The following is a 72089-nucleotide window of genomic DNA, read 5'->3' as shown; positions in this document are numbered from 1 at the left end:
ACAACCAGTTTCTTTGAGCAGTGAGACTATCAGGAAGGACAGGCATATCATACACTGAGGACATTCTATGGATAATGCACATCGAAAGCAACATATACATGCTGGAGTGCTGGAGCATCCACGGAACTAAGAAACAGTCCCCATTTCAGGCAGAGCCTCTTCGGCAGGACAGGAAACGAACGGAAATTCGCCAGACGGACGGAAACACCATAGGGCAAAATTGCAGAGTCAGTGGGATGTTGCAAACATGGGGACAAAATCGAATCGTGAAAATAATACACAATTTGGGTTGTTACGTTTAAATACACGCTTCAAACGGAATAATGTAGATGATCTTGTACGGCATAGTAGGTAAGCCATCCTGGTCAGTGGGTTCATCGGACATTGCAAAGGGTCCTCTGATTAGGTAATGGTTAAATACGTGGCCTTCAGAGGACCACACCTTTGTCGTGATTTGAAAGCTTGAGCTCCTCAATGACCTGGAGAGAAGCGTTGGCACGTGTCAGATCTTTATAATTTGGCTCTTGGTCGGTTTATCCATATCATGCAGATCAAATGGTAGAGGCCAGACAAAGAGTGGTCCACCGGTACTCCAGTTTCAAGTTTTCAGCTCAGGGCTAGCAACCCACAATGGTAAAATTAAAATGCTATGGGAAAACTATCATGACCATTCCACATCTGAAAACTGCTCATTCCTGTGTCCACCTGGGACTTGCATGACTAACAGTAGTGAAATCTGAAAGTATGTTATTGACATGAGCAAGGCAGCCCTAAATAACGTCAAATTCAAGGGTCTTCATACCTGCCCTAAACGCCGGAAAAGTCAGGAGAATTAAGTAAGTAAATTGGTGGGTTGCTCGGTTCGTTGCGGAAGTCAATTCGGTGCTTTATCTCTGAATAAATAAATGAATTATAACCATTATTCTGATGTAACACCACATATTTTCTCCCATTGCCCCTTCCACATTTTTCAACTGGGAATCTGATGAATAATCTTGCTCACCAGATATATTAAACTGTCACAATTTGTTTCAAAACACACTATCAGGGTAATGAAACAGATGACATTGCTATCGTTACTACTGGTGGCACATTGAAGTCCACAATAAAATGCAGATAAATGTCTTTGCGGCCCTTTAAGTCTGCTCTGTCAATCCATCATGGCCTCCTGACGTCCATTCACCCGCCGTCTGCCTGGAACGTTGACGTTCTTGCTAAGGAATAATCTATCACCCAGCACTCAGAATATAACCAATGACCTGGCCTCCACAGCCGAGTGAAAAGAAATTTAGAATGTCTCTATAATCAAGCGAAAACAATTCCTTTTTAGACTTTTTTACAAGGAACATTACTCTATTCTTCAGTCATGGAGCCATCCACGATAGGAAACATCCGCTTTATATCCATGGGGGAAGTTCCAGAGGATTGGATGGTGGCAGATGTTGTTCCCTTATTCAAGAAAGGGAGTAGAGATAGCCCAGGAAATTATAAGCCAGTGATTCTTAACTCGGTGGCTGGTATGTAGGTGGAAAAGATCCTGAGAGGCACGATTTATGAACTTTTAAAGAGACATAATACGATTAAGAATAGTCAGCATGGCTTTGTCAAAGGCACGTCATGCCTTCGGAGACTTTTTTTTGAGGATGTGACTAAATACATTTATGACGGTAGTTCAGTAGATAGAGTAAATTTTGATTTCAGCAGGGCAGTTGTTAAAGCACCCAATGCAAGGCTTATTGACAAAGTAAGGGCGCATGGGATGAAAAGGGATCTCATTGCTTTGTGGAACCAGAATTGGCTTGCACACAGAAGGAAAAGAGCGGTTGTAGACGGGTCATCTTCTGCATGGAATTCGTTAACCATTGGTGTGACTCAGGAACAGAAACATAGAAACATAGAAAATAGGTGCTGGAGTAGGCCATTCGGCCCTTCGAGCCTGCACCGCCATTTATTACGATCATGGCTGATCATCCAACTCAGAACCCTGCACCAGCCTTCCCTCCATACCCCCTGATCCCCGTAGCCACAAGGGCCATATCTAACTCCCTCTTAAATATAGCCAATGAACGGGCCTCAACTGTTTCCTGTGGCAGAGAATTACACAGATTCACCACTGTCTGTGTGAAGAAGTTTTTCCTAATCTCAGTCCTAAAAGGCTTCCCCTTTATCCTCAAACTGTGACCCCTCGTTCTGGACTTCCCCAACATCGGGAACAATCTTCCTGCATCTAGCCTGTCCAATCCCTTGAGGATTTTATACGTTTCAATCAGATCCCCCCTCATTCTTCTAAATTCCAACGAGTACAAGCCTAGTTCATCCAGTCTTTCTTCATATGAAAGTCCTGCCATCCCAGGAATCCATCTGGTGAACCTTCTTTGTACTCTCTCTATGGCAAGTATGTCTTTCCTCAGATTAGGGGACCAAAGCTGCACACAATACTCCAGGTGTGGTCTCACCAAGGCCTTGTACAACTGCAGTAGTACCTCCCTGCTCCTGTACTCGAATCCTCTCGCTATAAATGCCAGCATACCATTCGCCTTTTTCACCGTCTGCTGTACCTGCATGCCCACTTTCAATGACTGGTGTATAATGACACCCAGGTCTCGTTGCACCTCCCCTTTTCCTAATCGACCACCATTCAGATAATAATCTGTTTTCCTATTTTTGCCACCAAAGTGGATAACTTCACATTTATCCACATTAAATTGCACCTGCCATGAATTTGCCCACTCACCCAACCTATCCAAGTCACCCTGCATCCTCTTAGCATCCTCCTCACAGCTAACACTTCTGCCCAGCTTCATGTTATCCGCAAACTTAGAGATGCTGTATTTAATTCCCGCATCCAAGTCATTAATATATATTGTAAACAACTGGGGTCCCAGCACTGAGCCTTGCGGTACCCCACTAGTCACTGCCTGCCATTCTGAAAAGGTCCCATTTATTCCCACTCTTTGCTTCCTGTCTGCCAACCAATTCTCTATCCACATCAAAACCATACCACCAATACCTTGTGCTTTAAGTTTGCACACTAATCTCCTGTGTGGGACTTTGTCAAAAGCCTTTTGAAAATCCAAATATACCACATCCACTGGTTCTCCCCTATCCACTCTACTAGTTACATCCTCAAAAAATTCTATGAGATTCGTCAGACATGATTTTCCTTTCACAAAACCATGCTGACTTTGTCCGATCATTTCACCGCTTTCCAAATGTGCTGTTATCACATCTTTGATAACCGATTCCAGCAGTTTCCCCACCATCGACGTTAGGCTAACCGGTCTATAATTCCCCGGTTACTCTCTCCCTCCTTTTTTAAAAAGTGGGGTTACTTTAGCCGCCCTCCAATCCTCAGGAACTAGTCCAGAATCTAACGAGTTTTGAAAAATTATCACTAATGTATCCACTATTTCTTGGGCTACTTCCTTAAGCACTCTGGGATGCAGACCATCTGGCCCTGGGGATTTATCTGCCTTTAATCCCTTCAATTTACCTAACACCACTTCCCTACTAACATGTATTTCGCTCAGTTCCTCCATCTCACTGGACCCTCTGTCCCCTACTATTTCTGGAAGATTATTTATGTTCTCCTTAGTGAAGACAGAACCAAAGTAATTATTCAATTGGTCTGCCATGTCCTTGCTTCCCATAATCAATTCACCTGTTTCTGTCTGTAGGGGACCTACATTTGTCTTTACCAGTCTTTTCCTTTTTACATATCTATAAAAGCTTTTACAGTCAGTTTTTATGTTCCCTACCAATTTTCTCTCACAATCTTTTTTCCCCTTCCTAATTAAACCCTTTGTCATCCTCTGCTGAACTCTGAATTTCTCCCAGTCCTCAGGTGAGCCACTTTTTCTGGCTAATTTGTATGCTTCTTCTTTGGAATTGATACTATCCCTAATTTCTTTTGTCAGCCACGGGTGCACTACCTTCCTTGATTTATTCTTTTGCCAAACTGGGATGAACAATTGTTGTAGTTCATCCATGCAATCTTTAAATGCTTGCCATTGCATATCCACCGTCAATCCTTTAAGTGTCATTTGCCAGTCTATCTGTGCTGGGACCCATTATCTTCGTGGTTTTTTATAAATGCCCTGGATGAAGAAGCGAAGCGATGGGTTAGTAAAGTTGCTGATGACACAAAGTGTACCGGGGTTCTGGATAGTGTGGAGGGTTGTCAGTGTTTACAGCGTGACATCGATACAATGCAAAACTGGGCTGCGAAGTGTCAGATAGAGTTCAACCCAGATAAGAGTGATGTGTTTCATTTTCGTAGGTCAAATATGATGGCAGAATATAATAACAATGGTAGACTCTTGGCCGTGTGGAGGTTCAGAGGGATCTTGGAATCCGAGTCCATAGGACACTCAAAGGGGATGTGCATGTTGAATCTGTGGTTAAGAGAGATTGCATTGACCTGCATCAACCGTGCGATTGAGCTTAAGAGCCGAGAGGTAATGTTACAGCTATCGACCCTGGTCAGACCCCACCTGGAGCACCGTGCTCAGTTATGGGCACCTCACTGCATGAAGCATGTGGAACCTATAGAAAGGGTGCAGAGCAGATTTACAAATATGTTGCCGGGATTGGTGAGCATGCCTCACCAGAATAGATTGAGTGCACTTGGCCTTTCCTCCTTGCAGCGACGGAGAAAGATAGGTGACTTGATAGAGGTGTATAAGATGATATGTAACCACGTGACCAAGTGGTTAAGGCATTGGGCGAGCTACCTGAAGTTCGTGAGTTCGAGCCCCAGCCGAGGGAACGTGTTGTCTCCTTGAGAAAGGCACTTAATCACACATTGCTCTGCGACGACACTGGTGCCAAGCTGTATGGGTCCTAATGCCCTTCCCTTGGACAACATCGGTGTCATGGAGAGGGGAAACATGCAGCATGGGCAACTGCCGGTCTTCCATACAACCTTGCCCAGGCCTGCGCCCTAGAGAGTGAAGACTTTCCAGGCGCAGATCCGTGGTCTCGCAAGACAAACGGATGCCTTTGTTTATAAGATGATGAGAGGCATTGATCGTGCGTATAGTCAGAGGCTTTTTCCAGGGCTGAAATGGCTAGCACGAGAGGGCACAGTTTTAAGGTGCTTGGAAGTATGTACAGAGGAGGTGTCAGGGGTAGTTTTTTTTTTTACGCAGCGACTGATGAGTGCATGGCATGGGCTGCTGTCGATGGTGGTAGAGGCGTTTACGATAGGGTCTTTTAAGAGACTCTTGGATAGGTGTATGAAGCTTAGAAAAATAGAGGGCTATGGATAACCCGAGGTAATTTCTAAAGTAACTACATGTTCGACATCGCATTGTGGGCCGAATGACCTGTATCGTGCTGAAGTTATTCTATAAAACTATGTTTGTATGTTTCATTCTATCTAGCCCTTTCAATATCCAGATTTTTATCCCTTCATTCGTCTGAACTTCAACTAGTACAGGCGGAGAGTTTACAAGCTCAAGTCATGTGTTAACCATTTTGGTCCCGAGATCATAACCGTGAAACCTCTCCGGATATTCTCCAATTGCAGAATGTTCTTCTTCATTTATGACGATCTGAACAGCTCACAGTTCTCCACGTGTGTTTCTACCGATGCCATATAAAGTCTTGCCACCTTATCAGCGTTTATGCTCTGGAAATGAATGCTAATATTGCATTTGCCTTCCGACTACCAAATTAATCTGCAGCCTAACCTTTGGAAAACACTACACGTGGACTCCCAAGTCGCTTTATTTCTTTAAAAAACACAGACCAGAATTTGCTCCCTTTTTATAAAATAGTTTATGTCTTTATTCCTTCTCCAAAACTGCATGTTTTTGGGAGAAGGAATAAAGACCATAGTCTTCCTTACACTATATTTCAACTGCAACTTATTTGTCAATTCTCTTAATCCATTAAAGTCTTTCCTCAGAGTTCCTGCATACACAGCACCACCTTGCCACTCCCCACCCCCATCGTACGGACGGCAGACTGCGCCACAAAAGCACCAAATTCTTATCGAATTCATTGATAGATAACATGAAAGAAGTTGTCCCAACACGGAGACCTACGGGAAATCACTAGTTACAGAGAGCAAACCAGAATCGCCCCCTTTTCTTTCCACTCTTTGTTTTGTACTAGTCAAAACTTTTCCTTTTTATTCATGCTAGTACCTTTTCTGGAGTACCATGGGCTTTTCTCTTATTAAGTATCCTCATGTTGTGCCCCTTTTCAAAACGATTATGAAAATTCATCGCTACGCCTTCTACAGACGCTCCTTTTCTATGCTTCACATTATTTCTCATCGAATTCCAATAAATTTATCTGGCAATATTTTCCCGTTAAGGAAACCATGCTCAGTTCAGCCTACTTTATTACGTGTCTCTAAGTACCCTAAAACCTTCTCGTTATGAATGAACTCCAGCCTCTTCCCAACCAGTAAATAAAGTCAATGTGGCCTATAATTTCATTTGTTTTCTGATTGCTATCCGTCTGAAAGAGTGGAGTGACATTTGCAATTTTTCAGTCCCCCGAAGCCATTCTAAAATCTAGTCATTAGTGAAAGATCATCACTAATACCTCCACTTTCACAACTCTATCATGTATTCCAGCTAGCACTTTCATAACCCTACGGTGCATTCCTTTTTGTCGCGGAGACTTATCTGCATTCTGATCTTTCAGCTTTCCAAGAACCTTCACTTATTAATAGCAACCTTACTCACTCCTGCCTACTGACACTCTCCAACTTCTTCATAATGCTCGTGTATTCCACCGTGAAGTTTGACGCACGTTACTTATTAGGTTCGTCCGGAACGGACCTCGATGAATGTCCTGGCCTGAAACGTCGACTGTTTATCCAGTTCCATGAATTTCTGGAGTACAGAGAACTTTTACAAGGATGTTATTGCCTCTGAGGAACATAGGTTAAAGGACGGATTGAATCGGTTAGGACTCTATTGCTTGGACTGTGGAAGATTAAGTGTAGATTACATTGAAATATACTAAATTATGAGCGGAAAAAAGTAGGGTAAATGCAGGCAGGCATCGTGGGGAAACTGCTGGAGTCAGTTATCAAGGATGTGATAACAGCACATTTGGAAAGTGGTGAAATGATCGGACAAAGTCAGCATGGTTTTCTGAAAGGAAAATCATGTCTGACGAATCTCATAGAATTTTTTGAGGATGTAACTAGTAAAGTGGATAGGGGAGAACCAGTGGATGTGGTATATTTGGATTTTCAGAAGGCTTTTGACAAGGTACCACACAGGAGATTAGTGTGCAAACTTAAACACACGGTATTGGGGGTAAGGTATTGGTGTGGGTGGAGAGTTGGTTAGCAGACAGGAAGCAAAGAGTGGGAATAAACAGGACCTTTTCAGAATGGCAGGCGGTGACTAGTGGGGTACCGCAAGGCTCGGTGCTGGGACCCCAGTTGTTTACAATATATATTAATGACTTGGATGAGGGAATTAAATGCAGCATCTCCAAGTTTGCGGATGACACGAAGCTGGGTGGCAGTGTTAGCTGTGAGGAGGATGCTAAGAGGATGCAGAGTGACTTGGATAGGTTGGGTGAGTGGGCAAATTCATGGCAGATGCAATTTAATGTGGATAAATGTGAAGTTATCCACTTTGGTGGCAAAAATAGGAAAAAAGATTATTATCTGAATGGTGGCCGATTAGGAAAAGGGGAGGTGCAACGTGACCCGGGTGTCATTATACACCAGTCATTGAAAGTGGGCATGCAGGTACAGCAGGCGGTGAAAAAGGCGAATGGTATGCTGGCATTTATAGCGAGAGGATTTGAGTACAGGAGCAGAGAGGTACTACTGCAGTTGTACAAGGCCTTGGTGAGACCGCACCTGGAGTATTGTGTGCAGTTTTGGTCCCCTAATCTGAGGAAAGACATCCTTGCCATAGAGAGAGTACAGAGAAGGTTCACCAGATTGATTCCTGGGATGGCAGGACTTTCATATGAAGAAAGAATGGATGAACTGTGCTTGTACTCGTTGGAATTTAGAAGTTTGAGGGGGGATCTGATTGAAACGTATAAGATCCAAAAGGGATTGGACAGGCTAGATGCAGGAAGATTGTTCCCGATGTTGGGGAAGTCCAGAACGAGGGGTCACAGTTTGAGGATAGAGGGGAAGCCTTTTAGGACTGAGATTAGGAAAAACTTCTTCACACAGAGAGTGGTGAATCTGTGGAATTCTCTGCCACAGGAAACTGGCCTCAACTGTTCATTGGCTATATTTAAGAGGGAGTTTGATATGGCCCTTGTGGCTACGGGGGTCAGGGGATATGGAGGGAAGGCTGGGGCGGTGTTCTGAGTTGGATGATCAGCCATGATCATAATAAATGGCGGTGCAGGCTCGAAGGGCCGAATGGCCTACTCCTGCACCTATTTTCTATGTTTCTATGTTTTAAACCAATTCACTCAGAGCGTCCTGGTAGTATGGAACTGGCTACAAGCACAACTGATGTATGCAAAGTTTGATAGGTACATGGGTAGTAAGGAGACGGAGGGCAATGATCCCTTGCCAAGTCAATGGGAGTATGCAGTTTAAATGGTTTCACCATGGGTTGGAAGGGGCCTAAGGTCCGTGTCTAGGAGTATGACTCCAAAGGCTCCCTTACCTGCTCAGCTCTTCCAGAATTTTCTGCGAGCGAGCAGTAAGGGGGTTGTTCGGAACATAATAATACTATTTAATTACCTTGCTTAATTTCAGTATAATTAGGTTGTTTCAATAACTCTTTTATCACTTGGGCTGAGACTACACCGTTAATCATTATCTCTTTCTTTAAGATTTCGGAGAAGTCAGAGTTGTGGGCCCGGGCGCACCTTGCATGGGAGATTTACAAATTAAATATGGAAGTCAGTGGTTGCCCGTCTGCAGCAGTCAATGGAATGCAGCCGATGGAGAAATGTACTGTCGACAGACTGGATGCGGGTCTTACGGCACTTTAGCAATCAGACCTATTGCGTCCGAAGACGGAGCTGCCCTGCTGAGTAAGCTTCAGTGCAATGGGACAGAGACATCATTGTCGGAGTGTTCGTTCACTGTTTTGAAACAGGAGGACTGCCAATCTGGGGCCATCAGATTCATCATTTGTAAAGGTATTTGGGCTGTGCATTTTTCTTTAATATTATCGCTAACTAAATTTGATCCTTGAATTTAAAGGTTATGTAGTTATGGGAATCAACCAAATCGAAGTTGACATGGATAAGGAAGTAGAAGGGTGGGTTAGTAAGTTTGCTGATGTAGAACAATTCGACGTGTTGTCCATAGTCTGTGGGGTGGTCAGATGTTGCAGCGGGACGTCGATAGGATGCAGAACTGGGCTGAGAAATGGCCGACGAAGTTCAACTCAGATCATTGTGAAGTAGTTCATTTCGGTAGGTCAAATTTAAAGACAGAATATGATGTTAATAGTAAGACTCTTGGTAGTGTGGAGGATCAGCGACATGTTGGGGTCCGGGTCCATAGGACACTCAAATCTCCACCGCTGGTTGATAGTGCTATTAAGAAGGAGAATGGTGTGTTGGCATTCATCAACCGCAGGATTGAGTTCAATAGCCTTGAGGTAATGTTACAGCAATACAAGACATTCGTTAGACTCCACTAAGAGAACTATGTTTCGTTCTCGTCTCCTCACTTCAGGAAGCATTTATATGCTATAGAGAGAGTGCAGAGGAGATTTATATGAATGTTGCCTGGACTGGAGAGCATACCTTGTGAGAACAGGTTGAGTGAACTTGGCCTTTTTTTCTTGGAGCGAAGAAGGATGAGGGGTAGCCTGATAGAGGCATTGATCATGTGGATAGCCCGGAGGGTTTTTCCAAGGGCGTAGTTTTACAGTGCTTGGAGGAAGAAACAAAGGGGATGGAGGTGAAAAGTTGTTCACACAGAGTGTTGTGGGTGCGTGGAATGCAGTGCCAGCAACAGTGGTAGAGACAGATACAACAGGGAATTTTTAAGAAACTCTTAGGTAGGTACCTGGACCTTAAAAAAAAATAAAGGACTTTGTGGTAGGGAAACTCTATGCTGCTTCTAGAGCAGGTTACATGGTCGGCACAACACCATGGGCAGAACGGCCTGTAATGCGCTGCAGATTTTCAACAGTATGTTCCATTTTCTATGTCTTACGATAGTAAGATGTATTGATGATGTTTTTTCTTCAATGGGGATGGTGTTTCTCTGACATTTTATCTTCCGCCTGTTAGTCCATGGTTCATCTTACTGCTTCGGCAAATGTCACCAAAGACATTAAAAAGCCGCATTTGAAGAAAATGACATATTTAAAGCGGAGCCATCTGGACTCGAACTGCTCGATTTCGCTGACCGGGTGGCTCCGTCTGCCTACTCCACTTGGTAATGCAATACTCGAACTGTTCGGGGGCACCGATGGCGTTAGAATGAAGGTCTGGCTACTGCGGGAATCCTTCCAGTGTTAGCAGTAGGCTGTTGGCGAAAGCAGGCAATCCAACGATGAAGAGTGATTGGTCAGATAAGGTCAAACAAATTATCCTCTGACTCCTGGTTTATCCTCCATCCCCTTTTCAATCAAAAGTTGCATAAACCAGTGCAATTATGCCGCAGTTGTGGTAAGAAATCGCCTTCATATATGGATCCATAAGCAAATACTGACGACGATAGTATACAATCAATTAAGGATCTGAAAAATGGTTAAGGCTTTTATTATCAAAATTCAATCCGTTTAAATTCAACTTTAACAAATAAATTTGAGAAGCATCCGTCGTACTTGGGGACTCTAGGACCAGAGGACACAGCTTTAGAATGCAATGACTTTCCTTTAGAACAGAAATGAAGAGAATTGTTTTCCAGTTGGATGTGGTGAATTTATGAAACTCATCGCCACAGACGTCCTTGGGGACCGAGTCATTTGGTATATTTAAACCTAATAACGCAATGTGGTTGATTGGATCTTGATTAGTTAGGCTATGGGGGGAATGTTCAGCAATGGGGTAGAGAGAGATGATAAATCAGCTGTAATGGCATGGAGGAGCCATTTTAGGCTGTATAGATGAATTTTGCTACAATGTCTTATGGATCAAATATAAATGATAAAATTTTAGTTTTCATATATATTTAAATTCACAACCTTTTGAAAATATGAACTGATGCAGAAGCCAAAAAGAAGTCTGGTAGTTCATGACCTGCGGCGCTTGCGTGTTTCTCTGTTTAATGATGAAGCAGCATTTCATTTGGAGTCCAGTTTGCTAATGAGTCACACACATTGAAATAACATGCACTGCCGACCTGGGGCAGCTTACCACCTGTCGCATCTCCTGTAAATGCTGGATAGTTGGGCACTTAGATCCCAAAAGCCGGTTCTTATCCCGAAACAACAGAGGCCTGGGGCGGGAGCGGGCGGCTGAGGACCACTGATCTCCGAAAATCAAGATTACAAAGGCAGTACTTGGTGCAGTTTTTTGGAAGTTCGACTGGCACTCATCGCTAAGTGAGAATACGAGAACCGAGTTATCTTTTAAATCAGGTCCGCACTCAAGACTAAAATGGTGAAACTTTGCAACAGCTTTTCCGGAGTGGGACTGCGACTAATCGCTCAGTGATAATCACTCGAAAGGGTGAACGGATAAGAACATAAAACAATAAAAGCAGCATTAGGCCATCTGGCTCATCGAACCTGCTCCACCCTTCAAAAAGATCTTCGCTGATCTGGCCCTGGTCTCTTCTCTAACTGCCTGTCTTTTCATCATAACGCTTAATGCCTCTCCTGTGCAAAATCTACCGAACCTTGTCTTAAATATATTTCCTGAAGTCACTAAGAAAAACGCAAGCAGAAGTGGATCGGTCATTCTTGTAAGTGTGGCAGTACTTAGAGTGTCTTCAGCTCACCGGCATTCTCGACATCGGCTCAGGCGAGGTAAAGTATCTGACAAGTTTCAAATTTTGTTCTTAATTCTTCATTCCTGGTCTTTGAGGACAGTGCCGTGAATGGCAACATGAGCTGTGTTTTGGACTGTGTTTTAGAGGTGGGAATTCTGGGTGACCTCCAGTCTTCCGGATAAACACATCTGCACCAGGTGATGCAAGCTGAAGCTCTCTGAAGTCGGATCGAGGAACAGGAGCTGCAGCTCGAAGACCGGCTCGTACTGGAGAATGAGGAGGTGACTGACAGGAGATACAGGGAGGTTATCGCACCCAAGTAGCAGGAGACAGTTAACTGGGTGACTCTCAGTTGCAGGAAGGGAAAAGCACAGCCGGTAGGAGTAACGCTGTGACCATTCCCCTCAACGACAACTATAACAATTCAGATACTGTACGGGAGAACACCTACGAGGAGAGAGCCGCAGTACTGGGTCTCTGGAATTGAGTGTGGTGCTGTGGCTCAGAAGAGAAGACAGATGAGGAGGAGTGCAGTGGAGAGAGGAGATTCCAGAGAAAGAAGAATATAAACGAGATTCTTTGGGCTCGATAGAGACACTCGGATGTTCCCAGGAGTCAGGATCTGGGATGTCATAGCTGTTTCAGGCGTTCTAAAGGGTATGGATGAGCAGCCAGATGTCCTGTTTCTTAATAAAACAAATATAGAAACAAGGGGAAGGTTTAGAGGAGAAGTCTTAGGGAGCTTGATAGTAAGCTGAAAAACATTACTTCCAGGGTAGTAATTTCTACATTGCTGGCCGTAATTGGTCGTTTACGATCATTTGTATGATCGTGATGGTCGGCGGAGGTTTATGAGGTGCTCTAGGGTTGTTTTGAGGTGACAGACTTGCAGGCACTCTGTGAACCACATGGAGAGGATATTGATGGGCTCACAGAGTGCAATCACTGATTACATCACCTTCTGTGTGGACTGCAATGTTCCTACAAGAACTGTCCTTTGTTAATCAAATAACAAGCCATGGGTGACAAAGGACATTAAGGACATCCTGAACGCTGAAAAGAGGGCATTTAGAGATGGAAATAGGGAGGAGCTGAGGGCAATACAGAGGGACCTGAAAGCCAGGATCAGGGAGGCTAAAGACAGGTACAGGATGAAGCTTGAGTGGAAACTCCAGCGGAACAACATGAAAGAGGTCTGGCGGGGATGAGGACCATCACTGGGTTCCGGCAAACTAGCAACAGAGGAGCAGAAAACAGTATTGACATGGCCAATGAACTTAACCTGTTCTTTAACAGATTTGACATTGTGGCCCCTGCCCATCTCACACATGAGCCATCTGTTGTCGGCCCCAAACCAACATATATTCCACTCTCCCCTCCGACCCGTCCTCACAGTCCCCCACCCTGCTCTCATGACTATACCCTTTCCCCACACGAAACCACCACGGTGGTCTTCACGGCTGAACGGTTGAGAAGACAGCTGAAACGTCTCAACGCAAACAAGGCTACAGGACGGGATGGTGTCAGTACCAGGGTGCTCAAAGCCTGTGTCCTTCAGCTATGTGGAGTACTTCGCCATGTAATCAACCTGAGCCTGAGGCTCCGGAGGGTTCCTGTAGTGTGGAACATGTCCTGCCTCGTCCCTGTGCCGAAGACGCCGCGTCCCGCGGCCTCAGTGACTACAGACCGGTGGCAATGATCTCCCACATCATAAAGACCCTGGAGAGTCTTGTTCTGGAGCTGCTCCGGCCTATGGTCAGGGCACACTTAGATGCCCTCCAGTTCGCCTACCAGCCCCGACTAGGAGTTGAGGATGCCATCCTGGACAAGCCAGCGAGTACTGTGAGGGTCATGTATTTTTGACCTCTCCAGTGCGTTCAACACCATCCGCCCTGCTCTGCTGGGGGAGAAGCTGACAGCGATGCAGGTGGATGCTTCCCTGGTATCATGGATTCTTGATTACCTGACTGGCAGACCACAGTACGTGTGCTTGCAACACTGGGTGTCCAAAAAGAGTGATCAGCAGCACTGGGGCTCCACCGGGGACTGTCTTTTCTCCCTTTCTCTTTACTATTTACACCTCGGACTTCAACTACTGCACAGAGTCTTGTCATCTTCAGAAGTTTTCGGATGACTCTGCCATAGTTGGATGCATCAGCAAGGGAGATGAGGCTGAGTACAGGGCTACGGTAGGAAACTTTGTCACATGGTGTGAGCAGAATTATCTGCAGCTTAATGTGAAAAAGACTAAGGAGTTGGTGGTAGACCTGAGGAGAGCAAAGGTACCAGTGACCCCTGTTTCCATCCAGGGGGTCAGTGTGGACATGGTGGAGGATTACAGATACCTGGGGATACGAATTGATAATAAACTGGACTGGTCAAAGAACACTGAGGCTGTCTACAAGAAGGGTCAGAGCCGTCTCTATTTCCTGGGGAGACTGAGGTCCTTTAACATCTGCCGGACAATGCTGAGGATGTTCTACAAGTCTGTGGTGGCCAGTGCTATCATGTTTGCTGTTGTGTGCTGGGGCAGCAGGCTGCGGGTAGCAGACACCCACAAAATCAACAAACTCATTCGTAAGGCCAGTGATGTTGTGGGGATGGAACTGGACTCTCTCACGGTGGTGTCTGAAAAGAGAATGCTGTCTAAGTTGCATGCCATCTTAGTCAATGTCTCCCATCAACTACATAATGTACTGGTGGGCACAGGAGTACATTCAGCCAGAGAGTCATTCCACCGAGATGCAGCACAGAGCCTCATAGGAAGTCACTCCTGCCTGTGGCCAACAAACTTCACAACTCCTCCCTTGGAGGGTCAGACACCCTGAGCCAATAGGCTGGTCCTGGACTTATTTCATAATTTACTGGCATAATTTCCATATTACTATTTAACTATTTATGGCTCTAATACTATTTATTATTTATGGTGCAACTGTAACGAAAACCAATTTCCCCCGGGATCAATAAAGTATGACTATAACTATGACTATGACTATGTGAAAACGCTCCAGTAAAGTAAGAAGAGCACAATTTCGCAAGTGAATGCGTGGCTGCGGAAAGGGGCGAGGGAACAGAGGCTCAGTTATGGATCATTGGGATTTTTTCTTGAAAACGGAGGACCGGTACAGAAGGGCGGATTAAGAGTGAACCAGAGGGGGATCAACATCCTTGTAGGCACGTTTGCTAGAATTTTTTTTTTTTCCGGAGGGTTTAAACTAATATTTCCTGTGATAGTGCAGAGGATCGGGAACTGGGTAACAAACAGAGGCAGTGCGTAATCAGTCTGCAAGCAAGGAGAGGCTGATCGTAGGGCAAATTGCAGAAGAGAAGGATGAGTTACAATTTAAATTACAGACAAAATAGAAAAGGATGAATATAGGTCTTAAGGTGCTATATCTCAATGGCTGTTCTCTGTGGAATAAGGTAGATAGAAAAGTGACAGACTGGCATGTATGACGTTGCGGGCATCACTGAATCCTGGCAGACAGAAGATCACAGCAAAGAGCTTGATGTCAACTGTACACATTATGTCCAAGGGACAGGCAGGTAGGCAGAGGGGTTTATTTGGCTCTGTTGGTGAAAGCAGAAATCAGATCATGAGAAAGTGGTGGCATAGGGTCGGAATGTGTTGAGTAATTGCGGGTAAAGCTTAGGAATTGCAACGGTAGAAATACCCTGAACAGTAGGCAAGATGTGGGCTACAAATTACTACGGGATATAGAAACTGCATATCAAAAGGGCAATGTTGGAATATTCATGAGGGATTTTAAGATGCAGGTAGCTTGGGAAAATTAGGTAGGAGCAGAATCGTTTAGGGACCACCTGTAGAAAAGGCGACTTTCTAGAGCAGCTCGCATTTGACGCCACAAACGGGTCATTTGTCCCGAATTGGATGATATACAATAAAGCGGATTTTATTAAACAGCTCACGGTAAAGAGATGTTTAGGCGTGGTGATCATCATATGATAGAATTCACCTCGGAATTTGAGAACGAGAACCTGATTTCAGTTGTATCAGTAATACAGTGGATTAAAAGCAAACACATGGGGCAAGAGAGAGGAGCTGGCCAAAACTGACGACGACAGGGATGCAGTGGTTGGAATTCCTGGAAGCACATCTGAAGACGCAGGGTATGTAGATCCCAAAGAGCAAGAAGTATTCCTTATTGTCACAACCGTGGCTGAAAAGAGAAGTCAAAGCAAACATATAAAAAAAAACAAATAGGCGGCAAATATAACAAAATTACTGAGAAGTTAGAAAAATATTGTCATTTAAGAACTAACAGAAGACAACTAAAATAAGTCATTTGAACAGCACGGTGGATACCACAATGCTCTAAAGTTACAGCGACTTGGCTTGAATTTCCGCCGCAATCTCTAGGAATATCAATTCCTAGTACTTCAAGGCACATGATAAAATTGACTGCAGTCAACATGGTCTCCTTCAGAGAAAACTCTGCCTGGTAAGTCTGTTGGTATTCTTTGAAAAAATGCCAATCAAGATAGAGAAAGGAGAATCAGTGAACGATGTCATACACACACTGGATCAGTAGATGTTTGAATTTTCAGAAGGGCTTTGACAAATTGTCACACATGGGGTTGCCTATCAATTAATTAACTCATGGCGTTACAGGAAAGATAACAGCGCGGATAAAATAGTGGAGGTAAAGGTATGAACTGTGCTTTTGAAAAGAGAGAGAGAGAGAGAGTTGTTCAACACCAGACACCTTGTTATTAAGACAGAGAGAGAGAGAGGTGAAGACTGCTTTGAGATGGTGTTATGCTTTCTCTGCAGCAGGTTTCTACTTTGCAAGGACATTGGCAGATTCTGTGTTTTTACAGAGAGAGAGAAGGGAGGAGCTACTTGATGGACAGCTGCTGTTCAGCACGGTGAAATAAATAGAAGTCAGCCGATACACTGACAGACACATGATTTTGGGCACTGAATGAGCTTTGTTGTGCCAACAGAAAAGTTGGGTTTTTGGAGGATCGATCAGCCGGATCGATCAATGGCTCTCGCTGTGTGAAAAGGGTGTGACCGGTGGGGAGTTATTCGTGCGTGCAACCCTTGCCTGGATTGATAATTCCACCACAGAAGAACGGTCCCCTTTGCGGTGGTCACAGTGGGTAACATTTAAAGGATTTGGGAGAACAACGGGAAGAAAGAAGGCGTCAGCTCACCTGAAGACTCAACCCTCTCTCTCTCTCTCTCTCTCTCTCTCTCTCTCTCTCTATCACCACTCAACTCCATACCAGGAACTTCACTGAACTTTACTCATCATCGTGCTACTATCTATTTGCCCCTAGACTTGAAGAAGATGGTTTTCACTATATTTCCACACTTATACATATCTAATCATTGCTAACCTGTTTTATATATCTGATTTTATATTGCTGTATTGTGTAGTTACTAATAAATGCCATTAGTTAATAGCAATAGCGGACTCCAGAGTGTTTTTCATTTCTGCTGGTTCTTTAACCCGTCACGGGGCACGTGGCAAGAAGACACTGGTGACGTCTTACCTGGAGTATTGCGAGCAGTTCTGGGCCCTTTATTCAAGGAAAGATATGCCGACATTGGTGAGGGTTCAATGCAGGCTCAGAAAAAAAAAATTCACGGATTGAAACATAGTCAATGAAGAGTGTTCAATGGCTCTGGGCCTTTTCTCAATGGAATTCAGCAAAACGGGAGACATAATTGAGTCCTATCGACTGTTGAAAAGCCTGTAAACAGTGGATGTGGAGCGTACAGTTTCTATGGTGGGCAAGTGTAAGACCAGATCACACAGCCACAGTTTCGAGGGGCGTCATTCTTTGAACGAACATGAGGAGATTATTTTTTAGGCAGAGAGTGGTACGTTTGTGGAATGTGCTGCCACGGCGGCTGTGGAAGCAATGTCAAAGGGCTTATTTAAGGCAGAGGTTGATGATTCCTAATTACTCTGGGCAGGGAGAGAAGCAGGGAGGAGGCAAGAGATTAGGACTGAGAGGGAAAATGGATCAGACATGATGAAAGTGCGGTGCAGACTCGATGGACCAAAGGATACAATTATTATCCTATATCTATGCTCTTAAGGTAATCAGTACTGAGCCATAGATATTGGAAACTGATTAGACTCTGAAGGACTGTAGTTCTCCCATCCTCTTTTGACCTCTGGGATTTAGAACATAGAACATAGAATAGTACAGTACAGTACAGGCCCTTCGGCCCACAATGTTGTGCCCACCCTCAAACCCTGCCTCCCATATAAGCCCCCACCTTAAATTCCTCCATACACTGTCTAGTAGTCTCTTAAACTTCACTAGTGTGTCTGCCTCCACCACTGACTCAGGCAGTGCATTCCACACACCAACCACTCTCTGAGTAAAAAACCTTCCTCTAATATACCCCTTGAACTACCCACCGCTTACCTTAAAGCCATGTCCTCTTGTATTGAGCAGTGGTGCCCTGGGGAAGAGGCTCTGGCTATCCACTCTATCTATTCCTCTTATTATCTTGTACACCTCTATCATGACTCCTCTCATTCTCCTTCTCTCCAAAGAGTAAAGCCCTAGCTCCCTTAATCTCTGATCATTACTGAAGGCAAATGCAGTGTTGGCATTAATTTCATGAGGGCTAAATTATAGAAGCAAGAGCTCAATGCTGAGGCTTTATAAAGTATTTGTCAGACATTACATGAGGGGTTTTGAGCAGTTTTGTGCCGCTATCTAATGCTGAATGTGCTGACGTTCGAGAGCGTCCAGAACAGGTTGACAAATATAATCACGAGGAATGCTTGTTGGCTCTGGGTCTCTGCTCGCTAGAATTTAGAATAATGAGGAGCGATCTCATTGAAAACTATCAAATTATGAAAGACACGTACAGAGTGGATAGGTAGAGGATGTTTCCTCTCATGAGGGAACCTGGACCAGAGGGCACAACCTCAGAATAGAGGGACGTCGATTTAGAACAGAGATGAAGAGGATTTCTTTTTAGCTGAAGTGTGATGAATCTGTGGAATTGATTGTCACAGGTGACTGCGGAGTATGTGCCATTGTATGTACTTAAAGCAGAGGCTGGTAAGTCTTATGTTAGCTAGGGCGTCAGAGATTACGGGACAAGGCAGGAGAATGGGTTTCTGAGGGGGTATAGATCAGCCACAGTTTGGTAGAGCCCACTCGCTTTGATGAATGGGTGAATTCTGTTCATATGTTTTGTAACCTTTTCATCTTTTACTGTTACGTGTTATTTATAAAGGTCATATATTTCCGTCAGCGAACTGAACTTCTTCTATGAATGCCTTGAACCATGTTTCAATTTAGCAGTATCTGTGGAGGACTAACTCTATGCATTCTTGTTTTTATACTACAGAGGGGCAACACTTAAAGCTGTCAGGTGGAGGCAGCCCTTGTGCAGGGCGGGTGGAGGCAAGCAACTACTTACCTAATTTCGCGATCCTCTGTGGTCGTAATTGGGGTATTAATGAAGCCGAGGCTGTGTGCAATTTCGCCGGCTGTGGTGACGCCGTATCTGCATCAGGGAGTTCACAATTTGGACAAGGACAATGGTCCGTTTTCCAAGCAGAAGCTCATTGTAATGGTACAGAGGGCGACCCTTGGAGGTGTGAATGGAGAATCTTAGCTCACCCTAACTGTTCTAAGGAAAGCGAGACAGCCGGCGTTATTTGTTCAGGTAAACTCCTATTTATTGTATTCTGCATAAAATTGGAATATCGGAACAGGCCACCGAAAACACCGAAGGACATAACTCGGCAAGAACTAATCGTTTATCACAAATACTACCGATCAGAATGATGGCTGAAAGCTTTATGTGGCCATTTTATTGCAACTAACCGATTAGACAATTCAATGTCCAGACAAAATTCTGATGTAGAATCGAACGTAAAAAGATCGAAAAATGAAGCAGAGGAAAAGTAGATATTTAATCCGAATGCAGAAGGAAGAGATCCACGTAGCAGCTGGATTTATCAAGTAGTAAATACAAAGAAGCGGGTGGGCATTTATTTATTTGCTTATTTAGCGTTACAGCGCCCTTCCGGCCATGGCCTGGTTGCCCAGCAACCGACCTACTTAATCCAAGTCTAATCACAGAACATTTTACAATTTGAAATTAATTAACTAGCTGGCTAGTCCGTCTTTGGACTATGGTGGGAAATCGGAGCGCCCGAAGCAAGCCCCAGCTGTTATTGAGGAACATTGAGTAATATAAATAGCGCACTTATGTGTAAACGCAATATTTAATGTGTGATCTCTGTGAAAGATTATAACAAAATTTCGGCAAATTACTATTTTGGCAATAGTTGTGAGGACATATACAGCAAGTAAGAAGAGGCTGACTGTATATGTTTAGCAATTCTCAGAGACCATACTTGTTACGGACAAACCCGTTGCCTTATAAACCGCGATGCATACAGAATGTATATTTTTTACACTGCGTAGCTTAAACGGGACTGAAACAGGGAGGGGGCAAAATTTTTGGAAATGCGCCGAACTGTTGATCTGCACAGGAGTTAAATTCACGGCCTGGGAGAATATTCGGCCCATATGTTATCCGTGTTATCATCCTCCGGACGACAGGTCTTACATCTGTAACGGTGACTCTGCATTCAGCTACAATTCAGGCCGCGGGGCAGGTGGTGGCATTGCAATCCTTCCCCGTTTTCAACGTGTAAGTAATGCGTTAACCTCTTTGGGCAAGTATGCATTTGCCGGTAATGCTGCCAAACCTCGTTTTATGGTCCGGTATAGCATGCAAGCCGTGCCACGACTGACGGCTGGAATGACACTCGTGGTTTGTCTAGTACAGTATAGTCTTTTTGGCATCCATGAGACCCTACCGGAGGCCGTAACTCGACTTCTTGTAAAGATCGGAGTCGGCTGATTTGAATATTGCAGACCTCAACGTCATCAGTCAGTTTAATCATGATTTCCGGCTTCACGGCAAGATTATTCAGTTTAGTACAGTGTCTTCAACACACTTCCTGATAAAGCCGGTGATGGTAGTGACAAACAGATCCAGGTAGGTAGCTGCAAAATTAAACATGGGCTAGTGTACGCTCTCAGGCACAAAGAAGAGCATCTGTTTCCCTGAATCAGCACTTAAGTAAATTCTGCAGTAAATCCTCTCATTTCAGCTTCTGCTTGTATGTACGGACAAGAAACACTCTCAGGTGGTATGATTTACCAAAGTAAACACGGTTAGATCTGTTGGCTTCGCTGCGGGATTCCAAATGAGTTGCTAGTTGAGTCAGCAGATGATCTCAGGATCCTGGTTAATCTCACTGTCAAGGATCCGCCATGACTGAATGGCGGAGCAGACTCGATGGGCCAACTGGCCTAATTCTGCTCCTCTGTCTTATGGTGCTATGATCTTATGGCATATGGAAAGTCCTGCTTTTTGTTGTTGTTGTTTTCCGTCAGCAGTCTGGTGCAATACACAATAATAAAAAGTATACAAATTATAATAACAAAAAAAATATTAAAAATGAATTAAAAAGGAAATAAATCATCACAAAGAGCAAAGTAGTATACATGGGATCTCCGGCCATTCAGAAATCTAATGTGGAGAAGAAGAAGCTGTTCCCCAAATATTGAGTGTGTTTCTTTGGGCCCCTGCATCTCCTCCTTGATAGTAGTAATCCGAAGAGATCATGAGTGTTGGTTTCCTTAATGACAGATTCTGCTTCTTTGAGGCGTCGCTCTTTGAAGATGCTCACTGTGATGGAAGGTCCATGGTGGTGCTGTCTGTGTTCGCACTATTATGCAGTTTTTCCAGATACTGTGCAGCAGAGCCTCCACAACAGACTTTGATGCAACCAGTCAAAATGCTCTACACGGTACATCTGTAGAAATATGCGAGAGTCTTTAGTGACATACTGAGTCTCCTCAAACTCCTAATGAATTTTGCTATTGTCATGTCTTAATCTGCGTATTATCCTTTAAATCTGGAATTTTACTTTCATCTAATATACCGCAGGACATAGAAAGCCCAGACTGGTTGATGGATACGACGAATGCTCTGGAAGATTGGAGATACAGCATGGAGAGACGTGGGGCACTGTATGCGATTCGAATTGGGATTTACAGGACGCACGCGTGGTGTGTAGATCGTTAGAATGTGGAGAAGTGATATCAGTATTAGGAGGGGCATACTTTGGAGAGGGCAGTGGTCCTATGTGGCAGGATTCCTATGAATGCCAAGGCAATGAGACAATTATCTGGGATTGTGCAACCACACCAAGAAATGGACACAACTGTTCGGGTAGAAGTGCTGTGAGCGTCATTTGTTCAGGTGAGTGTTTCAGTCGTTTATACAGCTGGATTTACAGAGCGGAGAGACCTGACTGCAGGATTAAACAGTGTATTGGTCCTGAAGATTTGTTTGGTAAATGCTAACTCTTCAACAGAGAAGTAAATATCAGAGGACACAGGGTATACCGGAATTCTGGATTTCAAAGTTCAAAAGTAAGTTTATTTTCTAGACACTAAGATTAATTTTCTTGCGTGTATTCACAGCAAACGGAAAAAAAAAATGTTGCAATAGAATTCGGCAATTACCCTCGTTGATATGCACGCATCAGGTCGTCATTATTTCATTACTGCGGTACAGTACGTAATTTTTCAATTCTTTTCGTTGTAGCGCTTGTCGAGTCTTGATCAAAGCAAAACAACGTTACCCACATGCTTGCACTCGACCTTGCCTGAGAAAGTGGTCTATCGAGTCGACTGACGCTGAAGACCTGCGGTATTCGTTTTAAATTTAGATATTTCCTTTCAGCCGCAGTGTTCGCATCTACTTTCAGAGTCTTACATAACTGCCCTGTTTGGACTAGCGTTTATTGCTCTCTTTTCCCTTAAAACACTATACGCATTAAAATGTATGAACTATCAACCTGCTTCAGTGTCTCTCTCTCCGCACGTGGGCCATATCTGAATGTAGTGACAGCAACTCTCGAAGCACGCACGAGACAGACAGAGCAGAGGGAGAGCAGCTGATTTTGGCCCTGTGATTCATTGGTCAGGGACGAGAATAGCTGCAGGGAATTGAATCTGTTCTGAATGAGGCAATCTGTAACTACAGCAATGAGACAGATAGACTCGTGCCGACAAGTCCAGTCTCAGAGGAACAGCAATCATCCCTCGCAGCAATTGTTTAGCAACTCAACGCAAACAATCGGAGGGATGTGGCTGCGATTTTCGCTCTCACAGCCGCCGTCCCCGAGGTCACTTCGGACAGCCAGCTTCAGCTGGCAGCAATTAGCGTTCTTGCCAAAGCAATTCAGCAGCCTCAGGCCGCCTCAGTCCTTCTCCCAGCATCTGGCAGGTTCTCGTTTCCTGCTGCCCGACAACCTCTGACACTACTGCTCCTACATTCGGCCTGGTACAGAAATGCCTCCTGCTTTCGGACCATCACGGAATCACTCGACTGTGAAAGAAGCCAATATTCCATCACCGGGGAATCTCGATGGCTGCCGGAACTTCATTACCCAATGCCAGCTGATATCCCAAGACCAGCCTGTACTTTTTGGTCATGATGCACAGAAATGGACGGACGTGGTCAATCTCCTAGATGCACCTCCACTCAACCAGTTCAACGCCTTACGGGAGCAAGGTTACACTGCAGCCCAATCGTTCCGGCATTTCCTCGCAGAGTTACGGAGGATTACTGCCCTATCATTACGTGGTCAGTCTGTCCACTAACTTCTGGACCTGCATCAAGGCGAGGGATGGTGAGGACCTCTGCAGTCAAATTCCGCACGCTTGCAGTAGAGGCGGGATGGAATGAATGATCTCTCCTTAATGCCTTCCAGGTGGACTGAACGAGGAATCCGACAGAAGATCGTTATGTTGACGAGCAAGATTGTCTAGATGAACTAATTAATCCGGCTTTTCGCGTTGACGACTGGGAAACTTTGGCGCAGGGTAAGAATATCTCAAGCATCCCACACGCCATCTAATCGCCGTCTATCCTCGCTCTCTCCCTGATCACTCAGCACCCAGTCTACGGAGAACTCAATGCAAGTGGGGCGCATACGCCTGTTTCCAGAGAACTGAGAGGGGCACAGAACACCTTCCTGCGTCTACTGTAGTGAAACAGAACAATTCCTGGCGGCATTTCCCAAGCGTCTGGGAAAAGGATGCACGTCAGCAATGAGGAGACTCCTATTGGGTCGCTTCTCCCTGCAATGAGTTTCCCCTAGTTGTGTTACGGTCGCAGCTTCCTTGTCGTGGGGGTCTCGAGCCCATGAAACTACATCATTTATCGACTTTGGTGCAGCCAGGAATGTCATGGACATCTCTGTAGCTCAGAGATGGGAGTTCCCAACTCAGGAATTGAGAGAATAGACCATGGGCGGTCGACTTCTGAACACTGGCCAGATCCAACTTTCTACTGAACCTGTCAAAGTTGTGCTCGGAGACAACCATAGTGAAGAATTCTCCTTCTATCTGGTCGATTCCCTTGAACTGTTAATTGTGCTTGAACTTCTCCTGATATCCCGACGTTATTCACGGAATAATTGGTCTGTTAAAGCACTCAGAGTGGGGACCGGCGTGGTTGTCTACCAGTCTGGATCCAGCTCCAGCTAAATCGTGTCCTGTGCCCTAGGATATGGACCTGTCTCTGATTCTGGCTGAATATGCGAATCTTCTTGAGGTCTTCAGTAAAAGCATCTCTCTGCTTTATACCAGACAGACGACTTCACCTTCGACCTCCTACCTGGCACTAACCCTCCGCAGGACCGGCACTTTTTCCTCTCTCTCGTCCTGAAACGGTGGTATGGAGGAGTGCTTCAAGGAGGCAACGGCCATGGGGTTTATTGGTCCATCATCATCTCCGGCAGGAGCACGCTCCGTCCCAAAATCGATTATCGGCCCTTGAATAACATCTCTGTGAAGAGTCATTACCCTCTTCTCCTGCTGGTGTCTACATTCGAACTTCTCAACAGAGTACTATAATTTCCAAAATTGATCCACTCCATGTTTGTAATCTGGTCCCTATGGGAGGAGGAGATGGGTGGAAGGCAGCTTTCAACACCTCTCATGGTCACTATGAGTACCTTTTGCTGCCTTTTGATCTGGCCAACGCCCCCGCTGTTTTCCAGGCCTCAATTCACGATGTGCTCAAAGACATGCTGAAACAGTTTGCTTTTCTGTATTTAGTCTACACCCATTTCTATTTCCGTTCTCATCAGGTACACGTCCAGCATTCCTGAAGGATTTACAGACGACTCCTCAAAATTAACCTGTACTCTAAACACGAGAAATGTGTTTTGGGGTTATGTCTTACCCCATTTAGTGTTCAAGTGGAGGGTAGTAAAGTTCAAGCAGGTACAAAGTAGCTCAAATCATCCACAGTCAAACAGTTACGGCACTTCATAGTGCTTGCGAACTTTTACTCTAATACATCGGGAATTTTGGCTCCCGTAAATGTCCTCACCAGAAAGAACTCGGCAGGATTCCATTCGAGAGACGGTGTTGACCAAGCATTTTCGGAGCTGAAGCGAAGTTTCACAACAGCTTCTGTGCTGCAACACCCTGACACATCACTGCCATGCATGGTCGAGCTGCAGCCATGTGCTTTTCTTCCAGTCGCTTGACTCCGTCCGACAGTAACGACGATATTGCGAATCGCGACAATTTAACTGTCGGTGAGGACCTGGGGCGATGGCGGCAATAGTTGGATGGGGGGAGAGCGTCATTCTTGATCTGTGCAGATCACAAGAAACTGTCCTACATTCAGGCGGTAAAGAGACTCAACTGTCGTTAATCCCGGTGGGCTGTCTACTTCACCCGGTTAATTTTAACCTCATCAATCGTCCGGGCAGCAAGAATACAAAGACCAACACTCTTTACCAGCAGGTCGACGGATCCGAGAACGCTGGGAAAAACAGGGCCGTTAACTAGTACTCTCAAACGGAGAACTATATGCCAATACCGGGTGAAAGCGAATATCTAAATATAAAACGAATGCCGCTCGTCTTCAAAGTCAGTCCATTCGATTGTCCACTCTCTCAGTCAAGGCCGAATGCAATCAGACAGTGTAATGTTGCTGTACTTTGTTCAAGTTCCCACACGCGCTACAACAACGCAAAGAAAGTAGTTAAATACCGCAACAATAAATAATAACGAGCTGAGATGTGCATATTCACATATATGAGATGTGGCAATTGTCGAATCTCTAGTGGTGATAGTGCACCCAACCCGAGGCGCAGCTCCTGAGGCGCCACAGACCCCTCCTTTTCGACACGGTGGTCGACTTTCTCAAGATGAACGCACAGTATCGACCAGGGAACCGTCTACCAAGCGGGTGGGAGGGGAGGCGTGGTGACTGAAAGGGCCGTGCTTTTCGAAAGGCGATGAGGAGAAATTTCTTTAGCCAGAGAATTTTTGGAATTCTTTGCCACAGGCGGCTGTGGAGCCCAAGCTACTCTGTATATTCAAGACAGAGGTTCAGATATTATTGATTTTCCAGGACAGGAAGGGAAACGGAGAGAAGGCAAGGGATTGGTGCTGAGGGGAGAATTGTATCAGTCATGATGAAATAATAGAGCATAATCGATGGGCCACATTGCGTAATTCTGCTCCTATAATTTACCGGCTTATAGTCTTACTTAAATTATAATATCGTGGTTGTGGGGTGTTTGCTGAGGTTGCTGGATAGATGGATGTGTTCAACAGTAAAACAGCTGTCCCCCGATGTTTTTTTCTCAAAAGGTCAACTGCGGTTAACTGGTGGCATGGATAACTGCTCGGGGAGAGTGGAAGTATTACGCGGTGAAACCTGGGGAACGGTCTGCGATATTTTCTGGGATTTAAAGGATGCCTCAGTCGTCTGCAATCATCTCCATTGTGGACCGGTTTTATCAGCGAAAGCGGGAGCATTCTTTGGTGAGGGAAATGGCTCGATTTGGAAAGACGTCACTGAATGTCGCGGTAATGAAATGCGTTTGAATGACTGCCGCATTTCATCATGGGGAGACCAACTCTGTACACACAAAAATGACGCCGGCGTTATCTGTTCCGGTGGGTGATTTGCCATTAAGTATCGGCCGCACTTATCATAATAATAATAATAGTTTGAAAGTAATAATAATATTATCAAGTCAGAAACAACGAAGTGAGCTATACCTTAACACACCTCTTATAGACGGAGGATTTAAAATTATATGCTCCTTCATCAGTTAAGCTAAAACAATTAATCCAAATAGTAGAACTATTTTCGAACGATACACAGTAAACATGGATTTTGGACTGGAAAAATGCAGAATATTAAACATAAAGATAGGTGCAATAGACCTAATTGAATCCAAAACAGAGGAGCACGATTCAATAAACCCAATGGATGAATATTAAAAAGTTAGTGTTTGCGATAACAATCAGGAAAGGAAATACATCCCCATGCGAAAAAGGAAACTTTTTGACAGAATTTACCTCAACGTTCAATACAAACTACCAGACAGAGCCCAACAGTAAAAATATAACAAAGGCTATAAACACTTCCGCTATACCTATGTTAATATATTCGTTTGCATAATAGCTTGGTCTGAGACTAATCTGGAACATTTACAAAGAAAAATAATATCTGAAGGGACAACTTTCAGAAAACATTATGCACATCGAATGTTCTTAGGTTGACACTACCCAGGGCAAAAGGCTGAAATGGAATAAATGACATCCCCACAATCTAAGAGACCAGGCGTCGACAAAGAAGCTTTCCACGCCTAACTTAGAGCTGGAGACCTCCTCCCAGAAACAGAGGGGTTCCTTGTGGCAATGCAGGACCAGGTGGTTAACACAAAAAAAAGATCAGAAATACACACCTGAAGAACAAATTAAAGGTGATAAATGTAGAAAATGCCCGGCAAAACCAGAAACGATCCAACACATTACAGGATCCTGTTGCAGTTTAACACAATTTCATTACTTATACAGGGACAGTCAAGTGACAAACATCATTTAGCAGAATCTTGCTTTAAAATTCAAATTAATAAATGTAATCTCACCTCAGTAAAATTTAACAGTCAGAGTCAAATTTAGAGTCAGAATACCACAAATTATATTATGATCGATCACTTATTACAGAGAGAGCAATATAAAATTACCGTCCACATATAATAGTACAGGATAAACAGGCAAAAACACAGATATAAATACAGAAATCTTAAAGAAATCAGTCAGTGAAAAGCACCAGAAATTTGCTGAATTAAAAGAGGAAATTGGAAAACGTTGGAACATGACAAGATACACATTGTACTGACAGTAATAACAACTGTTGCCACTACACAATAGCATGAAACCGTTATGCCTACACAGCAATATTTATGTAAATCTTCAGAAAGCCACAACACTGAACACCACAAGAATAGTTCAAAAGTGCCTCATAATTGTCAATTGAGCTGGCTGGCTATGACCGTGCCGGAGGGAAGACAAGCTTGAGCAGATTTTTAAAAAAATAAATAATAATCATAATAATAATCAATTATATGTGAAAAATGCTGACTAAAAAGAGGAAATTGAAACACAATAGAACATGAACAAGGAATACACAGATTTTTCCAGAAACAAAGGTTTGCTTCTGGCAAGACAGGTTAACACAAAAGTATTATCAATAATACATAATGAAAGTACAACAAATTAAAGATGATAAATGCAGAACATGCCAAGTGAAACCAAAAACAATCCAACACATTACAGGATCATGCAGCAGTTTAACTCAATCTGATTACTCGCACAGGCACAATCAAGAGGCAAACATCATTCACCAAATTCTTGCTTTAAAATACAAGGGGATGAAATATGTCACACCTTATTATAAATACAATCCCGATCTGGTTTTCCAGTCAGCGTCCCACAAATTATATCACAGCAGATCCCTTATTACAGACGGGACAATTCATAATATCCATCAAGATATGATGATACAGATAAACAAACAAGATCAATAGGTATAGCCATTCCAAACACACATAACATACAGAAATTAATAAGTTAAAATCACCAGAAATCTGCCGAATTAAACGAATTACATTGCTCACAATAGTAATATCTACAAATGGTATCATCCCAAACGCACTCCACAATAATATTAAATCATTAGGACTACCCAGTAAAATCTACATAAATCTCCGGAAAGACACAATATTAAACACCACCTGAATAGTCCGAACGTTGCCAGCCATTGAGAAATGAATGTGCTTGGCTATGTGACAATTAATACCACGAATTCAGCTGGCTAAATGAATACCTCCTAATTGATGGAGACTGGCATTGTACCGTATGACTGGAAAAATACAAAGGTTACTCTGCTGTTTAAGAAGGGTGGGGAGCAACATAAAGGAAATTCTAGACCTGTTAGCTTTACATCAGTGGTTGGGAAGTTGTTAGAATCGATTGTTGGGGATGAGATTACGGAGAACCAAGAGGCAGATGACAAGATTGGCCAAAGCCAGCATGGTTTTCTGAAAGGAAGATCCTGCCTACCTAATCTGCTGAAATTTTTTGATATTACATGCAGGATAGGCAAAGGAAATGCAGTAGATGTGGTGTACTTCGATTTTCAGAAGGCCTTTGACAAGGTGCCGCACATGAGGCTGCTTAGCAAGATAAGAGTCCATGGAATTGCAGGGAAGTTACAAGCATCGGCGGAGCATTGGCTGATCCATAGAAAACAGAGAGTGGTAATAGAGGGATCCTACTCTGACTGGCTGCCAATTACCAGTGGAGTTCCACAGGAATTGGTGTTGTAACCGCCGCTTTTTACGATGTATGTAAAAGATTTGGACTATGGGATTAATGCATTTGCGGGTAATTTTGCCGATGATACAAAGGTAGGTGGAGGAGCGGGTAGTGTTGAGGAAACAGACAGCCAGCAGAGAGACTTGGATAGTTTAGGGGAACGGGGAAAGAAGTGGCAAATGAAATGTGATGTTGGAAATTGTATGGTCATGCACTTTGGTGGAAGAAATAAACAGGCAGACTATTATTTAGATGGGGAGAGCATTCAAAATGTAGAGTTGTAAAGTGACTTGGGAGTCCTTGTGCAGGATACCCGAAAGGTTATGCTCCAGGTTGAGTTGGTGGTGAAGAAGGAGAATGCAATGTTGGCATTCATTTATAGAGGTACAGAATATAAGAGCAAAGATGTGATGTTGCGGCTCAGTAAGGTACTCGTGAGCCCACACTTGGAGTATTGTGTGCAGTTTTGTGCTCCATATTTTAGAATGGAAGTACTGGCATAGAAGAGCGTTCAGAGAAGATTCACGATAATGATTCCAGGAATGAAAGGGTTACCATATGAGGAACTTGGGCTGTATTCCCTGGAGTTCAGGAGAATGGGGGTGGAGGGGGCCGGATATCATAGAAACAAATCTGAATTTTAAAAGGCCGGAACAGGTCTGATATGACAAAGTTATTTAAGGCACCTTATCAAAGGCCTTCTGGAAATCCAAGTAAAAGCCACTTACTTCCTCATCTTTGTCCACTCTCCTTGTTACTTCCTCGAAGAACTCTAACAGATTTGTCAGGCAAGATTTATCTTTACAGAAACCATGGTGACTTAGCCCTGCGCGGCAGAGTGTAGTCTGAACGTAAGAAGGGGAGGTGCTTTGCTAATGTTTTGTTGTTTTTACTGTTGCTGCTTCAGTGGTTCTGCCCAGCGTTGTGGGAATGCTGGGTTGGCGCGGGCATGCATGGCGACATTAGGGGGCTGCCCCTAGCTCTTTGTTAGTTCATGTTGGCTGTTTTTAAACATCAGTGAATATTGAAACTGTCATCAGACGTACTGAGCACCTGAAGAGCCAGAGAATCTGAGTTCGTGGCATGAAGTTGTCAGAAATAGCCGAGGAATGTAATTCAAAATGGCCTCTTGATTATGGAAACAGCTTCTGGTTGTGCGAGGGAACAAATGTAACTCGTCTGCATTTTGCAAGGCAGTGCATTTTTTTTTTAAAAATTCCTTAATTATAGAATTATATAATAGTCGTGCGCTGGAATCGGCTTGCGATGTAAGCTGCAACCAAGGCCAATCGATTTGTACAACGTACAATTACCATGCAAAATTGTCTTTGCATGACATGTTTTACAAACAATTTAAAAGTGACTTAAAGTGACGGGCAATTGAAAGATTTTAGTCTACAATTTGAAAGCAACAGGGCTAGTTTATTTCTGTAGTGCTGAGAAGATATCTTATCATCACTGGTACATTACATAAAATAGTCACTGAAACAGATATAACAGTGTGCAACTCTGTCATTTGGCATACCTCAAACGAGTTTCTAGATGTGAAACATGGAATTTCTGAGAAATCCCTCTCCATTTTCTTGGTTTTATATATTTACAAGGATGGAGACTACAATACATCTCTGATCACATCTCTGCGGTGTTCTCATGTGACACGGCGTTAAAGTTATTATGACACTGTGACTGTGTGTTTACTACAACAAAGAAGCTGCGCCACGGATACAATACTGAAATTCACTAACCAATGTAAGGAATGATTAAGAATGCACCTGCTGATATGCTTTTATCATAAAAAACGAATATCTTGGTGGTTCATCCATGATTTACAAATATTAATAACCAGTTATTCACTATTAACTAATGGATTAATGCAATCTATGTTAACCTGACAAAATAAAATATATAAAAATAAAGAAATATATAAATAAGAATGTAGCTCAAGTAAATATTATATTAACGTTAAGTAACTACATATGATAATAAATGAAGAACTTTCAGTGCTGAAACTTCCTGAGAACATAATTATTGAATACTAATTATCTATAATCCACATTGGTTCATATACAAACTTAAATTTTCGGCCACTAATTAACAATAATTTCAAGATAATGCATAAAATAATTTAAATAACTGAAGCCCATGCATACCGATACTATTTCAATGAGTTTTCGGCTAAGCTGCAGTGTTCAAACTTCATAAACATCTCTGTTGAACATATGAACCTAAAATGACAGATGAGCTATTCATCCAATCAAGTAAGATCAGCAGCAAGTTATCCTCGACGGATGAAGTTATTGTAGAAAGACTACAGATAATATTAAAATCCAGCTTTGCCTTCAGAAGTTATTTTCTGAGGGACGGAGCAAAGTAACCTAACTTGCTATCATGGTGCATATTTCTGATAACATTCACATCTGAGGTTCACGAATCTCCGGCCAACCTTCCCTCCAAGATGATTTGAATCATCACATTCCTTGAGTCTGCCAGGTGTCCTCTGTCCACCGCGGTTTGGACATGTTCTTAAAGTATGGTGGAGAGTAAGCATTTTATTCTGTTTCTTCCCAGTAACAGCCGCATAGCATATTTGCAAAAGAGTCTAACTTAATTAATTTTAACCAGCTTGGACACATGTGGATGTGTAACTGTTGCTTACAATATGCTGATGCTGAATGTCGAAGGACATCGATAACTAATTATATTTTTCAGTGGATCACTGGCATTTGCGTCTGGCTGCTGGAGAGGGCCGATGCGATGGTCGAGTGGAGGTTTATCACAGCGGCGTCTGGGGCAGAGTGACTGACGATTTGTGGGATTTCAAAGACGCAGATGTGGTATGCAGACAGCTGAAGTGCGGCTCCGCAGTAAATATTTACAACCACGGGAAGTATGGAATCGGGAAAGGACCTGTGATAATGAGCAACGTCAGTTGTATTGGAGGTGAATCCTTCCTCTGGAACTGCACTTTCACACGAGCGGACCATTTACCTCTCGGTGGTGATGTTGGTGTCTTTTGTTCTGGTAAGAACATTCTGTTCCTTCATAAAGTATGCACTCTTGTACAGTCATAGAGTGTGTATTGCTGTGGTCTTCTAGATCAAACAAGAACTGTGATCTTTTTTGGTTTACCTAATAAACAATGAAATAGACAATAGGTGCAGGAGTAGGCCATTCGACCCTTCGAGCCAGCACCGCCATTCTCTGTGATCATGGCTGATCATCCACGATCAGTATCCACTTCCTACCTTATCCCCATAACTTTTGCTTCTGCTATCTTTAAGAGCTCTATTCATCTCGTTCTTGAAAACATACAGAGACTTGGCGTCCACTGCTTTCTGGGTCAGAGCATTCCATATATCCACCACTCTCTGGGTGAAAAAGATTTTCTTCAACTCCGTTTAAATGGCTACCCCTTAGTCTTAAACGGTGGCCTCTGATTCTAAACTCACCCATCAGTGGGAACATGCTTCCTGCCTCCAGCGTGTCCAATCCCTTAATAATCTTATATGTTTCAATCAGATCCCCTCTCACCCTTCTAAATTCCAGTGCATACAAGCCCAGTCACTCCAATCTTTCAACATATGACAGTCCCGCCATCCCAGGAACTAAACTGGTGAAACTACGCTGCACTCTCTCAATATCAAGAATTCCTTCCTCAAATTTGGAGACCAAAACTGCACAGAATACTCCACGTGTGGTCTCACCAGGGCCCTGTCCAACTGCAGAAGGACCTCCTTGCTCCTATACTCAATTCCCCTTGTTATGAAGGCCAGCATGTCATTAGCTTTATTCACTGCCTGCTGTACCTGCATGCTTTCTTTCAGTGACTGATGTACAAGAACACCTAGATCTCGTTGTCCTTCCCCATTTCCTAACTTGACTCAATTTAGATAATAATCTGCCTTCCTGTTCTTACTACTAAAGTGGATAACCTCACATTTATCCACATTAAACTGCATTTGCCATGCATTCACCCACTCACCCACCCTGTCTAAGTCACCCTGAATTCTCATAACATCCTCCTCACATTTCACAATGCCACCCAGCTAGGTGTCATCTGCAAATTTGCTAATGTTACTTTTAATCCCTTCATCTAAATCATTAATGCATATTCTAAATAGCTGCGGTCTCAGCACTGAACCCTGCAGTACCCCAGTGGTCACTGCCTGCCATTCCGAAAGGGACCGTTAATGGCTACTCTTTGTTTCCTGTCAGCCAGCCAATTTTCAATCCATGTCAGTACTCTGCTCCCAATACCATGTGCCGTAATTTTGACCACTAATCTCCTATGGAAAGCGGCCAGTGAGTGAGTGGGCCAGTGAAGGAGTGGAGCTTTGAGGCTTGGATTCGAGAGGCTTCGACGAGAAGAGGCGGAGGACGAGCTTGCTCGCAGTTAGTTTTTAATGTCTCCTGAGACGGTGATGTGCCTCTCATGTGAGATGTGGCAGTCTTGGGGGAACGCCCCTCTCCTGCAGAATCACATCTGCCAGAAGTGCATACGGCTAGGCGATCTGGAAGACCGTGTAAGGAATCTGGAACAGCAGCTGGATAACCTTCGACTCATAAGGGATAATGAGGTTGTCATAGATGAGAGCTACAGGGAGGTAGTCACACCTAAGCTGTCGGAAGCAGGTCAATGGGTGACAGTCAGAGGGGGGAAAGCGACAGTGAGTACACAGGTAGTGCAGAGCACCCTTGTAGCCATTCCCCTGAATAATAAGTTTACCGTCCTGGATACTGCTGGCGGGGACGACCGGCCAGGTGTGAGCCACGGTGGCAGGGCCTCCGGCACTGAGTCTAACCCTGTGGTGCAGAAGGGTGGGACGGAGCAGAGGAGAGCTGTAGTTATTGGAGACTCGATAGTCAGGAGAGCAGACGGAGATTTTGTGGACGTGAGAAGGACACCCGCATGGTATGTTTTCTCCCGGGTGCCAGGGTCCGGGATGTCTCTGACCGGGTGCACGACATCCTGGTACGAGAGGGAAAGCAACCAGAAGTCATGATACATGTTGGGACCAACGACATAGGCAGGAAGAGGGATGAGGTCCTGAAGTGTGAGTTTCGGGAACCAGGCAGAAGGCTGAAGAACAGGACCTCAAGGGTGGCGTTCTCAGGATTGCTACCAGTGCTACGTGACAGTGATGGTAAGAATTGGAGGGGATGGCAGTTGAATGCGTGGCTGGGGAGTTGGTGCAGGGAGCAGGGTTTTAGATTTTTAGATCATTGGGATCTCTTCTGGGGAAGGTGGGACCTGTACAGTTTGGATAGGTTGCACCTGAACTCGACGTTGAGCAGTATCCTTGCAGGTAGGTTTGCTAGCATGGTTCGGGAGGGTTTAAACTCATTTGCGAGGGGGATGGGACCCAGAGCGATAACGCAGTGAAAGAAGTGCATGGAGTAAAGCCAGATCTAACATACAGAGACGCTTTGAGGAAAGAGAAGCAGAATAAACGGTGTAAAGACAGTAAGGTAGAAGTACTGAAATGTGAGTACCTCAATGCAAGAAGTATCAGGAACAAAGGTGATGAACTGAGAGCTTGGATACATACGTGGAATTATGATGTAGTGGCCATTACAGAAACTTGGCTGGCACCAGGGCAGGAATGGATTCTCAAATTTCCTGGATTTCAGTGCTTTAAAATGGATAGAGAGTGCTTTAAAAGGGCGGAAAAAGGGGAGGAGGGGTGGCATTATTGATCAGCTACAGAAAAGGTGTATAATGCAGTAGGATTTTCTTTTGAGTCAATATGGGTGGAAGTCAGGAACAGGAAGGGAGCAATTTCTCTATTGGGGGTATTCTATAGGGCCCCTGGTAGCAGCAGAGATACAGAGGAACAGATTGGGAGGCAGATTCTGGAAAGGTGCAAAAATAACAAGGTTGTTATCATGGGTGACTTTAACTTCCCTAATATTGATTGGCCCCTGATTAGTTCCAAGGGTTTAGATGGGGCAGAGTTCGTTAAGTGTGTCCAGGACGGATACCTGTCACAGTATGTGGACAGGCCGACCAGGGGGAATGCCATACTAGATGTAGTAAGAGGTAATGAACCGGGTCAGGTCACAGATCTCTCAGTGGGAGAGCATCTGGAGGACAGTGAACACCGCTCCCTCGCCTTTAGCATTATCATGGAAAAGGATAGAATCAGAGAGGACAGGAGAGTTTTTAATTGGGGAAAGGCAAATTATGAGGCAATAAGGCTAGAACTTGCGGGTGTGAATTGGGATGATGTTTTTGCAGGGAAATGTACTATGGACATCTGGTCGATGTTTAGAGATCTCTTGCGGGATGTTAGGGACAAATTTGTCCCAGTGACGAAGATAAAGAATGATAGGTTGAAGGAACCATGGGTGACAAGTGAGGTGGAAAATCTAGTCAGGTGGAAGAAGGCAGCATACATGAGGTTTAGGAAGCAAGGATCAGATGTGTCTATTGAAGAATATAGGGAAGCAAGAAAGGAGCTTAAGAAGGGGCTGAGAAGAGCAAAAAGGGGGCATGAGAAGGCCTTGGCGAGTAGGGTAAAAGAAAACCCCAAGACAGTCCTCAATTATGTGAAGAAAAAAAGGATGACAGTAGTGAATGTAGGACCGATGAGAGATAAAGGTGGGAAGATGTGCCTGGAGTCTGTGGAAGTGAGCGAGGTCCTCAATGAATAATTCTCTTCGGTATTCACTAATGAGAGGGAACTTGATGATGGTGAGGACAATATGAGTGAGGTTTATGTTCTGGAGCATGTTGATATTAAGGGAGAGGAGGTGTTGGAGTTTTTAAAATACATTTGGACAGATAAGTCCCCGGGGCCTGACGAAATATTCCCCAGACTGCTCCAGGAGGCGAGGGAAGAAATTTCTGAGCCTCTGGCTAGGATCTTTATGTCCTCGTTTTCCACGGGAATGGTACCAGAGGATTGGAGGGAGGCGAATGTTGACCCCTTGTTGAAAAAAAGTAGTCGGGATAGTCCGGGTAATGATAGACCAGTGAGCCTTACGTCTGTGGTGGGAAAACCGTTGGAAAAGATTCTTAGAGATGGGATCTATAGGCACTTAGAGAATCATGGTCTGATCAGGCACTGTCAGCATGGCTTTGTGAAGGGCAGATAGTGTCCAACAAGCCTGATAGAGTTCTTTGAAGAGGTGACCAGGCATATCGATGAGGGTAGTGCAGTGGATGTGATATATATGGATTTTAGTAAGGCATTTGACAAGGTTCCACACCGTAGACTTATTCAGAAAGTTAGAAGGCATGGGATCCAGGGAAGTTTGGCCAGGTGGATTCAGACTTGGCTTGCCTACAGAAGGCAGGGGGTGGTGGTTGAGGGAGTACATTCAGATTGGAGGATTGTGACTAGTGGTGTCCCACAAGGATCTTTTCTGGGACCTCTACTTATCGTGATTTTTATTAACGACCTGGATGTGGGGGTGGAAGGGTGGATTGGCAAGTTTGCAGACGACACAAAGGTTGGTGGTATTGTAGATAGTGTAGAGGATTGTCAAAGATTGCCGAGAGACATTGATCGGATGCAGAAGTGGGCTGAGAAGTGGCAGATGGAGTTCAACCCGGAGAAGTGTGAGGTGGTACACTTTGGAAGGACAAACTCCAAGGCAGAGTGCAAAGTAAATGGCAGGATACTTGGTAGTGTGGAGGAGCAGAGGGATCTCGGGGTACATGTCCACAGATCCCTGCAAGTTTCCTCACAGGTGAATAGGGTAGTTAAGAAAGCTTATGGGGTGTTAGCTTTCATAAGTCGAGGAACAGTGTTTAAGAGTCGCGATGTAATGATGCAGCTCTATAAAACTCTGGTTAGGCCACACTTGGAGTACTGTGTCCAGTTCTGGTCACCTCACTATAGGAAGGATGTGGAAGCATTGGAAAGGGTACAGAGGAAATTTACCAGGATGCTGCCTGGTTTAGAAAGTATGCATTATCATCAGAGTTTAAGGAAGCTAGGGCTTTTCTCTTTGGAGAGAAGGAGTATGAAAGGAGACATGATAGAGGTGTTGAAGATAATAAGAGGAATAGATAGAGTGGATAGCCAGCGCCTCTTCCCCAGGGCACCACTGCTGAAAACAAGAGTACATGGCTTTAAGATAAGGGGTGGGAAGTTCAAGGGGGATATTAGAGGAAAGTATTTTACTCAGAGAGTGGTTGGTGCGTGGAATGCACTGCCTGAGTCAGTGGTGGAGGCAGATACACTAGTGAAGTTTAAGAGACTACTAAACAGGTATATGGAGGAATTTAAGTTGGGGGGTAAATATGGGAGGCAGGGTTTGAGGTTCGGCACAACATTGTGGGCCGAAGGGCCTGTACTGTGCTGTATTATTCTATGTTCTACGTTCTATGTTCCATGTGTGACTTTACCAAAGGATTTCGGAAAGTCCAGGTACACTGCATCCACTGGCTCTCCATTATCCATTTTCATAGTTACATCCTCAAAAAATTCCGGAAGATTAGACAAGCACGATCTCCCCTTCGTAAATCCACGTTGACTCGGACCTATCCTGTTCCTGCCATCCAAATGTGTCGTTATTTCATCTTTTATAATTGACTCCAGCATCTTTCCCACCACTGACATCCGGCCAACCGGTACATAATTCCCTGTTTTCTCTCTTCCTCCTTTCTTGAAAAGTGGGACATTAGCCATCCTCCAATCCACTGGAACTGATCCTGAATCTAGAGAACATTGGAAAATGATTACTAATGCGTCCACGATTTCTATAGCCACCTCCTTAAGTACGCTGGGATGCAGACTATCAGGTCCCCGGGACTTATCAGCCTTCAGACCCAACAGTCTATCCAGCACCATTTTCTGCTTAATATAAATTTCCTTCAGTTCATGCACTACCATGGGCACGTGGCCAAGTGGTTAAGGCATTGGACTAGCGACCTGAAAGTCGTGAGTTCGAGCCCCAGCGGAGGCAACATTTGTGGCGTCCTTGAGCAAGGCGCTTCATCACACATTGCTGTGCGACGACACTGGTGCCAAGCTGCATGGGTCCTAATGCCCTTCCCTTGGACAACATTGGTGTCGTGGAGAGGGGAGACTTGCAGCATGGGCAACTGCTGGTCTTCCATACAACCTTGCCCAGGTCTGCACCCTGGAGAGTGAAGACTTTCCAGGCACAGATCCATGGTCTCGCAAGACAAACGGATGCCATCCACTACCCTAGGTCCTTTGGCCACTATTATATCTGGGAGATTGTTTGTGTCTTCCCGAGTGAAGACAGATCCAAAGTACCCGTTCAACTCGTCTGCCGTTTCCTTGTTCCCCAGAATAAATCCAACCTTTTCTGCCTTCAAGTTTAAAAGACACGACTCCCGCACCAAGTTATTGTAACGAAGGAAAATCTATGACCACATTAGCCCTCTAGATTCCCTGTTTCCATTTATATAAGGATGGCAAATATCTCTCTAATACTGTTACTGTTAGCTTTTCCACAGTGCTGTCGTGATGAAGGGTCTTGACCCAAAACGACAATTCTGTATTCCTGGAAAGATGATTCCTGACCTGCTGAGTTCCACCAAAAATTTGTGTGTGTTACTCTTCATTTGTAACATCTGCAAAGCCTTTTATGTATTCCGCAATCTACAGTTATCTTTACTTACAGGTCCATGTTGAGATATTGATACGATTGGCCATCGCCTCAGTGAGAGCCCCAAACTGATATAATTCAAGATCACAATCACATTCTCAGGCAGTGGTAATCACAGCTAAATGAATACATATGTCTTGCACTCCTGTCAGATCAAGTCTGTGAAAATTTGAACCACAGACTGGAAGGAATTAAGAAAGATTGCACTTTCAAAAAGTGCAGAAAAATGTTGAATGGATGTGAACAATCTATATCCATCGCAAATGTCTTCAGTTCTTCAAGGAAGAATTTGCGAAACATGGTTGTTCATAGACTGTTTGCTGCACTCCCATCAGGAGGAGGCTGCGTAGTATCTGCGCCAGGTAAATCAGACACAAAATCAGTTACTTTTCCCAAGCAGTCAGACTAATCAACAGCTCCAGTCACCTCCTGACCCCTTTACGCACCCAACCCCCACTGCTTTATCATTTCCTGTCAGAGTGATCTTATGTACAAACACTCCTGTGCCTTGCGTCACATTATAGACTTTATATTTATTCTGCAGGTTTATTGTTGTGTTCTTCACCTGATTGGGCTTTTCTTTTTACCACTGCATCAGAACCGGAGGAAAAAAAAGTATTACGTTCTCCTATTCAATTGTGTACTGGAAACAAAATTAAACAATCTTGAAGTTGACCTTGAGCTGGAAGATTGCAAGCGCCCTCTCCTTTGTTATAAATGACCAGTGTTTTGCGAATTTATATTAAGCAGAGTAATGAAGTTACACTTGACAATTATCTGTCCAGCCTGATTGATTGCAAGCCTTAGTCAAGTTGTTTCCAGAGAGCCAACTCATTTAATTAATAATATTTCGTGCTGCAGATAATGTTCCCGTAAGGCTGGTGAACGGTGCAAGTCGTTGTGCCGGAAGGGTAGAAGTTTATTATGACGGAATCTGGGGCACCGTGTGTGATGATGCTTGGGATTTCATAGATGCACATGTTGTTTGCAAAGAACTGAATTGTGGACATGCTGTTAATATCACGAAGTCCAGTTGGTTTGGCCAAGGCTCAGGTCCTGTCTGGTTGGACAACCTCAAGTGTTCAGCGAATAATTCGGCCTTGTGGCAATGTGCGGCGAGAGCATGGGGCGAGAACGATTGTGTTCACAAAGAAGATGCTGGAGTTATCTGTTCAGGTGAGTAGTTTTTTAAGGCATGCAGGCATAAGAATGCTTTTCTCTCACTGTGATGAAGTCCATTTTGACATTCCCGTGTAAGATAATTTCGTAAAGGTAATCGATAAAATTGGCATTATTTCTCGTATTGAAAAACCACCAACACTACCACAAAACCAACAACGGTTCAATGAAATAACTATAAATAAGTCGATAATAGTGCTATATTTTTTAATTCGTTTTTGATTCCTGTGGAAGTCCAAAGGGAAACGATACTAATATCCCAGAGGAAAGGTTTTTTGATCCTGCATGGTGTGATTGAAACTAGAGCTGTCGGTGGATGGGAGCCACAGTGCCAGAATAGTTAGTGGAGAGGTTATGAAGGCATAGGTTTGTAAGACCTCAGACAACGTTAGGAATGAAAAGGCTGAGCATGGTGCGACTATGTCCTGAACTGCATATATTTCAATTCCAGACGTATCGGAGGAAAGGCGGATAATAGTGCGGGGGAAATGGTCACTGGTTTGCAAATAGAGGCAATGTGTAGACAGGAGAGGCTGAGGCTGTTGACAGGGCAATATTGCAGTCACTAGGATGAGTTGCAACGTGGATGGTGAGCAAAATCTAAAACCGATGAATACAGCACTGAAGATACGGTATTTGAATGCACACAGTACACAGAATAAGGTAGATGAACTTGCAGCACAATTGCAGATTGGCAGGCAGGATGTTTTAGGTATCACTAAATCATGGCTAAAAGACGATAATAGCTTGGAACATAATGTCCAAAGATACACATTGCATCGAAAGGACAAGCAGGAAGGAAGAGGGGGCGGCATAATTCTGTTGGTTAAAAATTAAATCAAATTATTCGAAAGAGGTGACATCCATAAAGCTAAGGAACTGCAAAAATAAAAATGCACTGATGGGATTTGTATACAGACCCGCGAACAGTAGTAAGGATGTGTCCTACCAATTGTAACGCAAGATAGAAAATGAATGCCAAAAGGACAGTATTAAAATGCTAATGGGAGAATTCAATTCTATAGGTCCCCTGGCAGCTGCAGAGATACCGAGGAGCTAACTGGGAGGTAGATTTTGGAAAGGTGCAAAAATAACAAAGTTCTTATCATGGGTGATTTTAACTTCCATAATATTGATTGGCACCTGATTAGTTCCAATGGTGTAGATGGGGCAGAGTTTGTTAAGTGTGTCCAGGACAGATTCCTGTCACAGTATGTGGACAGGCCGACTAGGGGGAAAGCCATACTAGATCTAGTATTAGGTAACGAACCGGGTCAGGTCGCAGAGCTATCAGTGGGTGAGCATCTGGGGGACAGTGACCACCGCTCCCTGGCCTTTAGCATTATCATGGAAAAGGATAGAATCTGAGAGGACAGGAAAAATTTTAATTGGAGAAGGGCAAATTATGAGGCTATAAGGCTAGAACTTGCGGGAGTAAACGGGCGGATGTTCCTGCAGAGAAATATACGATGGACATGTGGTCGATGTTTAGGGATCTCTTGCAAGATGTTGGGGATAAATTTGTCCCGGTAAGGAAGATAAAGAATGGTAGGGTGAAGGAACCATGGGTGACAAGTGAGGTGGAAAATCTAGTCACGTGGAAGAAGGCAGCATACATGAGGTTTAGAAAGCAAGAATCAAATGGGTCTATTGAGGAATGCTGGGTAGCAAGAACGGAGCTTCAGAAGGGTCTGAGGAGAGCAGAAAGGGGGCATGAGAAGGCCTTGGCGATTAGGGTAAAGGAAAGCCCCAAGGTATTCTTCAACTATGTAAAGAACTAAAGGATAACAGGAGTGAAGAAGGCCGATTAGAGCTACGGGTGGAAAGATGTGCCTGGAGGCTGTGGAATTGAGCGAGGTCCTCAATGAATACTTCTCTTCGGTTTTAACCAATGAGAGGGAACTTGATGACGGTGAGGACAATACGAGTGAGGTTGATGTTCTGAAGTATGTTGATATTAAGGGACAGGAGGAGTTGGAGTTGTTAAATACATTAGGGCGGATATGTCCCTGCGGCCTGATGGAATATTCCGCAGGCTGCTCCACAAGCCGAGAGAAGAGATTGCTGAGCCTCTGGCTAGGATCTTTATGTCCTCGTTGTCCACGGGAATAGTACCGGAGGATTGGAGGGAGGCGAATGTTGTCCCCTTGTTCAAAAAAGGTAGTAGAGATAGTCCTGATAATTATAGACCAGTGAGCCTTACGTCTGTTGTGGGAAATCTGTGGGGAAATATTCTTAGACATAGGATCTATGGGCACTTAGAGAATCATGGTCTGATCAGGGACAGTCAGCATGGCTTTGTGTGAAGGACAGATCGTGTCTAACAAGCCTGATAGAGTTCTTTGAGAAAATGACCAGGCCAATAGATGAGGGTAGTGCAGTGGATGTGATTTACATGGATATTAGTAACGCATTTCACAAGGTTGCGCAAGGTATGTATCATGGTCCAGTCCATGAAGTCCGCATTCCGGTTCACGGTCCCGCCCATCGAGCCTTGCTCCGGGTTTTCCTGTCTACCCTGTTTCTGTCTCTGTTGAGCACTAATTGAAGCAGCTGATTTTCGTTGGAACTGGCTGCATAAACACCTCCAGAGACCAAGGCGTGGCTGTTGCATTGCTCTTGTCCTTACTCCATGTATCCCTTCCCCTGCCTTCTGTTTCCTCGCCTGAAGCCCTGCCTTATCTTGCCGGTAACTCTCGCTTTGCTTCGCCTGTAGTCTTGTCTTGCAGCCACCCTGTACCTAGCTCCCTTCCTGTCCCTTGCCTCCGTCGGTAAGCCAGACTATATCGCCGTTACCCTGAGGTTGGTTCTGTCCCTTCCTGTCCCTTGCATCCGTCTTGCCGTTACTTATGGTTGGTTCTGTCCCTTCCTGTCCTTTGCCTCCGCCGGGTCAGTCAGGCCGTCCTGCCGTTACCCTGCGGTTGGTTCTGTCCCTTCCTGTCCTTTGCCTCCGTCGGGTAAGCCCGGCCGTCTTCCCGTTACCTGCGGTTGGTCCTGTCCCTTCCTGTCCTTTGCCTTCGTCGGGTAAGGCGGGCTGTAATGCCGTTACCCTGCGGTTCGGTCTTTCCCTTCCTATCCCCTGCCTCCGTCGGGAGGAGTACCACGCCTTGCCCAGGATTACCGCGCCCTGTGCAGGAGGAGATTCAAGACACCAAGCCTCGAGCCTCGCCTCAAGTCTCTGGTCTCAAGCCTCGCCTCAAGTCTCTGGCTCGGAGTCTAATCCCGGGCTCCTAGCTCTCTTGTCCAGTCCTGTTCCGGGTTCCCGGTTTTCATGTCCATGTCCTAGCCCTCACCCTGTATCCTAGTCCTGACCCTAGAACTTCAGTGTCTGTGTCTTGCACTTGGGTCTGCTACCAGCGCCCCCCTTATGACAGTATGATTATTCGGAAAGTCAGAAGGCATGGGATCCAGGGAGGTTTGGTCAGGTGCATTCAGAATTGGCTTGCCTGCAGAAAGCAGAGGATCGTGGTGGACGGAGTACATTCGGATTGGAGGGTTCACACTCGTGGTGTCCCGCAGCGATCGGTTCTGGGACCTCTACTTTTCGTGATTTTTATTAAAGTTCTCGATGTGCGTGTAGAAGAGTTGGCTGGCAAGTATGCAGACAACACAAAGGTTGGTGGTGTTGTGGATAGTGTAGAGGATTGTCGATGATTGCGCAGAGACATTGATAGGATGCAGAAGTGGGCTGAGAAGTGGCAGAAGGAGTTCAACCCGGGGAAGCGTGAGGTGGTACACTTTCGAAGGACAAACTCCAAGGCAGAGTGCAAAGTAATTGTCAGGATACTTGGTAGTGTGGAGGAGCAGAGGGATCTCGGGGTACATGTCCACATCCATGAAAGTTGCCTCACAGGTAGATAGGGTATTTAAGATCACAGCAACATAAGATAAAGGAGCAGAAGTCGCCCATTCGGCCCATCGACTCTACTCCGTCATTTTATCATGAGCTGATCCATTCTCCCATTTAGTACCACTCCCTCGCCTTCTCACCATAACCTCTGATGCTGTGGCTACTCAGATACCTATCAATCGCCGCCGTAAATACACCCAATGACTTGGCTTCCACTGCAGCCCGTGGCAACAAATTCCATAGCATCACCATCCTCTAGCTAAAAACATTTCTTCGCATCTCTGTTCTGAATGGGCGCCCTTCAGTCCTTAAGTCATGCCCTCTCGTACTAGATTCCCTCACCAGGGGAAACAATTTTGCCACATCCACTCTGTCCATGCCTTTTAACATTCGAGATTTTTCAATGAGGTCCCTCTCATTCCTCTAAACTCCAACGAATATCGTCCAAGAACGGAAAAATGTTCCTCATATGTAAACCCTCTCATTACCTGAATCATTCCAGTGATTCTTTTCTGAACCCTCTCCAACGTCAGCACATCACTTCTTAAATAAGGAGACCAAAACTGCCCACAGTACTCCAAGTGAGGTCTTACCAGTCCCTTATAGATCCTCAACGTCACATCCCTGCTCCTATATTCTATTCCTCTAGAAATGTATGCCAACATTGTATTCACCTTCTTCACTACTGACTGAACCTGGAGGTTAATCTTAATGGTCTCCTGTACGAAGACTCCCAAGTCCCGTTGCATCTCAGAACTGTGAATTCGCTCCCCATTTAAATAATAGTCTGCCCGTTTATTTCTTCTGCCAAAGTGCATAACCATACACTTTCCAACATTGCATTTCATTTGCCACTTCTTTGCCCATTCTTCCAATCTATCCAAGTCTCTCTGCAGACTCTCTGTTTCTTCAGCACTACCGGCCCCTCCCTTCAGCAAACTCAGCCACAAAGCCATCTATTTCATAATCCAAATCGTTGATGTACAACGTAAAAAGAAGCGGCCCCAACACGGACCCCTGTGGAACACCACTGGTAACCGGCAGCCAACCAGAATAGGATCCCTCTATTCCCACTCTCTGTTTCCTACCAATCAGCGAATGATCTATCCACGTATGTAACTTTCCAGTAATTGCATGGGCTCTGATCTTGTTTAGCAGCCTCATGTGCAGCACCTTGTCAAAGGCCTTCTGAAAATCCAAATATGCAACCTCCGCTGCATCTCCCTTGTGTAGTCTACTTGTAATTTCCTCAAAAAATTGTAATTGGTTTGTCAGGCAGGATTTTCCTTTAAGGTAACCATGCTGAGTTCTGCCTATCTTGTCATATGCCTCCAGGTACTCTGTAACCTCATCCTTGACAATCGACTCCAACAACTTCCCAACCTCCGATGTCAAGCTAACAGGTCTATAATTTCCTTTTTGTTTCCTTGCCCCCTCCTTAAATAGCGGAATGACATTTGCAATTTTCCAGTCCTCCGGATCCATGCCAGAATCTATTGACTTTTGAAAGATCATTGCTAATGCCTCCGCAATCTGCACAGCTACTTCCTTCAGAACACGAGGGTGCATTCCATCTGGTCCGGCCGATTTATCTACCCTTAGACTATTCAGCATCCTGAGTACTTTCTCTGTCGTAATTGTCACTGTGCACACTTCTCTTCCCTGCCACGCTTGAGTGTCCGGTATACTGCTGATGTCTTCCTCGGTGAAGACTGATGCAAAATATTCCTTCTGTTCCTCCGCGATCTCCTTATCTCCCATTACAATTTCTCCAGCATCATTTCCTATCGGTCCGATATCTACGCTCACCTGTCTTTTACTCTTATATAATTGAAAAAGCCTTTAGTATCCTCTTTGATATTATTTGCTAGCTTCCTTTCATAGTTCATCTCTTCCCTCTTAATGACCTTCCGAGTTTCCTTTTGTAAGCTTTTAAAAACTTCCTGATCCTCTGTCTTCCCAGTAATTTTTGCCTCCTTGTATGTCCTCTCCTTTGCTTTGACTTTGGCTTTGATTTCTCTTGTCAGCCATTGTTTTTCCATTCGAAAGTTTCTTCTTTTTTTGGAATATATTTGTCTTGCACCTTCCTCACTTCTCGCTTAAACTCCAGCCACTGCTGCTCTGCCGTCCTTCCCGCTAGTGTCCCTTCCCAGTCAACTTTGGCTAGTTCCTCTCTCATGCCACTGTAATTTCCTTTATTCCACTGAAATACCGACACATCAGATTTCGGTTTTTCTTTCTCAAATTTCACAGTGAACTCAATCATGTTATGATCACTGCCTTCTAAGAATTCCTTCACCTCAAGCTCTCTAATCACCTCCGGTTCATTACACAATACCCAATCCGGTACAGTCGATCCCCTAGTGGGCTCAACAACAAGCTGTTCTAAAAAGCCATTTCGTAGACATTCTACAAATTCTCTCTCTTAAGATTCAGTGCAGACCTGATTTTCCCAATCCACTCGTATGTTAAAATCCCCCACAATTATCATAACACTGCCCTTCTGACAAGCCTTTTCTATTTCCTGTTGTAATTTGTAGTCCACATCACTACAGCTGTTAGGAGGCCTGATTATTACTGCCATCAGGGCCCTTTTACCCCTGCGATTTCTCAGCACAATCCATCAAGATCCTCCACCTTCCGATCCTATGTCACCTCTTTCTAATGATTTAATATCATTTCTTACCAATAAAGCCACGCCACCCCTTCAGCCTACCTCTCTATCCTTCCGATACAACGTGTATCCTTGGACGATCAGCTCCCAGAAACATGCATCCTTTAGCGAGGTCTCAGTGATGGCCACAATATCATACCTGTCAATCTGTAGCTGTACGACAAGATCATCCACCTTATTCCTTACGCAGCGTGAATTTAAGTGTTACACCTTAAGACCGGTATTTGGTACTTTTTGCTTAGATTGCACTGCAAATGTATTGCGCAGCAACTCACCCCAATGCCTGCAAATTTGCTCCATCACCTGTCTGTCCTTCCTGACATCTTTACTGCTCACTATCTTGGATTTATTTCTGTTTCCCCCCTCCTCTGCTCTATCATTCCGGTTACCATCCCCGCTTCCAAGTTAGTTTCAACCCTCCCTAACAACTCTATTAAACCTTCCCTCCAGGATGCGGGTCTCCTTCGGGTTCAGGTGTATCCCATCCTTTTTGAACAGGTCATACTTACCCGAGAAGTGATGCCAAAGATCTAAGAATCTAAAGCCCAGCCCCCTGCACCAGTCTCTCAGCCACGCATTCATCCGCCTGATCCTTCTATTCTTGTCTTCGCTAGCACGTGGCACAGTTAACAATCCCGAGATGACTACCCTGGAGGAACTGCATCTCAGCTTCCTTCCTAACTCACGGAAATCTCTCTTCAGGACCTCCTCCCTTTCCCTATCTATGTCATTGGTAGCAACATGTACCAAGACAACTGGCTGCTCGCCCTCTCCCTTCAGAATATTTTGCCCCCGATCCGAGATATCACGTACCCTGGCACCTGGGAGGCAGCACACCATGCGGGTATCTCTATAGCGCTCACAGAATCTCCTGCCTGTTCCCCTGACTATGATTACCGCATTCCTCTTCTTCTTCCTTCTCTCCTGCACAACAGCGCCAGGCTCAGTACCCGACACGCGTTCACGTGGCTTATGGTGAGTTACCTTTCATAAGTCGAGGGATAGAGTCTAAGAGTCGTGAAGTAGTGATGCAGCTCTATAAAAATCTGGTTAGGCCACACTGTGAACTCGGTCTTTCATCCTTGGAGAGATGGAGGATGAGACGTGACCATTTAGAGTTGTATAAGATGATAAGAGGCATTGATCATCTGGACAGACATTGGCTTTTTTCCCACCAAATGGTTGCCACAAGAGGGCACAGGTTTAAGGTGCTGGGGAGGAGGTCAGAAGAGATGTCAGGGGTAAGTTTTGTTTACGCAGAGAGTGGTGTGTGCGTGGAATGGGCTGCCGGCAACGGTGGCAGAGGCGGATCCGATAAGGTCTTTTAAGGGACTTTTGGATAGGTACATGGAGCTTAGAAAATAGAGGGCTATGGGTGACCCTAGTAATTTTTAAGGTAGGGACATGTTCGGCACAACTTTATGGGCCGAGAGGCCTGTATTGTGCTGTACGTTTTCTACGTTTCTATGTTTCTAAGCCATGGATTCATCCCCACCTATCTGCAATTTTCCCAAAAACCTGAATTCCCCTGCTATGCAGAGATCTGTCCAACCTGTCTTAAATACACTTAATGAGGTAGCCTCCACTGCTGCAGTGGGCGAATAATTCCACAGATTCATCACTCTCTGAGAAAAGCAGTCTCTCCTCATCTCCGTCCTAAATCTATTCACCAGAATTTTGAGACTATACCCCCTAGTTTTAGTATCACCTGCCAGAGGAAACAACTTCCCTGCGTCTATCTTATCTATCCCTTTCATAACTTTATATATTTCTATCAGATCTGTTCTTCTGAATTCCAGAGAGACCAGTCCAAGGCGCCTCAATCTCTGTTCATTGCCTAACTCCCTCATCTCTGCAATCAAACTGCTGAACCTCCTGTTTATCACCTCCGCATCCAGTATCCCCGTCCTCAAATTAAGAGACCAAAACTGCACGCAGTACTCCAGGTATGACCTCACCAATACGCTGTGCATTTGCAACATAACCTCCGTGCTCTTAAATTCAATCCCTCTAGCAATGAAGGCCAACAATACATTATTTTACATAACCAGCTGTACCTGGAAAGCAACCTTTTGAGATTCATGCACAAGTCCTCATAAGCCCCTCTACACAACAGCGTGCTGCAATATTTTACCATTTGAATAATAATCTGCTCTTCCGTTTTTCAAGTGGATGTCCTCGCATTTACCAACATTCTATGCCATCTGCCACGGCCTTGCCCACTCACTACAGCTATCTATGGGTCTTTGCGGACTCTCTGCATCTTCTGCACAATTTGCTTTTCCACTCAATATGGTATCATCAATGTGACGGGGTCCTGAATTACCCCAGTGAACTGTCCTTTTGAAATGAGAGAGAGAGAGAGAGAGTTGTTCAACACCAGACACCTTGTTATTAAGAGAGAGAGAGAGGCGAAAACTGCTTTCAACTGGTGTTATGGTTTCTTTGCAGCATGTTTACACTTTGCAAGGACACTGGCAGCTCCTGTGTTCTTACAGAGAGAGAAGGGATGAGCTGCTTGACGGACAGCTGGTGTTCAGCACGGTGAGATAAATAGAAGGTCAGCTGATAGACTGACAGACACATGGCGTTGGACACTGAATGAGCTTTGTTGTGCCCACAGAAAAGGTGGGTTTTTGGAGGATCGATCAGTGCCTCTCGCAGTGTGAAAAAGGGTGTGACCGGTGGGGAGCTATTCACGTGTCCAACCCTCGTCCGCTAACCGGAGAATCTCCGAATGCAATGTCCCTTTCCTTTTTTATCCAAGGCTTACTATCCCCACCCTTACTGTCCTTGTTTTTCAGTGGAATATACTTTTGTTGATTACCGTTACAAAATCTCTTTGAAAGTTTTCCACTGTTCTTTAACCATCTCACAATACAGCCCGTGTTCCCAGTCTACACGAGCCAAATCCTTCCTCGTCCCATTGTTCAGGCATAATACACTAGTTATGAATCAAAATATTCAACCTTCCTGACCGTTGGATCTCACTGTAGATCTTTCACGTCCACTCTGCCGGAGCTGTCTTCTCATGCTAGCGCAGGCATGTGAACATCTCTGTGCGATGCAGGTCCCGCCGTCCCCCTCGCCTTGTTTAGCTTCCCTGTCGAAACGGTGCACCAATGTGTGGCCGGTGTCGCATGCAAGCAGTTACTTCGAGTCATTGGTGAAAGCTGAGTATCCAAAGGGGAGTTTGGACGCCATAAGCCCCATCATCAGAGGTGCTGCACATCCCTGATCACCATGTACCCACATCACAATTAATTATTAGCATGAAGCTATAATCAAGAATCCGGTTTGTTCTTTGTTCTTCAGATCACAGGGAGATAAGGTTGGCAAATGGGGAGAATCCCTGCCAGGGCAGACTTGAGGTTTTCTTTAACGGAACATGGGGAACAGTTTGCTCTGATTCGTTTGGCATGGAGAATGCACAAGTTGTTTGCTCCCAGCTCAACTGCGGTTCGGCAAAATTAATAGAAAACAGCGCTACATTTGGAGAAGGGACTGGACCGATCTGGCTGGATGACGTGAGATGTCGGTTGGGTGACTCACTTTTATGGCAATGCCCATCTTCAGCATGGGGTCAGCACAACTGCAAACATGAGGAGGATGTTGGGATCATTTGTTCAGGTAAGTATATCGTCATAGCGTCACAGACTGCGAAACAGGTCTTTCGTCCCACCTACCCGTGCCAAACTATTAATCTTCCTAGCCCCATCGGCTCGTACCTGGATCATAGCTCTTCATTTCCCTCCCAACCACGGACCTGTCCAAATTTCTCTTAAAAGTTGAAATAAACCCTTTCCCACAGATCCACAGATTAGTCGTTCCACACTCTGAGTGAAGAAATATCCCCTCATGTTTCCCTTAAAGACTTCACCATTTACCCTTAAAATATGAGCTGTAGTTCTGGACTACCTGACCCTGAGTGGAAAAAGCCTTTTTGAATGGATTCTGTCTAAGCGACACATAATGGCGGTTATCTCTAACAAATCTCACCTCATTCTTCTAAGTTTAAGTTCCGGGGTATAACGTCCTACCTTATTCACCCAAAATAACCTGCAGATGCTGGGGTCAAAGCAACACTCTGGAGGAACTCAGCAGGTCGTGCCGAAACGTCGACCGATCGTTTCGATGGATGTTACCCGACCTGCTGAGTTCCTCCAGCGTGTTCTGAGTGTATCCTTATTCACCCTTTCCCTATAACTCATAGTCTCAATTCCTGGCGGCATAATTGACAATGTTCTCTGCACTCTGACAATGTTATTGATATCTTTATTATATTATTTATCTATAAACGTAAGGACCTACATTTGGAATATTTCACTGAAATGATGAGTTGAATGTTTTACAGAAACATGGCCATCGAAATCGCTAATTGGGAAGGTCAAGAAGGAGAAGATAATCAACCCATTTCCAAAAGCCTCCAGTAATTACTGATATTTTCATTATTCAAAATATGCAACATCTATACATTTATTTTCATGCTTCTTGTTTTAAGGCCTTTTCCCTGTTCCTGGTCTCAGAAAGATGCAGACTTTTCCGCCCTCAATTTAACTTTTCCTCTCTCACTTGATTTTTTTGTCGCGTCAGTGCAAGAGAATATTTAAGTACAATGTAGAGCAATTCGCTGCTTTAGCAAAAGCGATAGAACATTCTTGCTGAACGCGTTGTAATCAAAAACTCGAGATAGACTAAGTTTGGAGAGTATCGGAACGTTTAACTGCAGAAGGACAGAAAATTGTTTGCCAGACATTACCGGCGTATGGCTCAGATGTCAAACAAAACTTCAGCGTTCAATGCAAAGAGTATAATGACGTCATTACAAATCCTGGTACATCTTTTTCTACATTCTGAATTCCAGCGTGAGAGGGCAATATAGGATATTACATACCTGTATGCATGTTTGTTTTCAATGAAAATATTGACAACATCAGAGTTGATCAACATATTCTATCGAAAATGTTGTTCTTCAACTTCATTGTCCGATTGCATCCACGAACAATTAGCTACGCAAAACATTAAACACATGACTCATCTCTAGAAGTTGAGAGGGAGAAGTGGGTACATAGGACTTCCAATATAAGTTAATTCTCAAATAAAAACTCGTTCGTCTTTTCTTTCAGACCTGCGGCTCGTGGCGGGGTTCGATAATTGCTCTGGCAGAATTGAAGTTTTCTTCAGTGGGACATGGGGAACGGTCTGTGACGATTCATGGGACAGACACGATGCTGCTGTCGTCTGTCGCCAACTAAACTGTGGGGATCCAGTCCTGGCTTCTGGGGGGATGCTATTCCCCCTTGGAAACGGCACTATTTTGATGGAAGAGGTCAAATGCAAAGGGAGTGAGAATTTTCTGTCGGATTGCCAATTTTCTACATTGCATCGTCATGACTGTGGGCACAAAGAAACCGTCGGAGTGATATGTTCTGGTCAGTAATCGAATTTTTCTGCGACTTTTCTTCAATTCCACTTATTTTCTCGTCATATCCCAATCTCTTAACACAACCCTAGAAGAAACCTTGATATCTTTGAACGAGTATCACAAAATTCACCTTTCCAGCATTGGTTGTCCTAGTCCTCAGCTGCTTGTGCCGTTCTACATCTATGTTCAACACAATTTTCTTCCTATGCATATCCGTAATTTTCTTCAGCATTTATTTCCCCTGAAGCCCATGTTTTAAATCCAGGTTTCCATCTCTTTACCTATTAAAATTTTGCGCTCTATTTGCACCCCTGTCACGCCGCTGGTATTCGAATGAAATCTTCACACTACTTCGAAATTCCCGGAAAAATCCTGGGTGAGATTAATATTTATATACCTTTATCTTCAGTGAGCAGTACTTTTAAGTTTATATTTAACATTATAATGTTCAAATTTAAAATCAAATCCTGACAAACGCATGGAAATGTCACTTAAAGCAGACTGACAAATTTTGTCTGCTCTGATAGCTGAATCAGTGATTTAATGAAAGGCATGTTTTAAAATTCATTTACTGGGAGAGACTTCACGATCACAGGCATTTCTGGCCCAACAAGACCGCGCCGCCCAATTACAGTCAGGTGACCAATTCACCTAATAACCCCTACACCTTTGGAAAGTCGGAGAAAAACCAGGCTGTCGGGGATGTATGTACAATCTACTTTCCGGCAGCCGTGGAATTGAACCAAGGTTTCTGACGCCATGCGCTTCCGTGTTTCTCCTGACAAAATATATTTAAGTTTGTTTAACGTCTTTATTTCAGATCACCAGTCACATATTCCTACTTTTACAAATCTGAGAGCCTTCATTTACGCCATCCCTTTCATTCTTGGTTCTCTTCTGGTCATCGTTTCTCTCTACCTGATCAAAAGCCAACGAAGACAGTTCCAGAATGGTTGGTAAATCTATTCTCATAAGCCTTCATGAATTACTATGAACTAATTTAACATTCATCATGTTGATTCTTTGCTATATGGTATGTTGCATGAATTGAGAGTCCATAAACGCATAGGTAGACTCTAAATGGCTGTCTAGGATACTCAGGTCTCGACTATTTTGGCGTGGATTGTAAATGTATTTTTTCCTTGGTAAGATGAGCTAGAAAATACAAGTTGGAGCCACAACGCAGCTTGAAGGGTACTGCTGAATGCAGCGTATGTAAGGCGAAATGATGCTGTCAGACTTATCTGCTCACTGGATGGACGGACGAAACAGCACATGGAAGTAACGGGGAGGTTGTTGCAGAAAGAAACACATTCTGGGAATTGGGATGACATTATTACTGAACTCATAGCATTACGGCGCAGTACAGGCACTTCTGCGTCCGATGATGCACCGACAATTTAACTTACTCTAATTTCGATATACCCCATCCCGCCACATTATCCTCTATTTTTTTCTATCACCTGTACGTTTATCTTAATGTTTTGTAAGTGTCCATCCTGTATCTGCCTCCAACACCACCCGTATCAAGATGTATCACTCCCCCCTGTGTAAAAAAAAACTTCTGCCCTATACTGCCCTCCAATCACCTTAAAATTATGCTCTGTCGTATTTTCCATTTCCGCCCTGGAATAAATACTCATTCTATCCACTTGTTCTATGCCTCTTATCATTTTTCATGCCTCCAACAGCCACTTCTTATCGTCCATCACTACAGAGAGAAAACACTAGTCCGCTTACACAATGTTTAGCCGACAATTCTGAATACTGCTGGATGTTGAAGATGGTCTGATTAACAGAGAGCAGTTAGTACAGACAAATATTTCAGTGTGGTTGAGATGACGGAAGCATTGTTAGTTCACTGCACTTTGGAACTTATGCAGATGAATATGATGAAGGCACAGTATTGCCAGTTCTATTTTTAATTCTATCACACGAAGGAGGGTTGCGAAGAATGTTTCTGGGATATTTTAATGAATTGATAAAATGGGAGAATGTTAATTAAGTAATATATGTAATAATGTAATGGCTGTCTAAGTGTACAATGGATGCGCCCGCCTGGAGTATGGAGATACGAAGCAGTACATTTGGCGTCAGCTTGGCTGCAGGAGCTGCCGGGAGGTGACGTGATACGTTATCCAACCGCCGTAGGGGCTCCACTCCGGATTCGTGTAGAGTTTACTCCTTAGCCTTCTCTTCTCCGGAAGATGCCCACAAGGCAGCAGGGTCCGTAACCCTGCATAGGGGCCCATACCGGGTTCTGTCAGCCAGAGCCAGCTGAGTCCGGAACTCGTGTAAGGCAGGGTCGTCACGCTCTGTAGTAGTGACATATGGAACCACTACCCAGTACCTTATAAGTATGTTATAAGTCATGTATCTTTGATAGATCGGTAACTATGCGTGCATGCACGAGTACGCGTTTGTTCTCTCTCTCTCTCTCTCTCTCTCTCTCTCTTCCCCGCCGCCCCCCCACCCCCCCCCCCCCCACCACCACCACCACCACGTTTTCTTCACTGGATAAATTCCCTTTTCCCTTTTTGATATTTCAGGCGATAAGAAGTCACGGCCTTCTGCACACAAGTTTGCTGAGCCGTTTTATGAGGAGATCGCCATTCAGGAGACAGGGCCTGGAGTCGGTAATTGTATTTAAACAGTATGCATCAGTTATCTTTCAATGTGAGTGAATTATTTTATATTAAGTCCAGTTTTTTTCTTTCATCAGGAGATTTCCAATCCATCAGCTCAGCAGAGAAATTAGAATATTGTCTGGTCGGTGATTTGCATGGCGACCAAAATGAAGAGATGGAAGGTAAGTTCGATAAAATTTTACCCCACAATAGTCTCATCAGAAGAGAGCGAAATGAGTCATGGTCTTAGAACCAGACACAGGGACATTACAAAACACAGCAACGAAAATAATTTAAATGGAATCAATCAAATGCAGATTGAGGAAATTTGAATGAGAATACCATACCGCATTGGAGCAGATTTTAGCCTTTCTGCCCATCGAGTCTACTACCAAGAGAAGTATGGAAAATATCGGGAAATCTAATCATTGGGCAATACCTACAAAGGCAATGAAAAACAGGGACAACAAAAAAGCTGAGACAATATTTCAAATCGAAGTAGTTTCATCAGAAATATCTCAATCGACATACTGACGTTTCTGTTCGCAAATCTCGTTAGCATGCACACAATTCGATCACGTTTTCTTTCAAAGACGTACCTGTTAACTATTACGGTTATTGAGGCTTTTATCTCTGATGCTTTACCGTAAACTTTGAAATGCAATTACTTTCCTCAAACACAAAAGTAACTCATTACAGTGGGTGATAGATTTAGAGATATGACAGAAGAAACTATCCCTGGCTTCTTTGGAGGATGCATAATAAAGCGGCTTCTAGAAATGTGTCATGATATTAACCTAATCTTAGAAGAAAGACTGTAAAAACAAAATGTGTGCGTTCAACCGCGGCAGAATTTTTACATCTCCCATTAACATTAGCCGTAGTCAACTGAACGGTCCATAGAACATGCAACAGTGCAACAGTGGAACTTCTGGTTCACGATATTATGCAAAACTAATTAAAGTAGTGATTAGACCTCCAGCCTAAATTTCCCAAAGAGAACTATACTCTTTTTCTCTATGTCTGTGGGCAAACCTCTCCGATTCCAAACAGACAAGTCACTATTGATCCTGTACATTTTATTCTTCAGGTTGAGCCCAATTTGTGAGACATAGTCAAACACCTCACAATAATTCCCATACAGACATCCTCCTCAAATCTGTCTTCATCTATTACCTTTGCCTACCCGAAAATCTCAGTCAAATAAGACACAGCCTCTCCAGCAGTAAGTCATGATAACTCTTCCTAATTAGTCTGTGTTGATAAATCCTATCGCTATGAATGCTTTCCAATATCCTCCCTGCAACTAACGTGAAAGTAACAGGTCTATGGTTTATCTACCACCGTGCTTGGTGGAAATTATCTGCCTTCATCTTCTTCAATAGATCCAACAATACGTCTCCCTTTTTATCCAAATGCTATAGCACATTAGAAACCTTCTTATCCTTCACCTTTGTAGATACCAACGCGCAGTCAGTTACACATCCTACACGTCCAAGTACATATTTCCTCCTGTATCCTTGAAGAGGTTCAAACCTCTCCCTGGTAATTCTTTTGTGACATATATCCATAAAACAATTACAGCACGGAAACAGGCCGTCTCGGCCCTTCTGGTCCGTGCCGAATGCTTAATCTCACATAGTCCCATCTACCTGCACTCAGCCCATAACCCTCCATTCCTTTCGTGTCCAAATACTGATCCAGTTTTTATTTTAAGTGACAAAATCGAACCTGCCTCTACTACTTCTACTGGAAGCTCGTTCCACACAGCTACCGCTCTCCGAGTAAAGAAGTTCCCTCTCGTGTTACCCCTAAACTTTTTCCCCTTAACTCATAACTCATGTCCTCTTGTTTGAATCTCCTCCACTCTCAATGGAAAAAGCCTATTCACGTCAACTCTATCTATCCCCCTCATAATTTTAAACACCTCTATCAAGTCCGCCCTCAACCTTCTACGTTCCAAAGAATAAAGACACAACTTGTTCAACCTTTCTCTGTAACTTGGGAGATGAAACTCAGGTAACATTCTAGTAAATCTCCTCTGTACTCTCTCTATTTTGTTGATATATTTCCTATAATTCGGTGACCAAAACTGTACACAAAATTCCAAATTTGGCCTCACCAATGCTTTGTACAATTTCAACATTACATCCCAACTCCTATACTCAATGCTCTGATTTATAAAGGCCAGCATACCAAAAGCTTTCTTCACCACCCTATCCACAAGAGATTCCACCTTCAGGGAAATATGCACCATTATTCCAAGACACCTCTGTTCTACTGCATTCTTCAATGCCCTACCATTTACCATGTATGTCCTATTTTGATTAGTCCTATTAAAATGTAGCACCTCACACTTATCAGCATTAAACTCCATCTGCCATCTTTCAGCCCAGTCTTCTAACTGGCCTAAATCTCTCTGCAAACTTTGAAAATCTACTTCATTATCCACAACTCCACCACCTTAGTATAATCTGTATAGTTACTAATCCAAATTACCACCCCATCATCCAGATCATTAATGTATATGACAAACAACATTGGACCCAGTACAGATCCCTGAGGCACACTGCTAGTCACCGGCCTCCAATTTGACAAACAGTTATCCACCATGACACCAGGAATTCTGCAGATGCTGGAAATTCAAGCAACATACATCAAAGTTGTTGGTGTACGCAGCAGGCCAGGCAGCATCTCTAGAAAGAGGTACAGTCGACGTTTCGGGACGTGGGGTCTCTGCCCGAAACGTCGACTGTACCTCTTCCTATAGATGTTGCCTGGCCTGCTGCGTTCACCAGCAACTTTGATGTGTGTTGCAGTTATCCACCACTATTCTCTGGCATCCAGCCACTGTTGAATCCACTTTACTACTTCAATATATAATACCTAACGATTGAACCTTCCTAACTAACCTTCCTTGTGGGACCTTGTCAAAGGCCTTACTGAAGTGCATATAGACAACATCCACCGCTTTACCCTCGTCAACATTCCGATTAACCTCTTCAAAAAATTCATTAAGATTTGTCAAACATGATATTCCACGTCCTAGAGAATATCCTGTCAGGACGCAGAGACTTATTCACGTTTATATTCCTTAAAAGCGCCAGTACTTCCTCTTCTGTAATCGTCACAGTTTCCATAAATACCCTACTTGTTTCCCTTACCTTACACAATTCAATATCCTTCCTCTTAGTGAATATCGAAGAAGAAAATAAATTGTTCAGAATCTCCCCCATCTCTTTTGGCTCCGTACATAGCTGCTGCCCACTCTGATTCTTTAAGGGACCAATTTTATCCCTCACTGTCCTTTTGATATTAATATAACTGTAGAAACCCTGGGGATTTATTTTCACCTTACTTGCCAAAGCAACCTCATATCTTCTTTTAGCTTTTCTAATTTCTTTCTTAAGATTCTTTTTTCCATTCTTTATATTCCTCAATCACCTCATTTACTACCTTCTGCCTATATTTATTGTAGATATCTCTCTTTTTCCGAACCAATTTTCCAATTTCCTTTGAAAACCATGGCTCTCCCAAAATTCTATTCTTTCCTTTCAACCTAACAGGAACATAAAGATTCTGTACCATCAAAATTTCACCTTTGAATGATCTCTATTTCTCTATTACATCCATCCCATAAAACAAATTGTCCCAATCCACTCCTTCTAAATCCATTCACATTTCCTCAAAGTTAGCCTTTCTCCAATCAAAATTCTGGACCCTGGGTCCAGTCCTATCTTTCTCCATAATTATATTGAAACTAATGGCATTGTGATCACTGGACCCGAAGTGCTCCCCAACATATACCTCTGTCACCTGACCTATCTCATCCCCTAACAGGAGATCCAACACTGCCCCTTCTGTAGTTGGTACCTCTATGTATTGCTGCAAAAAAAAAAAAAAAACTATCCTGCACGCATTTTACAAACTCCAAACCATCCAGCCCTTTTGCAGAATGGGCTTCCAGTCTATGTGTGGAAAATTAAAATCTCCCACAATCACAGCCTTATGCTGACTACAAATATCTGCTATCTCCTTACAAATTTGCTACTCCAATTCCCTCTCCCTATTTTGTTCTTGCTTTATATATAACATGTCTCAAGTTTTTCTTCCATTCTGCTTCTCAATGTCATTTCATGACTCTTGATGGATCTCCGAATCCTTTTCATTAGTTATTTCCAATCTTCAAAGAATCTAAGGTTCATTTTATTATCAAAAAATGTAAGTACATATAACGCTAAGAATTGCCTTCACTAGATAGCCATAAAATACAGAAAGACGGAGAAGTAATATATCAAACCATAGAACCCATCTTCTTTATTATCTTGAGGAATCGATTTTATTTTAGTTTCTTTTCTATGCTTGATTAAACATACCAGCTCTCTCGATATCCGAGGTTCCTTTACCTTGCCATCCTGTCGTTCCCTCTCACTGCTGTCAGTGCAGTTTGTCTTTAAACACCCTCCACATCTGCGATATGGACTTGCCCTAAAATAGTTGCTCTCAATTAACTCTCTCCAGTTCTTGCTTAATCATTTTATAGTTTGCTAGGTCTCGTTTAATGATCTCAGGCAAGGTCAGTGGCTACCATTTCCATGGTTACCTTAAACTTTATGATGAGCATTTCTCCATGTATTGTCTCCTACTGAATGGTTACTCACCTGATTGTCCTCATTTCCAAAATCAGTTTCAGCATTGTTCCTCCCTTAGTTAGACTCGACATAGTAATTTACACATATGCAGTGTGACTACAAGAGTTGTAAGGAGACTGACAAATCTGCGATGAAGAGACTCCTGACGCTCGTCCACAATATTTGAATCATGAGCAAAATGGATGCATTCTATTTGAGCAACACACATCAAAGTTGCTGGTGTTGTTTGCATTCTATTTGCCTGGATATGAGCTACTCTGGCAATGGTGTAGACTGTGGACACCATCGATATAATAGGAGTTCCTTTGTTTGAATAACTCCACCCTCAACAGTGATATCTTTCAGGAAAATTATGCAACGATTACTGGTAGATCAATTGATTTCTCTTGCCAAGGTTATTCCGACAGAAAATCTCTGAGACAACAATCATATCACCAAATATTAAAGCTACTGATGAAGCGTACTGTCACCACTGTAGCTTCCCTCCAGTTGTTGTGCAATCCTGTTTTGAAATGACTGGGGAACGTTCTTGGGAACAGCTTAGTTAATTAAGCCCATCAGCTCTGCTGGGACATAGACTGCTGACAAAGTTTGCAAGAGCTCTCAGTCCAGGGCCAGTTTTTCAGGTAATCCCTTGGTGTATCCCCTCCCGATATAGATCCTTTCTCCGCCAGGTATAAGGACTTTGTAGTTTCTGTTGAGGTTTCTCTAGCTCTGGGCATTTTCAGGACGGGTTTGCTAAACCAATGCCCAACCCTCTTTCTTTTGCAGCCGGGCTTGGGAGCCTCCATTGCAGCGGTTTGAGAGCAGAAGTTTGCTCATGATTTCACAGCAGGACGAGGGAGATACAAGGCCAAGGCTGAGCTTTACGTTGTAAAACGTAATTCGGAATGGGCTTGAGAGTAACGTCCTGATGCTGAAAATGGGATGAAGATTTTTTAAAGTTTAAAGTTTTAAGTTTTTTACACAGAGAGTTGTGGGTGCCTGGAATGACTTGTCAGGGATGGTGGTGGAGGCTAAAACATTAGGGGTATTTAAGAGCCTCTTGGACAGGCACATGGATGAAAGAAAAATAGAGGGTTACGGGGTACTGTGGGTTTAGTACTTTTTAAGGAATATATGGGTCGGCACAACATCGTGGGCCGAAGGGCCTGTACTGTGCTGTAGTATTCTAGTGTCTAGTGTCTACAGAGCGATTAAACAAGTTACCCGAAGGAGTACATGCATAACTATTTTCTAACAGAAATAAAATTCGAAAATTCAGAGTTGCAAAGGGATTTTACAGGCCTTGTGTGGAATTCCGTAAAGGTTAACCTACAGGGTTGAGTCGGTGGTGAGGAAGACAAATGTAATGTGAACATTCGTGAGAGGACATGAATATAAGAACAGAGATATAATGGTGTATAATGGTGGTGTTTTATCGGCATTAGACAGGCCGAGCAGACTTGATTGGCCGAATGGTTTAATTCTGCTGTTATGTCTTATGGTCACGCTAACTTTGTTCCTGTGTCGGACATTGCTACCTAATCTGCTCACGATTAGAAGTTTTCTCTGTCGTTGTTTCCTATTTGCAACATGTGTACTGTTCAGATCTCTGGAGGTAGAGAGAAATACTTTGTTGAGAATGAGCCGAATGGGTACTTAATGTGGATTATTGGAAGTTAATTTCACATTATTTAATGTGTTGTGGCAGCATTTTCTGCAATACACTCAGCAATTGTCTCTCACTTTTCAGAATCCCCTTTGCCGCTTGACGAAAATTTCGGAGAAGAACATGACGATATTGAATAATGCGCTTGAAGAAATGCGAATTACAATCATTTAGATTGAACATTTTATGGTCATTTGCAACTACTGTGCAATTTCCCTGTATGTTTTGTAATTCATTTAATGTAAAGTTGTAAATGGAATTCAACCCCCTCTGTGATTTGAAGTGAGACCCTTCCTGAGTGGAAAACAAAGCAAAACTTCTGAATAGTTTGGCAGATACCAGTGATGCAAAATGTAAAACGGCTTTAAATTGAATTTAGCGCTGTCTGTAAATGTCTCGCATTTTTACACAGCTAATCCTCTAGCACGTTATATTTGGTATAGTTTATTCAACCAATGATGCAGGTTTTCTGACTTTGCTCTTTTAATATATGCATCGGTCCTTGAAATACATTTGCTGAAATATGTTTCTCCTCTCTTGATTATTTTTGAATGGATGACCTTCTTAAACCCAACACACCTACTGGAGCATAGGCTGCCGACAGTCTCTCACCAGAGTCCTCTGTCCTGGGCCATGATTTCAAGTAGATCACAGATTAGCCCATCTTCTAGGCGAAGATCCTTCCTCTCCTTGCGATGAGATCTTTGGAGCTTTTGCTGGTGCTTCATTAGTTCTGAGTTTGTTTACCAAATGGGGTTGCTAACACCATGTCCAACCCTCCTCCTTTCGGAGCCGGGCTTGGGACTCTCCATGTCCTAATGGCGTAGAATTGAAATAAGTTCGGCATACCAATAGTATGCATTGATGGATAAAATTGTGAAATATCTTTTCTAATTGCCAGATGATTGGTATGTCATTCAGCTGTTATTTATTTGTTCACAGCGTCCGCACTTATAAGCCTCAGGATTTCTGTATTTTTTATGAGCTACATTAGAATAACAGAGTTTTGAAGATCGTTCTCAAATTTTGCTTTGATAATCAGATATTGATCTACTATTTTAAAAAAACTGGAACTAGTTTACAGTTGAGGTAAATGGAGATGCATATATTTCAAACCGGTTTTATGAATCACAGCCGGGCTTGCTGTTACCTCTATTTTCTTTCTTCCCGAAGAATCCAGCATCTGTCAACGGACAGAGCACCGTGCATGAATACACGTCATAGTCATGAGGGATGATCTGTCCTACCACATAATTAAATGAACAATACAATAACGTATCCCAAGGTAAATAGAAACAATAATCTCGGTTAATCTTTCATGCGTTTTAGTTTCATGCCGTTCTAATAAATGACTAATTTTACAGACTGTAGCGTCGATGTTGCCCTCCATGTTCGCTCGGCGAAAGACAAGCTGGATCGGTTTCACTAGCACGTCATGTGAAGCGCTGCGCTTTTGTTCTTGCAGAGCGGGACCTCAGAACATATTCTAAGCACCATTGATTACAGGCCGTGATCGTCAGGGATTTGGGCTTTTTATATGACTGTGTTCTTACTGCTTACGTTATTTGATGTGTTATATGTGCTTTGAGCTGGATGTGACTATTGACACTGTGTTTTGCACCCTGGCCCCGGCGGAACGCTGTTTCTTTTGGCCGTATTCGAGTGTATGGCTGAATGACAGCTAACCATGAAAGTGACCCTGAAATTAAATCGGTAACTTCAGTAAATTTCATAATAATGTTTTTTGAAAAACAAGAGCTTCGATAGAGCAGAATTTGTGAAAATTACTAATGCCCTGAAGTGAGGTAAATGACACTTTGGACCCATCAGGAGGGACATTGCAGTAGTTCACTCGTCGAGTTTCTTTGCAGAGAATAGAGCGTTTTCCCAGTGGGAGGACATTAAACCCTTCATTTATCGATAAATAGAAGGAACTACAGGTCGTAATCTCTATATTGTCACCAGTGCCTCCCGCCATGAGCGTAAGAATGCTGGCATATATTTGATCAATATGTGGCATGTGCCCCATCGAGCCTTCAACACATTTTCATCGTGGTTGAGTATAAGAGCAAAGAGGTCCTTCTGCAGCTGTACAGGGCCCTGGTGAGACCACACCTGGAGTACTGTGTGCAGTTTTGGTCTCCAAATTTGAGGAAGGATATTCTTGCTGTTGAGGGAGTGCAGCGGAGGTTCATAAGGTTAATTCCCGGGATGGCGCGACTGTCATATGTCGAGAGATTGCAGCGACTGGGCTTGTTTACTCTGGAATTTAGAAGCCTGAGAGGGGATCTTATTGAAACATATAAGATTATAAAGGGATTGGACATGCTGCAGGCAGGAAGCATGCTCCCGCTGATGAGTGAGTCCAGAACCACAGGCCACAGTTCAAGAATTAGGGGTAGGCCATTTAGAACGGAGTTGAGGAAAAACTTTTTCACCCAGAGAGTGGTGGATATATGGAATGCTCTGCCCCAGAAGGCTGTGGAGGCCAAGTCTCTGGATGCTTTCAAAAAAGAGATGGATAGAGCTCTGAAAGATAGTGGAATCAAATGTTATGGGGATAAGGCAGGAACTGGATACTGATAGTGGACGATCAGCCACGATCACAGTGAATAGCGGTGCTGGTTCGAAGGGCCGAATGGCCTACTCCTGCACCTATTGTCTATTTTCCTTCTCAGCTCCCATCTCTTTCCTTCTGCCCTTATCCCTTCGTGCAATAGCTTTCAACTGGGTTCAATAGGTACATTTAATTTCAGAGAAATCTATACAATCTACATTCTGAAAGTCTTTTTCTTCTCAAACATCTACGAAAGCAGAGAACTGCCCCAAAGAGTGAATGACAGTTAAATGTTAAATCCCCTAGCCCCCTCCCCCGCCCCCACCAACCCCGCCACCTACGCACTAGAAGTAGCAAGGCAACGACCACCCTCCCACACCAGGAGAAAAAACATCGGCGCCCACACCGAGCACTCAAACGTGCAGCCAGCATTAATAAAGACACAGACTTACAGTACCCCAAAGACGACACTTTCAGTCAGTATTCGACATACCACAGGCTCACCCCCTCCTTAATAAGGGAAAAGGAGGTGTCCCCGTTTCATAGCGAGAGGGGAGACATAACAAAACAACTCGCTGATTTATGGTGTTAAAAGTCTGTTACGTCGCTTTTCCCTAGCTGAATGCCTTTGGGCACACAGACAACAGTAAACCTACTGCTTCCGATATTCCTGAATCTCCCATGAACCATCAGTCGGCAGCACCAGCCCTCAATCCGCCAGCCTCCAGAGCCACGAAACTCCAGCACCCTGAAGGTGCGCGAGTCGTCTAGGCCGCGTCCTTTGCATATCGAAAAGCAGCTGGTCATGAGGCCCTGAGAGCGAGTCCCATACGCGCAAAGAACAAAACTCAGAATGTAACTCCACGTCAGGGTCTTCAAAAGAACCTTGAAAGGGAAAAAAATATATCAAAAATAGAAATAAAGCTGTTTCCGAAGATGGGAGAAAAGTAGTCGCCGTGTAGCGCCATCATCACTCAGCTCCGCCTCTTCTGGAGGAACCAAGAACTTATCACCCACCGCCTTAAATATACCCAGGGGCATGATCTCCACAGGCGCCTGTAGCAACGAATTCCACAGATTCACCACTCACTGTTGAAGAAATCATTCCTCTCCTCTGTTCTAGAATGAGGTCCCTCTATCCTGAGGTCGTGGCTGGTCGTAGACTCCTCACCATTGGAGACATCCCTCCACATCCACGCTATAGAGGCTTTTCAACATTCGGCAGGTTTCAGTGAGGTCATCCCTCATTCCTCTGATTTCCAGTTAGTAGAGGCCGCTTTATAAAACAATCATTCCAGTACCCGGAAACAACAGGAATTCTGCAGATGCTGGAAATTCAAGCAACACACATCAAAGTTGCTGGTGAACGCAGCAGGCCAGGCAGCATCTCTAGGAAGAGGTACAGTCGAAGTTTCAGGCCGAAACCGTTCGTCAGGACTAACTGAAGGAAGTTAGTAAGAGATTTGAAAGTGGGACGGGGAGGGGGAGATCCAGAATGATAGGAGGAGACAGGAGGGGGAGGGATGGAGCCAAGAGCTGGACAGGTGATTGGCAAAGGGGATATGGGACGATCATGGGACAAGAGGCCCAGGGAGAAAGACGGGGGGTGGGGGGGAATCCAGAGGATGGGCAAGGGGTATAGTGAGAGGGACAGAGGGAGAAAAAGGAGAGAGAGAAAAAGAATGTGTGTATATAAATAAATAACGGATGGGGTACAAGGGGGAGGTGGGGCATTAGCGGAAGTTTGAGAAGTCAATGTTCATGCCATCAGGTTGGAGGCTACCCAGACGGAATATAAGGTGTTGTTTCTCCAACCTGAGTGTGGCTTCATCTTGACAGTAGAGGAGGCCATGGATAGACATGTCAAAATGGGAAAGGGATGTGGAATGAAAATGTGTGGCCACTGGGAGATCCTGCTTTCTCTGGCGGACAGAGCGTAGGTATTCAGCAAAGCGGTCTCCCAGTCTGCGTCGGGTCTTGCCAATATATAGAAGGCCACATCGGGAGCACCGGACGCAGTATATCACCCCAGCCGACTCACAGGTGAAGTGTCGCCTCACCTGGAAGGACTGTCTGGGGCCCTGAATGGTGGTAAGGGAGGAAGTGTAAGGGCATGTGTAGCACTTGTTCCGCTTACATGGATAAGTGCCAGGAGGGAGATCAGTGGGGAGGGATGGGGGGGGAGGAATGGACAAGGGAGTCGCGTAGGGAGCAATCCCTGCGGAAAGCAGAGTGGGGGGGGGGGGAAGATGTGCTTAGTGGTGGGATCCCGTTGGAGGTGGCGGAAGTTACGGAGAATAATATGTTGGACCGGAGGCTGGTGGGGTGGTAGATGAGGACCAGGGGAACCCTATTCCTAGTGGGGTGGCAGGAGGATGGATTGAGTGCAGATGTGCGTGAAATGGGGGAGATGCGTTTGAGGGCAGAGTTGATGGTGGAGGAGTGGAAGCCGCTTTCTTTAAAAAGGAAGGACATCTCCCTCGTCCTGGAATGAAAAGCCTCATCCTGAGAGCAGATGTGGCGGTGACCGAGGAATTGCGAGAAGGGGATGACATTTTTGCAAGAGACAGGGTGAGAAGCGCAATAGTCCAGATAGCTCTGAGAGTCTGTAGGCTTATAGTAGACATCAGTGGATAAGCTGTCTCCAGAGATAGAGACAGAAAGATCTAGAAAGGGGAGGGAGGTGTCGGAAATGGACCAGGTAAACTTGAGGGCAGGGTGAAAGTTGGAGGCAAAGTTAACAAAGTCAACGAGTTCTGCATGCGTGCAGGAAGCAGCGCCAATGCAGTCGTCGATGTAGCGAAGGAAAAGTGGGGGACAGATACCAGAATAGGCACGGAACATAGATTGTTCCACAAAGCCAACAAAAAGGCAGGCATAGCTAGTACCCATACGGGTGCCCATAGCTACACCTTTAGTTTGGAGGAAGTGGCAGGAGCCAAAGGAGAAATTATTAAGAGTAATGACTAATTCCGCGAGACGGAGCAGAGTGGTGGTAGAGGGGAACTGATTAGGTCTGGAATCCAAAAAGAAGCGGAGAGCTTTGAGACCTTCCTGATGGGGGATGGAAGTATATAAGGACTGGACATCCATGGTGAAAATAAAGCGGTGGGGGCCAGGGAAATTAAAATCATCGAAAAGTTTAAGAGCATGAGAAGTGTCACGAACATAGGTCGGAAGGGATTGAACAAGGCGGGATAAAACCGTGTCGAGGTATGCAGAAACGAGTTCGGTGGGGCAGGAGCAAGCTGAGACAATAGGTCGGCCAGGACAGGCAGGTTTGCGGATCTTGAGTAGGAGGTAGAAACGGGAAGTGCGAGGTGTGGGAACTATAAGGTTGGTAGCAGTGGATGGGAGATCCCCTGAGCGGATAAAGTCGGTGATGGTGTGGGAGACAATGGCCTGGTGCTCCTTAGTGGGGTCACGATCGAGGGGTAAATAAGAGGAGGTATCCGTGAGTTGTCGCTGTGCCTCGGCAAGGTAGAGGTTAGTAGGCCAGACTACAACAGCACCCCCCTTATCGGCGCTTTAATGGTAAGGTTAGGATTAGTGCGGAGGGAGTGGAGAGCAGAGCGTTCGGAAGCCTCTTCCTAGAGATGCTGCCTAGCTTGCTGCATACACCAGCAACTTTGATGTGTGTTGCTTGAATTTCCGGCATCTGCAGAATTCCTGTTGTTTGCGCTGGTATGTCCTTTTCTGGACTCCCTGCTTCGTCAGCACCACCCCTACTCTTCCATCTATCTTCGTGTCGTCTGCAACCTTGATCACAAAGTCATCAATTTCATCACCCAAATCATTCGTATGCAAAGTGAAAAGTAGCTGTCCCAAACCTGAGCCCCGCTGAACCCCAATACACAGCGCTAGCCAACTAGCAAAGGAGACATTTGTTCATACACATTGCTTCCTGCCAATCAGTCAATCGTCTATCCATGCCCGCATCTTTCCTTCAATACAACAGCCACATGTGCAGCAAATTGTCAAAGGCGTTCTGAAAATCCAAAGAACAACATACACTGATTTGTCTCTCTTAATTCTTATTTTCTCAAAGAATTCCAACAGATTTGTCAGGCAAAATTTGCCTTTCAGTAAACCATGCTGCCACTGACTTATTGTATCATGTCCATTCAAGCACTCCGTAACCTCATCCTTAGACAAATTGGAAGAACGGGCAAAAAATTAGCAGATGGAATCCAATGTTGGGAAATATATGATAAAACATTTTGGAAAAACAAGGTGTAATAGTACGGACTATCATCTCAGTAGGTAGAAGGTTGAAACATCAGCGGTGCAGAGGGACAGGGGTCCTCGTGCAAAACTCCCAGAATGTTCATTTAGAGGTTGAGTCTGTGGTAAAGAAATCAAATGTAATGTTGGTATTTATTTCAACGGGAATAAAATATAAAAACAAAAGATAATGCTGGACCTTCATAAGACACTAATGGATTATTATCAGCAGCTTCGAGCTCCGTATCTCTGAAAGGATGGGTTGTCATTGGAGAGTGCCCAGAGGGGGTTCACGGGGATGTTTCCGGGAATTAAAGGGTTAACATATGAGGAGCGGAAAGCAGTTTTGGGGCTGTACTCACTGGAATTTAGAAGATTGCGGGGTGGGGATCCCATTGAACCTTACCGAATAGTGAAAGGTCCAGATAGGGCGGATGTGGAGAAGATGTGGTGGTATCCAGAAATAGAGGGCACAGCCTCAAAATTGAGGGGGCGACCCTTTAGAATAGAGGTAACTAGGAATCTTGTAGCCAAAGAGTAATAAATCAGTGCAATGCTCTGCCACAGCCCGCGGTGGAGGACAAGTCCATGCGTAGAGTAAAGGCGGAAGTTGATCGTTTCCGAATCGGTCAGGCATCAAACGGTCTATCGAGAAGGCTGGTATATGGGGTTGAGTGGGATCCAGGATCACCCATGATGAATTGGCGGGGTAGATTTGATGGACAGAATGGCCTAATTCTGCCCCTTTGCCTTGTGGTCTGATGGTCTTATAGTGCACTCCAACATCTTCCCAACCACAGAAGTCAGTCTAGCTTACTTTCTTCTGCCTACCTCCGTTCTTGAACAGTGGAGTGATCCATACGCATTTTTCTAGTCAGACGGAACGATTCCACAGTCGAGAGATTGATTAAAGATCATTACTGATGCCTGACCAATCTCTTCAGCTAGCGCTTTCAAAACGCTAAGTTCTAGTCCATCTGGTCCAGATGACCTATCTATCTTCAGACCGTTCAGCTTCCCAAGCACCTTCTCCTTTGGAACAGCAATAACGTACATTTCTGACCAAAGATATTGCCGAGTTTCTGACGTGCTGCTAGTGTATTACACAGCGAAGACTGACGCAAATTGCTTATGTAGCCCCCTCGCCACCCTCAGGGTCGCTCGGCTCGCTGTCGTCTAGGAAAACAGCTCTCGGCCCCGCCAAACTGGGTAATCAGTTTGTGTGGATGCTGTGTGATGTACCCCACCCCGTCCAGATAACAGACAATACACCAGATACGATTAAATGATTTACAGTTTATAGATATTACTGAAACTATATAATTAATAGAGAATAAAATATAAAAGGAAAATAAAAGGCGCCACACGTATCAAAGTTCAATATCTTCGTGCACAAACAATTGGAGCTCAGGACCCTTCTTCTTCACCCTGCGACCCATCGGACCACCTCGACCGGCCGCCTGGGACCAACAACGGTGGTCGACCAAACGCTCCACACGAGTCCGTCTCCATCTCCCCGCCGAATGCCCTCCTCGTGGTCCGACCCGGTTAGCGGAGTCACAGCACCTGGTCCATTCTCTGTCTCGCTCTCCCGCCTTCTGCCCCAAAACCCCGGGCATACAAATCTTCCAGATAAACCAAAGTCATAACAACTATCCCAATTGGTTAATCGCACCCTGCTGTCTGTACTAACCCAAGCAAATGTCTAGCTGGAGACTTTCTCAGCATTTAAAATAAAGAAGCCATTTTAATTAACCTACGCAGTAACATAAAAGACGAAACCCCCTTACACTCTCCACCCACCAAATAAAGTCATGTCCTCATGACTTCTGAATAACTCGCCAACCAGTTCTGCAGACACACAACACAAACATACACAGATACACACAGTGACAGTGCTCCCCAAACAGTGGACCTTACGCCCGCCCCACGGGCGCTACATAGGCCAACGTATCTGGGAGCTTCTTAAACCTCCGAGACCTCCGTACCCCCTCACCTAAACCCAAAAGGCTCAGACACTACTAGGGATACCTCGGGCCTGCCTGCCAACTCCTCTCTCACTCAGGCCACCATCACAGCTCGGACCCTCCTGTCCCGTGTCCGGGGCCCCGCCTCTCCTCCTTCCTGATCCTGCTGTAATTCAGACTGCCCACAGCTAGCCCTCCCCACGACACCTGACTCAGTGGGAGAAGGGCCAAAGGTCTCTTCCTCAATCACGGGGAAGTTAGCGAAAGGCAGCATGTTCCACATGTGCAGCACATCATCCTTCGAATCCGCATTCTTCCTCATTCCCTCGATCGGTAGCTGCTGTTTGAGTTTCTCCAAACTGAAACATTTAGCCGGGGCTACCCCTTCAACCTCCTGCAGTCGAGACGTCAGCTTCTTCGGGGACTCCTTCAACTCTCGCCACAGCCTCCGCAGTTCTGACTCAATCTCAATCTGGGACGCAGTTACCCCACCAGCTTCTTCCACCCGGATCTGAAAAGCAGCAGTTAAAGAATGTTCAGCCTCCAGTTTTTTCTTCCTGCTGACGTCTTCCAGGTCAACTTTCAGTTTTTCCACTCTTTTCTGAATCGACGTCTTGAGTTTCTGCTGATCCCTTCGAAGGTGTGTCATTGTTTTTTCTCGCTGGATTATTTTATCAGTACATGACCACAGTGTCGGCTCGGAATTCCGTTGCTCCTTCTCCACATTGACGAGCGTGAATTCCAAGCCTGCAATGGTCGTCCCACAAGCGCGGCACTCAGTCTCCGGCCGGCATTTCTGAGTACTCAGTTCAGCGGTGCAAATCCCCTCTCTCCCCTGTGTCTCATTCAGATTGACGACCTGGGTTTCCATCGCCCGGTCCACCACCGTCTGTTCCAACACCAGGAAGTTCAACTGGTATGTCGGGTCATTTTTCTGACATTGCACCAAACTCCTCCGGCCAAAAACTCCTCCACATTTGACGCTTCGCTTCGGTCGCGCGGGCTCAGCCACTCGCCTCGCATCATAGTCCCCCCAGGCGAATCCAAGCTCTAGGCGGTCATCCACATACGCCAAAACTCCACACACCTTCACTTCCCCCATGGTCTTCCTCATGCCCCGCGGGAAGGATGCAGGGGCTCCGGATATGCCCTTGGGCATCTTTTCGGATCGGAAGAATCCTAGGGAACTAGTAACGGCCGCCTTCGGTTCAACAGCCGCACTCTTCAGGATCTGGCAACATCCACCCCTCAGATGCAGCACATTAAACCACGTCGCATAATCCACACACACGCTGTCTTCATCTTCCACTGCGCCAGGGTCCAGTTGCCGCGACCTCTCTCTCACTGAGGTGCCTTGAGCGGTCAACTCCCCTCCCTCATGGTAGTTCGGAGCATCTACTAAGAGGGTCTCACCCTCAGCTACTTTCCCCAAGCCGTACCACCGCTGGGTCTCGTTTAAATTCGGTACTGGCTCAAGGCTGCTACACACGTCCTCAGAAGCAACTCGACACGCTGGGTGCCCAGAAAATGCCTCCATGACTTCCAGGGTCATTAACCAATCATCGTCTTCTGGATAACTACTGCCACCAGTACCCAAAGTCTCCGGTGCCCTTGCTGTTGTCAAGGATAAATGCTTCAGACACCGGTTGTAAAACGAACTGTCCAACAACTTGATCTGTGCCCCGGGGTCGAGGATAGCTTTAGCATCGCTTCCCTCTATCCATAACGACACCCTGGGGCGTGGTCCCTCTAAGCCTTCAGGAATAGGGTCTTTTCCTTTCGGAAGTTCATTGGTACATTGCTGGGAATGTGCTTCCCCAGAGACCCCAAGCTGTTCCCCCACTGGGCCTCCACTAAGTTTCCCGACACCTCTCTGATCAGCTGAACCACTGAAGGAGGGGCCGATCCCCTGAAATGATCCCCCTGGCACTGCAAGCAATTTAGCCGCCCTCCTAGCCGGAGAAGACACACTGAAAACTTTCCCCCCTCTTTCAAATAACTGCCTGCTGTCACCACGGTGTAAGTGAAACTGACAGCTCTAACACCGTCACCAGCCCGCCTACTCAAACTTTCAACCAATCCCTGTCGCTGTCCCTCAACTGAGCACT

At 44.6% G+C, this 72089-nt stretch overlaps 1 protein-coding gene and 1 long non-coding RNA gene across 2 annotated transcripts; both read left to right on the top strand.

Moving 5' to 3' along the window:
- Positions 1–25403: 25403 nt before the first annotated feature.
- LOC140196959 (scavenger receptor cysteine-rich domain-containing protein DMBT1-like) lies at positions 25404–51318 on the top strand. Its single transcript, XM_072256895.1, has 5 exons — positions 25404–25500; positions 32297–32608; positions 40037–40351; positions 50194–50508; positions 51233–51318. Exons 1-5 carry the CDS (start codon positions 25404–25406, stop codon positions 51316–51318), a joined length of 1125 nt encoding a protein of 374 aa, XP_072112996.1.
- A 3571-nt stretch (positions 51319–54889) lies between these two features.
- On the top strand, positions 54890–61443 carry LOC140196137 (uncharacterized). The gene is made up of 3 exons (XR_011885625.1): positions 54890–54939; positions 55026–55112; positions 61318–61443. It is a non-coding gene; the product is annotated as an uncharacterized lncRNA (long non-coding RNA).
- Positions 61444–72089: the final 10646 nt, after the last annotated feature.

The sequence above is a fragment of the Mobula birostris genome, chromosome 4 (assembly GCF_030028105.1).
Source record: "Mobula birostris isolate sMobBir1 chromosome 4, sMobBir1.hap1, whole genome shotgun sequence".
Taxonomy (NCBI): domain Eukaryota; kingdom Metazoa; phylum Chordata; class Chondrichthyes; order Myliobatiformes; family Myliobatidae; genus Mobula; species Mobula birostris.
The sequence above is the reverse complement of the archived record's forward strand: the minus strand, read 5'-3'. Positions and strand labels throughout refer to the sequence as shown.

Excerpts from the sequence above, each read along its gene's own strand:
- LOC140196959 (XM_072256895.1), top strand. The coding sequence starts at position 25,404 with ATGCATGGTCGAGCTGCAGCCATGTGCTTTTCTTCCAGTCGCTTGACT. Across the intron at positions 25,501-32,296 it reads TCGCGACAATTTAACTGTCG|TGGATCACTGGCATTTGCGT; the intron begins GTGAGGACCTGG and ends TATATTTTTCAG. Across the intron at positions 32,609-40,036 it reads TGTTGGTGTCTTTTGTTCTG|ATAATGTTCCCGTAAGGCTG; the intron begins GTAAGAACATTC and ends TTCGTGCTGCAG.